The sequence below is a fragment of the Crassostrea angulata genome, chromosome 6 (assembly GCF_025612915.1).
Source record: "Crassostrea angulata isolate pt1a10 chromosome 6, ASM2561291v2, whole genome shotgun sequence".
Lineage (NCBI taxonomy): Eukaryota > Metazoa > Mollusca > Bivalvia > Ostreida > Ostreidae > Magallana > Magallana angulata.
The window spans coordinates 17710167-17782255 of NC_069116.1; the positions used below are offsets into that span (position 1 = coordinate 17710167).

General features: G+C 32.6%; 2 protein-coding genes and 3 pseudogenes across 2 annotated transcripts in view; 4 read left to right on the forward strand and 1 right to left on the reverse strand.

The window, feature by feature from the left end:
• Positions 1-9570: 9570 nt before the first annotated feature.
• Positions 9571-19390, forward strand: LOC128186760 (uncharacterized; annotated as a pseudogene).
• Positions 19391-19939: 549 nt separating this feature from the next.
• Positions 19940-39145, reverse strand: LOC128186597 (transient receptor potential cation channel subfamily V member 4-like). The gene is made up of 3 exons (XM_052856425.1): positions 39019-39145; positions 28343-28421; positions 19940-24173 (listed from the first exon to the last, which is right to left on the reverse strand). Exon 3 carries the CDS (start codon positions 24149-24151, stop codon positions 21899-21901), a length of 2253 nt encoding a protein of 750 aa, XP_052712385.1. The 5' UTR covers positions 24152-24173; positions 28343-28421; positions 39019-39145; the 3' UTR covers positions 19940-21898.
• An 11490-nt stretch (positions 39146-50635) lies between these two features.
• Positions 50636-56629, forward strand: LOC128186762 (uncharacterized; annotated as a pseudogene).
• Positions 56630-66684: 10055 nt separating this feature from the next.
• LOC128190509 (uncharacterized) lies at positions 66685-69714 on the forward strand (annotated as a pseudogene).
• A 1005-nt stretch (positions 69715-70719) lies between these two features.
• The window catches only part of LOC128189650 (uncharacterized), a 2684-nt gene continuing 1314 nt past the window's right edge, over positions 70720-72089 (forward strand). Inside the window, exon 1 of the mRNA XM_052861336.1 lies at positions 70720-71957. Within this exon, the coding sequence (XP_052717296.1) occupies positions 71118-71957 (840 nt within the window). The 5' untranslated portion in view covers positions 70720-71117. The remainder of the gene's footprint in view (positions 71958-72089) is intronic.

Sequence of the window (72089 nt, forward strand, 5' to 3'; positions counted from 1 at the left end):
GTAGACTTTATCAATAGTAACAATGTGAAGCTGCTGTGGTCTTCTCAGTGGACAATATCAATAACCTATTACTGGTGTATAACGGTTATGATATTCTCATTAGATTGTTTCAATGGCCTAGAGTACTAATGTATAAGGCTTGTGATTATTTCAGTTAAATCAATGAATAACATAATGAGCAAATGTGTAAATATGTTGATCCCCTAAGTAAACTGTACTAATACAAAACTCAATGGCAGATATCAATTGCTTTGGTTTGCCTTTCATTTGATTGAATCCATAGTAAAGGATACCAATGTGTGCTAATTGTGATTCTCTCAAAACACATTAAAAATATCTAAGAATCTAATGTGAAAGTGTTGTAATCCCCTCGGTTCAATTTATCAATATGCTAATAGTATAGAGTACTTTTAACTGCTGTAATCCTATCAGTGGACTGTATCAGTTGTTTTGGATCCTGAATTATAGGTGTTTGACCTTCCTGGTGAACTAGGTCAACAGCTAAGGAGAAAATTGTATAACTCATGTGACCTTCTTCATCGACATGATCAAAGCGTCAAGTTCTAAAGTGCAACTGTTGTTATATTCTCTGTAGACTGTATCAATAGTTCAGGGCACAATTGTGTTTTGTGAAGCTCTCAGCAAACAGTAGCATACATTTCAGATACTTATGTGTTACTGTAGTTATCTTTTCAGTTATATGTATGAAAAGTTTAAGGCATTGTGTATGTGTTGTGATCCTGACAATAGACTGTATCATTATCATTATTCTAAAGTACGAATGTACTTCTGTAGAAATGACATGATCCCTCAGTTTGTTGACGGTGTCAATAGCTAGCATTAATTAAAAAACTGCTTTTATCCTTTGACTTGACTGTGCATATATCAATAAATTACAGTGCAAGAATATCCTCTAAGATGACTATATCATTAGACTTAGTTATTAATGTGTTGCAACTCTTGGTAATCTGTATCAATATCTTAGGGCGCAATGTTATTATGTTGTAATCCCGTCAATAGACATTATTATTCTGGGGTACTCATGTGTAACCTATGTGATCCTCTCTTTGAAATGTACTAAATGCATAAGGTACTATTTAAAAATGGTGTGTTTCTCACAGTGGACTCTATTAATATCTAAGAGTAATTACTTGATGTGATCCTCTAACCGAACGTAATCGTTATCATGAAAAAATGCTGTGATTTACTAAGTATCTTGTACCAATATCAAAAGATATTATGTATCAATAGGTTAGGATACTGATATATTACCGTTGTGATCATCTTTGTAGACTGTTTCAATAAATTAGTGTACAAATGTGCAGCTGTTGTGATCATTTAAGTGGACTTTGTTTTTAGTTTAGGTAGCAATGTATAGCTGACGTGACCCCATAGTGGACTGTATCAATAGCTTATTATTAGGGAGTAAGTATTATATGGTGTGGTCCTATCTGTAGACTGTAAAGAGTACTAATGTGTAAATGTTGTGATTCTTTCGGAAGACTACATTAATAGCTTTTGATACGTGTACTAAGTTGAAGCTGTTGTGGGTATCTCAGTGGAACGGTTCAATAGCCAAGTGAACTTAATGAATAACTGTTTTATTCCTCAAAGAGAATTCAGTCAATAGGACAGGTACTTGTCAGTAACTGTTATGACTCTTTTAATGCATTCTATCAATACTATAGAGAACTGATATGTAAGTGTTGTGATCCTTAAAGTGAAATTTATCAACTTATTTTGTACTAACATGTATTTATTATGCTCTTTTTAGTTGACTCTATCAGTAGTCTAGGACACTTAGGTGTAATGGTTATCTGGCTCTTACTGTACAAGGTGAGGTTGTGATCTCCTAGATTGTATCAAAAACCTAGATACTAATGTTTAACACTGGTAGTTCTCTCGGATGACTTAATTAAAGGCATGATTTATATGTATATCTTTATTGGAAAGTAATTAATAACTGTTGTGATCCTCTCAGTTATATGTAACTGTATCATAAGACTTACAAATCAAATGTTTAAATGTTGTGACCTCAAAAAGCTAAGGTCTTTAATGTGTATATGTTGTGATCTTTTCAATGTAATGTTGTGATTGATTTCCAGAAGGCTTATGCAGTTTTTAAAAGAAAAAATCCCCGATTCTATAAGATAGTACAAAAGCTATAGCCTATAAATACTGTGATGGTCTCGTGTAACTTTGTTAAATTGTCAAAAACGGTGAGACCAGTTGAAAAAAAAGGTGTTCTGGTAGTATATACAGTATTTAAAGCAAAGAAGATGTAAAATGCCTGTACTAGGACGGATAAGATGCTAAAAATTAAATTATTAACAAATCTGATAATTCAATAAATTATTCACCACAAGATATGTTTAACATATCATCGATCTGTAACCCTGAGATATGGTCATTGATTGAAATATGATTCAAACTGGCGAGTAGGTATCAAAACCTCTAACTAACGACGTTTTTCAAAACATAATGCCTTTTTTAATACAGTTTGTCTGCGTTCCATATTTTTCTGATAAATGTAGTCTAAATAAGGACAAATAGACCACAAACCAATTTCAATCAACCAAAATGGGGAGAAATGACCAACTATACAATAAATACATCATTTTGTATCCAAATACTCGTCAAGAGTCAAAAATAAAAGTCCCTAAATTCGTGGACAAAGTCAGACATAGCATTTAATTATCTCACTTTGTTGTGGCTGAATGGCTATGTGGTTAGAAAAGGAGACACAAAATATTCTTACATATCTAAGCTTTCTATCTTGTGGGTTCGATAACGCCAAAATTTATGGCAACTTTTTTTTAATCGTTTGATAAAACATTAACAACTGAATATAATTAGAAATTTTTCTTTTGCAAATATTATTACATATATTTAATTGAGAGAAAAAATTAAATTGCATTTTACGGCAATACTTAATGGGCATTTGCGCAATCTTTCCCCCTATCTTTTTAATTTGACAAAAATAATTAAAAGTATGTTTATGGGATATCTGGGTATTTCCAGACAATTATTATGTCACCGCTTTTAAAAAAAAAATTAAATGGAAAGCCTGACTAGGTGGTATCATTCTCTCTGTGTATATACCGAATTATGTATGTTATCCATCTAAAGTAAATTTTACAGATTGTTTTTCCTCCAGATATTTCAGAGTGGTAATCCGTAAAAGAGAAGCAAATGATTCCATACAGTTTCAAATATGTATACATGTATATGGCTTACGAAAATACATCTGGTGAAGTTTTAAAATATATTATAAAATATCTATGAAAACCAGGAATTAGATCAGAGCATTTTGAATTTAAAAATGTTTTTATAAAGTTACTACATGACATTGTATACACGTGTAAAACAATGTTTTTTCAACTTTAAAAAAATATGACTGAAAACTCCATTTGTATTTTGCTTAAAACCCTTTATTAAAATAGAAACTTTCATGAATTTTTAATTTGAATTCACAATATTTTTACTGCATATTGATATCCAGGTAAACACGGGTAAATTCTACATGTGTCCCTTAAGAGGATCTCATAATTGCCCAGTAAAATATATAAATGTTTATTTTTGCGAGAATCCGTTCGGGAAATAAGATTAATATGCGCCTGATGGTTTACATTTAACATAAAAAATATTCAAAAAGTGAAAATATCTTAACTGCATCCATTAACTGCATACGTAACAAACAATCAAACGTCGAAAATAAATTGCATTTTATTCAATCAGTTGCAAGTCTTCTTTTTCTGTCCACTACTCTAGACATTTAGCCAGTTGAACTTTATAATTTGAATTTTTTAAGAAACAAATGCAGGCTTTGAATAATTAAAGGAAAAAAAATAAACACAGTAAACTTTTTGTGTAGAAAATTGTGTTTGTTTCAGATAATCACAAACTCGAATATTCGGGTAAATAAAACAATTTATTGCGAGGGTTAAAAAACTTTCTTATTTGAAAAATAAATGACCTTAATGTTATTAAAAAAGTTAAATCTAAACACATTCCTTGAAAAACAGATTATTTATTTTCCAGCATTATATCAGCTGCTTTGAAAGCAGCAAGATATTATAAGAATGTAAAACATTTCTGCATTTCCCAAAATCATTTGTATCTTTTCAAATTGATTTTAAAAAACGAATAAAATATAATCTTTCTTCTGCTTTGAAAAATATTGAAGAAATAAAAAAAGGCACGAATCTTTTCGCAAAAATAGTAGAAAAAAAATGATATCTTAATATTATGATTCCTAAAACAATTATTCATCAAAATATTTTAATCAATCAATTAATTAGTTATCAATAAAAAAAATCATTGATTAATGAATTAATTTATTAACCAATTAAAGAAGTTAATAACAATAGTTAACTCATCTGTTTGAAAAAAAAATATCACTTAATAAATGTGCTTAGATATCTTCTTTGCATGAAAGCAAACTCGATCCGCTCCCGACGCAGCCTTTGAGATCTGACCCACATTCAAGTCGGAAATGACGTGTTTTGTTTTGAAGTATATTTAGCAAACAATGATGATCACAAATAGATCTATCGAAGAAGTCTTGGAGTCGAATAAACTGATGCATTTATATAGAAACTAAATGGAAAAAATTAGAATACATGACATATTAGCATAATTATTTTTTTCTGTGTGCTCCTAATTAAATTTGTCGATGCTGGTCATCGCAAGACACAATCAAATCGATCATGCATATTGCGATATTTATGATATAGTTCAGCGTTCGACATACGTTTAAATTTAAACAAATAGTTACACAGTGGTCATTCAACACATTGTTTAAAAAGGCCCACAATGATTATAAGTTGACCAAAACAAAGATTTCAATTAGTATTGACATTAATTGCTGGTAATAATAATCTTCAATAAATGAATAAATACTTATCGTTTAGAAACTATTTTAGTTTATTTTAAACAAGTGAAAATTCCTACTTAAAATAGATTTATCCCCCCCCTCCCCCCCTCCGATATGTAAATGAAAAAAAAATGGTCAGTCAAGAATAAGGCCGGAGTGGTTTTCTCCCTTCGTTTGCCATTATGTGACACTTAAACTTAATGGCAAAAATTCCGTAAAAACTTCTTATCACATAGTGGCAAAAAAAATTGTTTAAGTTAAATAATTTTTTAATTACTTTTCTTCCTTACAAAAAATTGTATGATCATTGCCTAAATTCTTCTTAACTTCCGATGTCATCGTGAATCATTTCTTAAAAGATGCTTTTTCCCCATAAAATCAACCCTTTGCCTGTATGTGACACCTCAGACGGTTTGCCACTATGTGACGAGATTCGGTTATATATATATATATATATATATATATATATATATATATATATATATATATATATATATATATATATATATATATATATATATATATATATATATAAAGCACTGAATAGAATCAACAACACTATGCATCTTTAAAGTGTCGGATTTTATATATAGATACATGTACTAAGCCAGTAAACTGAATATATAAAGCACTTAAAATGGCTAACGACACGAACAATAGAAATTCTCAAATTTTCGGGACAACCCGTCCCTTCTTCAGGACCAAAAATTAAATTAAATGAGTAAAAAATAAAGAAAACAAAATCTAAAGCTACTACTAAACTACTTAAACTATAAAAAAGAACAGCTACATTATAAACATCATTTGATCACATTCTTAAAGAATAGTTATTGACAAAACATTTGATATCTTTACTATATAAGGCAATTAGGCACAATCAAAAGTGGACTTTTCGCAAAACAGAGGATATTCGGACGAAATTTTTCAGATTTTGTTTTTCACTGAAATATTTTTGGTAGAACTATGGGATTTAAAGTTAAGATTTTATTTGTTAGTCAACATAATTTTACGTTTTTTCGGTTGGTTTGATCTTACTTTTTCATTTGGATAATCGTATGGCATGCACTACAAAAATATTCAATCTACTAGTAATTAAAATTAGAACTTCCATCCGCTCTCCGGTTTTCGATATATCGAAAACCGGGGAGCGGATGGTAGTTCTAATTTTAATTAGATTGAAAAATATTGAAAATGCTTAAAACAATAAAAGACGCAATATCTGAAAATACTGATAATTGGACTCGTATAAATTTTATGTCAGCAGAGAAAGGTCAATATACAAAGTTTAATACTATATATTTTTTAGCATTATCATTCAGGTTTTTTTAATTGAATAAAAAATGGGTATGGGTTTTAAAACTGGTCAAGAAAATTCGGACTGGAATATTTATAAAAATTGTGAATGGAAAATTAACACTTTGTATCTATATATTGTTACTGCTATTCATTAACTTTCTTTCGTGTTTTAAAGCATTTAACAATGTGCCTTGTTTTCACATTAAAGAAAATCTCAACTGTTTTAGATTTTTCTTAACCTTTTTAAAGTGATAAATAGCACTACAATTACAGTTCTATAACACATATAGATGGTTTTTCATTATCATCAGTGGAATTGTTTTCTTCGCTCTGAGTAAATATAACCCTTAAACATAGTTTTGGTTAACTATTGTAAAATTTGAAAATTCTAAACCGGTGAAAGTAATTTGGTTGTAATATACTTTAATTCACAGTTACAAAGACAGATGTCACGTACCACCTTAAAGAAATCTTTTTCTTTATACGATTGGTTAAGTTATCGCACACTGTGTATTAAATTCCTGTTATCACTACTCTTCTGAAAAGACTTGAAAATTTTACAAACGTCTAAGTTCACTTAAAGGTTCCTTCAATATGTTCCTATTGAATGATCTGATACCCTCTTCTAGCAGTTATAGCGCCTGTAAAGGGTACCTGCAGCCCAGCCGATGTGAAACATATGTTAAAGAGTTTATTTACCAAAATTTAATGCAAAAAACCGCATCGAAATCGGTGCAAAAATAACGGAGTTACGCCTCTTCAAAGTGGCTATTTTTACCTGCTTTGGGAAATTTAATCAAGAGAAAACAGAATTAGGCGATAACGAGGCTTCAGCGGAAGTGACGTCACGAGGTCAACGGGAGGGAAATTTCCTTACAAAGCTATACAAATTAAATTCGATTTTTCAGCCAAAATGATCGATAAAGGTCTAATGTTTTGACGTATCTTGTTATTTTAAGTAATGTAGATTTAGAAATTTGTATCCGTTATTATTTTATTACAATCAGATTTCTTTTTAAAGGATTTTAAAATTTGTTATTCTCGTCGCATTTTTACCAATGAATACGATATCTTGAAACGCTTACATGGGCTGATTTATGTTCATTATTCATTTTTTGATTACATAATATCTTTCACACACGAGTGATCCGAGACAATGACACAGGTAAACAGGTAAACTAACGAAGCCACTGCTCCAGACACACGTGTATCTGGGGTATGTATACACAAGGTACACGAGTCTGGTGAACAAAGAGAGTTTCACACCTCTTGACTGGTAAATTGATTTGTGTATAATTAGCTACTCAATTGTTAAAAGATAAAACAGAAAAATAAATTAGACTGTAAAATCAAGCATTCGTCAGCTAAAACATGTGTATAGTCCGTCAATCAGTGATTAAAGAATCATGCATGATACTATTAAATAGTAAAACTAATGTTCGAAGTAAATGCCTTTATTGTTACTTATCTAATCACTTAAATAATGACCAAAGTTACAATTCAGCAATTGAAACCTTTTTTATGTGATCAAGTAATTATTTCGGAAGTAATTACGGTGGTCTTTATAATTTCTTATTTTATAAAGTGCAACTTTCTTTCGAGCGCTATGGTCAGCAATTAAACGCTTTAAATACATGTAACTCCGTATAGCTTAAATTGTAAGACTGACAACGAATCATTATGAAATTATCTGAATAAACTGTAACATTTTGACAAAGGATGTAAATAAATGTAAAATTAAATTCCATTATCGTATTTTTAAAAGAATACGAGATAGACTTAATCATGCAGCCATCTTGGACTTTCGCCTTGATCCGTTAATAATCCCCTGTATGTTTGTTAAAGAATGCATACTATTTTGATTTTTATTGGTCCGATATTAATATTATCAAATAATCGGGCGACACCATTTGTAATTTTATGCCTTATACGAGGAATAGACCCCGAGTTACCTTTTACAAAATATCATTATGTATTATCAATATTATTAATCAGTTAATAATGTCACTGAGAAATCATTCGAAAGAATGGCAATATTAACAAAATATGTTTCTTATAACAATAATGCTTTGATTAATTGTCATTTTGCTTCATATGGTGTGCATTTATATGTAAAATGTGTTACACATTTGACGAAATTCATGAAGCAAACAATTATCCGAATTCGGCATTTTTGTTCGATAAAATACAAGTTAAACTCAAACAACCGTATAATTAGTCATCCAGGGTTGATAAGGAAATAAAACAACAGAAAAAAATGTTCATATATCGATAAAACAATGCAAGAAAACGAACAGTTTTCACACGATATTCCTGTTTCTCATACAGCGGCGTTGACCCCGTGACGTCACAGTTCATCTCGCGCCAAATCGGCTTGATTCAAAACTCGTTCAGGTGTGAAATCGGGTTTTCCCCAAATATCTCGAAAAACTACTTACGCGATCGCTGTAAAATTTTCAGGATGATGTTTTTACACATAGATCTCCATTATATCAAAAATTGACCGGCACTGCAGGTACCCTTTAAGTTTCTAACTTTTAATAAAACGCTTACAAATATTGGATATTTCATCGGAGAGATGATATCTAACCACTTGCTACCTCTTCCTTAAACGATCAGAATAACAAAGGTTAAAGTTCAGGGTCAATTGAAATTCCATGAAATATTGATTTTTCATAACTTTTTTGTGTAAGCTGGTATAGAAAAAAAATTCCTTGGATGAAATAGTATATATAAAATGAAAGCTCTATTCAGCCCCCATTTTAAAGAAAGCTCTCTTCAGCCCCAATCTTAAAACAATTACAATTTTTTTTTCTTTTATTTTCATTCATAATGTGTTAAAAGTGACATCTAGGCTTAACGGACCAAATGTTTAACTTCTGACTCTTATTGATATGATGTATGCGAATGTATATACACATGCCCCTATAAATAAATAAACTTCTCCGTATATAATAGTAACTGACAACATACTCGAAATTAGCCTTTGCCGCGTTACAAAGAGAGTAAGTGGTTTATCCAACAGGAGAAATAAAAGACGTTTATAATTCAAACGAAAGTCAGAATTACTGATAATTTCATCTGGAATGCATGTAAATTTAAGGAGGCTCAATGTTCAACCAATTAAGCAAAGTAAGTTTGACACATTGTATGTTTGACCACAAGCTTAATTCTAGTATAATAATATTTAGCAAAATGAAAATCCAAATAATTTGCTTCAATTAATTTAACTACATGTTTATGGGTACCGTTAGATACCTTTTGATAAATGTAAGAAATCGTTATTGGACCGAAGTCATTATATTAATTTCTTTTAATTAGCATAGAGCATGGAGTAATTATTTATGATATTTTTTTTTACCAGGGTAACACGCAAATAAGACACTGACCAATACACGATGATTATAGGCACAGTCATGTATGTGTATAACGTAAACATGGTAGGCCATCGCCGACTATTTGTTTGTACGTGTGTCTTTCTACTGGCCATAAAATCATCCTGCGGCCTTCAGAAACCAGTGAAAAAACTTTCAAATCTGTTTATTTGAAATGAAATGGTATAGAAGGTCTGGTAATTAGTCTAGTCTTATCAATACTGCTTTGAATCATGTTAGATTAACTATAAACCAATGGCCCACACGTTTTTAAAGATGTAAACAAATAGTTATGCATACACGTAACTGTTATCTTAATATTATTCGTGAATTCAATTAGTGATAATCAGAATAGAAAACCATTAAAATTTACAATTATTCTTTTAAGTGCAAAACAAACCATTATTTTGTTTTTAAAGTAACAAAAACCGTCTTTTGTGTTTTCTAATGTCTAATGTGATGTTAAATATGAGACTTAAACTTTTTAACACTTGTTCAAAAAATTTAAATTATGTTATAACGGTTAGATATATTTTTGATATGCAATAACTCTTTATTGGCGTCTAGTCATTTCATTAAATAAATTTCTTTTATTTAGTATAAGTATGAAGTCATTATTTCTGATAGTTTTACTATAGAAAGACGGAAGTAAACGTAATTTATTGAAACTGATCAAAACTTGTTATCGGCATATAAGGTAAACATGTCGACTGTTTGTTTGTAGATGTTTCTTTCTACTGGCAATCATTATAGAATCATCTTGTGGCCTTCAAGAGTAAGTAAGTTCCTTTATTTTACAATTTTCGTGCGTGGAGCCATCACTGACCAAAAGATCTATATTAACCAATGGTGTTCATTGTCACGGCCACCTGGAGTACGCTTGTGTGAGACTAGCTTTGGGTTTCAAACGGTAACCGGTTGTAGATAGTGCTATTTGTAAAAAGCTGAATACAGCGTTCTATAAAATTTGCGCCATCACACAATACTAGTACTCCGCCAAGCCAACGCATTTTGTCGTGATTTTTATTTTTTATATAATAAGTATTTTTCATTTTAATTAATGTGCTGTTATCATATTGTGTCTGAGTTATACATTAAGCGTTGAAGCGATTTTGCTATTTTATTTAAGTTAGCACGCGGCATGTTCTGTTAGAGGGAGACACTAATCACATTGTTAAGGTCTTCCGTTTCCAAGACCTTATTGTTTTTCTTAGGTTTCTTTTTCCCCATTATTATAAGGTCTTCCGTTTCCAACGGAAGACCTTATAGTGATTGTAATGTTTTTTCTTTCATTCTTTCTTTCTTATTAATTTTTTTCCCTTTTTATCGGCAGAATTTCTCAGAGATGGCTTGATAGATTTTTAGGGATAATAGAGAACGATAATGTTTCGAGGCTTTTTATTTCGTTTTTTTCAAAATTCATTTCCGGTCGTCCGGTCGTCCGTTTCCTGTACCGCGTCAAAAAACTTTGTTCCCTAGAGATCTCAGAATCGGCAAGCACTTGGACATCCAAACTTTGTGGGATGATAGACCTATAGTTGTAGATGTGTTTAAACTATATTATTTAATTCGTCGTAACTTCCGTTCGTCAATTTTTTTTTACTGATTTAGTTAATTTTCCACAGAATAAATATTTAAGTATTAATCAATACAAATGTCATCTATGCGATGTTAAATTAACAAAACAATTCTTCTTCCGGGAGATATCTCAAATTTCTCAGTAAGCTTTTTAATAATAAATTTTAATCCCACGAGATCTAAAAAACTAATTGTGATTAAGAAACGAAACTTTCATGGCTGATATTTATTTGACTGAACATGTGTTTAATTGCTTTCCTTTTGTCGACCGTCACTCCCGGTCCACACCGGAAAAGTTCAAACAAACGATCTTTTTTATAAGTTAAACTGTTTTTCTTTGACAATTTTTGATTAATTGATAGACAATAAAGTCCTGTTGTCTAATGTTTAACAAATACTGACCTACATTTTCATTGAGCGCTTCCGTCTGTCCCGAGCCAAAGTACCTTGACTCCTCGAGACCTCAGAAACGATAAAGACTTGAACATCTTAACTTTGAGGGATGATAAACCTATCTTTGTAAATTGGTTAAAATATTTTTGTTTTGTTCGGCGTAACTTCCGGTCGCCACCGGAAGCACTTCAATTTTTTTTGTTTTTACGTATCTAATTTATTTTCCGTAGATTAAAGATATTAGTGTAAATCCTTACGAATGTCATCTATGCAATGTAAATAAACAAAAAGATTCTTCTTCTGGTGATATATCTCGATTATCTCAGGAAGCCTTTTAAAAATGTTTTGTACTCGCAGGATCTATGAAACTGTAAGTGATCAGGACACGAAACTTTCACTGATGATAGACATACAGTTATTTCATGCATATCTTTTACAATTTAAGGTAGTACGAAACACCCCTGAAATTATTTATTTTAAATATTTTCTGAAATGCACAAAATAATGAATTATTATGATGTCAAAATTAATTTCAGTCCATTATCTTAAGAAAAAAATATAAATCATACCCATCAACTACTCAAGGCCAAAAAAATTTAGGATACAATGTATTTCGATAATTTTGAAACATGCATTTGGATGGTGTTCATATGATTTTTGTGCAATTTAGCCTTATATTATTTAAAAATGCGTAACTTGTGTTCTTTTCAAAGTAAAGACCTGACATTTGGACACAACCACCACCAGTATTTAAGCTTTATGTCAAACAAATTTCAAGGTCATATCAACAGGTCAAAGGTCAAATATGATGACGTCATCTAGGATTTTTATCAATTTATACCTCCGTCAAACATACTTAAACCTTATTTAATCTAAAACCAATGGTTAAATTTTCTTTATTTTGATATATTTTAATTACAGGTTCATGCCAATCATACTGTTAAATTTTATCCAAATTTGAATTATACATTTTCTTTTTAGATACCGTTAGGTGCTGCAAATTTTCGTCTTATAAGAGTATTCACAAGCACTAGTTTTACATTATATTGCATGCGATTTTATCTTAAGTTACTGGTTAGAATTTATTTCAGTATTTTTAAGTAACAAGAAGGTCTCCTGTTTAAATCGCAGCACAAATATTTGTAATATCTTGAAAAATAACTTAATGGAATAGAAAATTATAACAATGACTATTTCATTTTACACTCCACTAAAAGGAGATTCCAATGGTAGGTTTGGGGCGATGTGGGCAAAAATTGTGAGGTCGGATTTTTTTTCAAATTTTACGTATTAAAAGATTACATTTCAAAAAAAAAATATAAAAATTTCAGAAAAATTGAATTATAGGAAAAATTTAGCTTTTCTGTTTTGTACTACCTTAATGCAATGCTATGGTGTGCAATTTTAATGATATGCTATGAGATTTTAATTCAATGCTATGAGATTTGTATGCTATGCTATGAGAAATTGAAATGAAGGGCTTAATGCTATGGTATGCTATGCTATGAGATTTGAACAAAAACGCCTCCATACACAGAAGAGTTCCACAATGATAAAATGTGAAAGTTCACCATTTATCCGCAATGTCAGCATTTATTCCTCCTAATAAAACATTTAAAACCGAGTTAAAATCATGTTGTATGCTATGCTATGGTATGCTATGACGAATGAGATTCTATGAGATTATATGCTATGCTATGAGATTCCAATGCTATGCTATGAGATTTCAATGCTATGCTATGAGATTTCAATGCTATGCTATGCTATGGTGTATGTTGTAAAAGATATGCTTGAACTGACTGTATGATTAAATATGTGTTAAAACAGTTACCTTTTCTCGACCGTCACTTCCGGTCCACACTGGAAGAGTTCAAACAAATCAAGCTTTTTATCTGTTTTGCTGTTTTCATTTGATAGTTTTAGTTACTTCGATGAATAATAGTGTAAGATAGGCAAGTAAACAAAAATAATAAATCTAATTTCTTTAAGCACTTCCGTTTGTCCGTTTCCTGTCCCGAGACAAAAAACTTTATTTTGACGAGATCTCAAAAACAGTAACGACTTTAACTACTACACTTTGTGGGATGATAGAACAAGGTTTGAACATGTGTTTACCCTATTTTGTTTTATCCGGCGTAACTTCTGGTCGTCACAGGAAGTTCACCAAAATTTGAGTTCTTATTAAAAATATATTTATTACTTAGCATGGACGTAACATTTATGCAGTAGAAATACAAAATGTAATCTACTCAGTGTTAAATAAACGAAAATATTCTACTTCCAGTGAGACATTTCTTACATCTCAGGTAGCTTTCTTTTATAAAAATTTGAAACCCCCGAGAGCTCATAAACTGTAAAAGATCAAGATACAAAACTTATATGGATGATGACATTTGATTAAAAATGTGTTCAACGGGTTTCTATTTGGTCGTCCGTCACTTCCGGAAGACCTTTTTGTTGCTATAGCAACAAGAGTCTAGTTATTATTTTTCCCCCGGGGCCCTTTTTTTGTCCACAAGATTTCTCAGTGATGGCTGAATAGATTTTTTTTTTTAAATTTTCAGGAGTGATAGAAAATGATAATATCTTCAGATGTTTTTTTTATTCTTTCAAAATCTATTTCCGGTCGTCTGTTTCCTGTCCCGCGTTAAAAAACGTTGTTCCCTCGTGATCTCAGAATCGGCAAACACGTGAACATTCTTTGTGGTATGTTAGACCTATATTTGTTGATGTGTTTAAACTATTTTGTTTTGTTCGTCGTAACTTCCGGTCTTCACCGGAAGTACTTCAAAAATAATTATTTTTACGCATTAAATTTCTTTTCCATAAAATAACAAGATATCTGTGAGCCAATGCTCACTAGTGATATCCCCGCTCTGACGTGAATATGCAACATAAGCAAAGTCGACATTTAACAGAAAGCTGGCATCCGATTGGTACAGAAATATATCCCACAATATGGCATGCCAAAACAAATAGTGTGTTAAAAGTTCAAGCATCTGCGATAAATAGCTGCTGAGAAATCTTTGACGGAAATTTGTTTGAAATTTTTGGCTAAAAATAAACAAAGTACTAATTAAACAGGAAGTTGACGTCCGAATGGTACAAAAATACATCCCACGATATGGCATGCCTATAAAAATACTGTGTAAAAATTTCAATTATCTGCGGAAAACAGTTGCTGAGAATTCTTTGACAAAAATTTGTTTGAAAATGTTGGCTAAAAATAAACACAATCGTCATTTAACAGGAAGTTGACGTCTGATTGGTACAAAATATATCCCACGATATGGTATGCCTATACAAATACTGTGTATAATATTGCAAGCATCTGCGATAAACAGTTGCTGAGAATTCTTTGACAAAAATTTGTTTGAAAATGTTGGCTTAAAATAAACAAAGTCTTCATTTAACAGAAAGTTGACGTCTGATTGGTACAAAAATATATCCCACGATATGGCATGCCTATAAAAATATTGTGTAAAAATTTCAAGCATCTGCGATGAATAGTTTTTGAGATAAATGCGACAGAAAAATTTGTTATGGACGGACAGACAGACACACAAGGGTAAAACAGTACACCGCCTCTATTTTGGAGCGGGGGTATAAATATATAAGTATAAATCTATACATAGTTTATTCATGCGATGTTATATCAGCAAAAAAGTTCTACTTCCGGTGAGATTATCTCAGGTAGCTTTTTTAAAACACATATTGTATACCCACAAGATCTCAGAAACTATAACTGATCAAAGCAAGAAACTTTCATGGATGATAGACATTTAATTGAAGATGTGTTTAATTGGTTTTATTTTGTCTTCCGTTACTTCTGGTCCACACAGGAAGAGTTCAAACAAATCGAGCTGTTTTTCAGTTTAACTTTTTTCCTTTGATATTTGTAATTAGCTTGATGAAGAATAATATACAAAAAGCAAGTATACAAGAAATATTTAATACAATTTACATTGAGCACTTCCGTTTGTCCGTTTCCTGTCCCGAGACAAAAAACCTTATTTCGACGAGATCTCAAAAACGGTAACGACTTGAACAACCAAACTTTGTAGAATGATAAACCCATGTATGTACATGTGTTAACACTATTTTGTTTTATCCGGCGAAACTTCCGGTCGTCACAGATAGTACACCTTATTTTGATTTTTTCACAATAATTTCGTTCTTTAGCATGTAAGTAACATTTTAGCTATAGAAATACAAAAGGTCATCTTCACATGGTAAAAAAAACCCAAAAAAGTTCTACTTCCAGTGAGACATCTCAAATTACTCAGGTAGCCTTTTTAAAAAAAAGCAATAAAGTACCCAGAAAATCTTAGAGACTGTGAGTGATCAAGACACAAACTTTTATGGATAATGGACATTTAATTGAACATGTGTTTAACGTGTTTCATTTGGTCGTACGTCACTTCCGGTTCTCACTCAAAGCGTTTAATTTAACATTTTACTCAATGTGATGAACAACAACATACCGTAGATAAATGTACTAAAATATCTACTTTAAATTTTTTTTAATCACTTTCGTTTGTTTGTTTCCGGTCCTGCGAAAAAAAAAATTTTTCTCAACAATACATTATCACAAAATAAACTTGAACATCCAAACTTTGAGGAAAGACAAAACAATGTTTGAAGATATGTTTACTATGTTCTGTATGATCAGGCGTAACTTCCGGTCGTCTCAAAAAGTACTAAAAAATTGACATTTTGTCTTGTTGTTTTGTTTATTTCTAAGGAATTACTTTACAGTATACATTATATCCCTTTTCTGTTTACAAGAGAAATTGGACTTTTTGTACAGATTATTACATGAGGAACGGAAGACCTTTTTGTTGCTATAGCAACAAGAGTCTAGTTGATTATTACTATTATTAAAGAATATATAGTAATTTGTAATTAACATTTCGGGTGGTCAACTTGTTTGAATTGTTTAGATAATGTATGGATACATTAAAGAAGACATTTCCATTTTGAGTTGCATGTGCCGCCTAAAAGAATGTTTAACTTCAGTTCTCTATTTAGTAGGCAGACATTCTTATCAGTTGTGTTTCAATTTTTTAATTTTGCGGAATTTTAACTTTTTTAATGAATTGTGCAAAATCATAAAACATAAGTGGTTAATATTATTATGAATTGGTTTTATTATTTTTCTGTTATTTTATTAATTAAACATAAATTGTCAGAGAAAAGTCATAATTCCAGAATTAGGGTAGGTAAAATCTTAATGAAGCATCCCCATTGAATGCCAAGAAAGTTGCAATGAAATATAGATATGCTGTAAAGCACATATAAACGTTGATATATAAATGTTTTTAGAAAAAAACTATTGTGTATTTTAATGTGCTGTCTATTCTGTTCAAATTTTAACTAAACTATTCCGAAATTTGAAATGGTGATTTAATTATTTTTTCAATATAATAACGATATGACCATGAGAAAAGGCCAAAATTTTAATTTATTTTTATATTTTTTTTATTCTTAATATTATTGAATAAAATGTTATTAATTTATTTTTCAGAAAATTGCAATTGTAAAAAAAAAGTTTAAATACGAGGAAAAAGGGGCGGTTCAAACAAAACTAACCTTCCTTGCAAGGCAAGAAAGTTGCCACGAAAATAATATATGTTGAAGACGACATCTTTAAATTGATGTATTCAAGCAAGCAAAAAGTTCATTCACTCATAATTTTTTATCTGCATCATCCTCGTTCCCTTAAGGTCTAAAAGCACAATGGCGTCCTCATTGTAGCGCTAACGTGTTGTGTAACACAGAAATGTTTTTTCCTCATTTTCAATCCAAGTCATTTTCTATATATTTATAGTTCATCAATAAAATGTTGTATTGGTTACCGAGAGATACAGTAGAGGATGTATGCACAGGTATAAAAATATTGCCTCTGATTATGAAATTGCAGTTCCTTTGTCGATTATATTAATCAAAATGATGATATAATATATATATATATATATATATATATATATATATATATATATATATATATATATATATATATATATATATATATATATATATATATATATATATGGAGAAGAATGTAGTCTACCCTGTCCTGCAGGATTTTATGGACGTCAATGTAAAACATCCTGCAACTGTTCTTCAAATGAGACTTGTTATCAGTTGGTTGGCTGTAGATCAAACTCCACATGTGGTAAAATGTTTTAAAGAAATTATCACCACTGGCTTTTCCCCCCTTTCACCTTCGTTTTCAGCGGGCGAATTTTTGACGGTGACATTTATCATTAATACTTTAGATAGAAATTAGAGTTCATAATCATTTTCATAATTATCTATTGCTATCTATTTACGTCCGTCGTTGTGCGTCCGGCGTCGTGCGTTAACAATTAACAAATTGTTACCATTTCTGGTGTGAAGCATCTCTGTGGTAAGAGGAATCTAAAATGTGAAGTTTATGGCTCTACCACCATTGGGGCACCACAGACCAACATATATGCAAAATAAGGCCAAATTTTTAATAATCTTCTTCTCTACTCCTAAACATGCAAGGAAAACATGATTGCATGGTTAAGATGTCCATGAAGCCCTCTACCAAAATTATGAAATTCATGACCCCTGAGACAGGGTATACGCCCAAATGCGGGGCCAATATGGCCATATAGTAAAAATGTATTAAATCCTAGAAAATCTTCTGTACTCCCACACATGTGGACAAACTGAACACATGGTTATGATATCCACTAACTTCTCGACCTAAAATGTGCAATTCATGGCCCCTGGGTAAGGAATTCAGGACGTGTGGGTGGCAATATAGCCATATATTTTTAATGGATACAATGTTTTAAAACCTTTTTCTCTATTTTCACATATCTGTAAGAAAAACTGCCTTCAAAGTTATGTTTACCAGGACGTCCTCTTTTAAAAGTTTTAATTTCATGTTTCCTGGAGTGTGGGTTTTGACACTAGGGCATGACCAAAATGGATGTATAGTGTTAATGCATATAATGTTTAAAATTATCTTCTCTACTTCCGCACACCTGTAAGGAAAACTGAATTCAAGATTTTGTAGACCAGGAAGCCCTCCACCAAAATTTTAAATTTCATGTTGCAGGGATTCTGGCTTTATGGGGGGGCCAAAATAGTGTTAATGCAATTAATGTCTTCAGCAGATACTGAATAAAAACTGACTGCATATCATGAAAGAAAGTAAAACTGTCTATCAAAATTTATAATTTTTCTAATCCAGAATGAAACTTAATTCAATGCATATATGAGACTTTTCGACAAGTTTGTGTATGGGTTATATGCTACTCAGGTGACCGTTAAGGCCTATTGGTCTCTTGTTTATGAAGGTGAAGGTCATCATTCGGTAAAAGGTAACCTGAAATGGATGTTGATGATCTTCTTGATATGCCTGCAAGGCTTTAATTTGGTTCTTTGCATCGGTTATCCACTTAGGTAAATAATCATAATTCATGTGAAATGTATTTTAATTTATTGAAAAGGGCAATATCTTTGTTTTAAAAATAGATGAACTCGACTCTGTCCAGAATTTACTGTTTAATCCAATTCAACATTTTCGATATTCTGTATCTTTATCTATTTTTTTTTCTTTATATATAAATCATGTCATTCTGATTGAGTGGTTTAACTAACAGTTTCCTAAATATGTTGTTTCGTTTAAATACCCGTTTTCAGAAAAAGAAAGAACTGGATAAGAAAAATGATGATAACAACAATGGAAAAGTGTAGAAGATGTTTCCCTTTTTCCCAGCGAAATAGTAAAACGGTGCGAAATAAAGGACACAGTGACAGCCACCCAATGCACAGAAGCGCTGATTATAGATATGTAGGTGATGGCTACCATCAAATTCATTTTCCAAATTGAGACCTTTCGATTTTGCTCCGATCAATGCACGGTTAAAGACAACCATTAACCCAACATTACAATTGTGATGATGCTAGCTTAGATAAAGCCAATACAGTATAATATATTCAATACCTTGTGTTTTACGAGATTGCAGCGAATACTGTTTCATTTATTGATGCAGAAAAAAGTCACCATCGCTTTGAGCTCTACTAAAATTTTTGATCATTTACTTGTCAGCGCTGGCTTCATATCCTTGACATAAATAGTCTTACTCATGTGTGCAAACTTTTTCTTGCAACTACGTTTGTAATCTATGATCTTATAATGATAATTATAGGCAAAAATCCGTTAATGAATTAATGATAATTGTTTGGCAAGACATACTCTTTCATTTTTTGGTTGTTTAGTCATTTGTGGGTAACACCATTATGTTTTAAAAGTACAATTTACGTATGAATATTTTCTTTTCCTGCAATAGATATAGCGCAGGTATTTAGCTACCGGTCTAAAACATTAGGGTGGACGGCCAAATTTTTCAGACCAGGAAGCAGAACAAATATAAATAAATAACTTTTTAAAATGGACATTCTTTTCAAGTTAAGTAAAATGAAGTTGTTTATATGCTCAAAGTAGTTGATGATATCTTTAAAATTGAAAAGAATAACGGGTAGCGAATAGAGAAATTTTACATTTATTCACTTGATCGTAAAACAACACTAACTATTCATTGGAGACATATATTCATGGTTTATAAAACAAACATGTATAGCAATTGTAAACAAACATAATGCAATCAATTAAATTGAAATATACCAGCTCATACTGAAGAAACATGCTTTGCATATGTACATAACAAATCATAATATGGACGCTTCACATTCTCCTATGCATGCCATCGTCATAATGGTCAAGGCGTTATGGATATAATAAAGTTCTATATTTATTTTAAGATACTGCTTTTTGTTTGTTTTAGATAGAGTTGGATCTCAAATTGAAATCTGATATAAAGCTATTTGAATCTTTTTAAAGAAATCTAGAACATCATTTATTTTTCGAACCTAATACAATGCCCAAATGAAATGTTTTCCTTTATAAATAAACTTAGAAGAAGAATAAATTGTTAGTTGTACAAAGTCATCTCTTATGTATGTGTTTTATTTGATAAAATATGTTCAATTTAAGTTGTTGAATAACCTTTAATTTAGTGCACGATCTACGTCAAGTTTCATCATTTAAAAAGCCGACTGAAATATTTTACAAAATAACATTTAAGCTTTACGACTGTTGAAACGGAAATGTGAACATTTTACATTTTAGCTGAGAAATAAAGCTAGTCATTTAAACAACGACCTGAATAATTAAAGTATGCGGGAAAACCTTAAATGTGATATGCGTGGAGAAGATTATGAAAATGCATACGGTTTTCCCTTTTCATGCCCTAATTACTCTGTGCAAAAACAAATTTTTTTCAATTCATTTTTGAAATTTACAATTATCCACCATTTTCTCCTTGGATTTATTGATGTATGGTGGTGATAATTTCAAACTTTATATGCCGTATTCAATTGATGTTTTTAACGAAAGAAATGTTAGGTTTTTTATATCAAGCTACATAAGTTATAACATTTCTGCATTTTATACAATAATGTAAGATAAAACAAGTATACACTGGTCAGTATTTTGAATTTTTCTGGAAAAAACATTATTCAACTAATTAGAAATTATCTCGTAATAACAAAATATCATAATGTCGTTTTAACGAAAATACAATGTATTACTAATGCGACCTTATTACATACATGTATACACTCTCTTTATGCTATTATTATTATTTTAATTTTTACAGTTCGCCGACGTGTAATGTATTAATCACATACATACGTTACACAATTACACTTTTGATGTCATCTTTTATGGGAATTATGGGAATGATCATGAATAACCTCATTATGGTAAATAAAATATTCATATAAAAACTGTTTTGCAAATTCACGGAAGTATTTACAGATGGACATAAAGGGTCATGGGTTTTTTTTCCTTAATATTGTGCTTTCCCATAATATAATAATTGGAAAGCAATTAATTTTTACAATTCTTAACTTTGGTCATCCGAAGGTTTAACATTAGTTTAAATTTAGAAAAAGAGCTCACAATTCTATTTTATGTAGACATGGTCCGTGCCATGTGTTTGTTTACATCTAGATTGATAAATAAAGAGAGCATTTTAAAAATCAAAATAAGGAGAGATAACGCTGGAAACTGTTTAATCATGTTCACATTAATATTGTATATAGAAACCCATTACGACAAAATGTTTTTAACAGTATATACTACATATGTTAACAATAACATGATGCAAGCTTTGTTCAAATAATGAAAAATTGTGAGCTCTGTAACTAGCTAAAAAATTGACAAAACTTTTGGCTGACGATATAAGAAATACTTTAGTGATGTATTTTTATTATTAATAATGGAAACGTAAAATTGGAAGTAAATCGTGACCATGCCGCTTTGCCAGTATCTAATTTACCATTTAGTAAGTGTAATGCCTTCTGGATATTGAGATGTTTTGTTACTAGTACATTTTTGAACATTAACGAATATTATATCTTTCTCGGGATCAGTTTTGCTGGATTTCTTTAAATGTGGAGTTTTTCTTTTTCTTTTCCTTCCTTTTTGTTTTTCTTCAATCAATTGCTCTGCAATAGTGTTTTTCATTTTCTTTTTCTTCTCTTCCTTGTCATCTATATTTTCCTCTTGGTCATCCAACTCCATTGTAGAATAGATGCGCACCTGTCTCTCTTGTTTTCCCTTCTTAAATCGGTCCGTTCTCACGCTTCTTTCTACAAATGATATTTCATTCCAATGTTTTGCCTGGTTAAAGATGCGTTTACGTTTAAATGGGCATTTAATATTGACCCAGATTAAAAAAATGTCTTCGAAAAGTTCTATCATTTTTAATTTGTTATATAGAGCGTACGAATTTTTAAAACCATGGACTCCAGAGAAGGTCTGTGACATGACAGCAATTAACGCGTTGAACAGTTGAATGAATGAAAGAATTACATACACAACGAATAGTGTGTAGGCTAGCCATGGGATCCTAGCCTGATTCAGCATACCTATGTCATTCAGACCTACTCCTAGTTTGAACATCGCCAGAAGAGAACTTCCAAAAGTATCAAACTCTTCTACACCATCCATGCCGTGGAAAAGCATAAACATAATTGTTGTGAACGAGATCAACAGACAAAAATAAACCAATGCAAAGGGAGCAAAATCTTCCAAAACACCCGATTTTATCATGTACGTAAAAGAAACGGTTTCTTTTCGAAAAGGAGAGAAATAAAGGGTAAAATACCAGCCAGATATCAATGCAAATATTAATTGATAGTCACAATGACATCTGAAAAAAATTAGAACAGATTCTCCTATTGCACCAACGGATGTGATCAGCAAACACAAGATGTAGTCAAAATTATGCATAATTATCCCTACATTGGAATGATTTCCATGTTCGGCTTTCCGACGTCTACGTAACTCTTTTATACACATACAAGAGAAAAAAAGGTAAATTATACCGCCCACCATTAAGAACACAGCTGCTATTGTAAGAATTATTTCAACCTCGCTCGAAATCGATGTCTCAATGTTCTGTGAGAGAAAATTATGCCTTGATTTTTCAATAGTCGATGCTGTAAAAACACACATAAATATAATATGCAGACACATCCAAAAAATGAGTGATGTTTGGTAGGAGCGCCATTTCTTATCCAAAATGAATCTGACCAATTCTTGATCCAGGATTTGAAATGCTTCTGTATGAGTACATTTAGAATCAAAAATACTCTCTAAAATTGAGATTTTTCCTTTTTGACTATCTTCCAAATTCTCTGTAAGACTAATTAATCGATCAAATTCAGTAACATCGTACATTCTAATATCAAATATACCGTCTTTTACATTATAAAAACAGTAGACATCTTCAATATTGATCAAATAATTAAAAAGCTCACTGACGCCAAGTTTTGCAGATAATCGGAGTGGTGTCATGCCTGATTTGTTTTCCCAGAAAAGAATATCTGTTACTTTCGTAAACTTCGATTTTTCGCAATGTTCGGCAAATTTATTCCAGATGAATTTAAATGTGGGTACAATATGCTGCATTTGATCAGAATGAATATCTGCATATTTGATCAAGGAGTGAAATACAGTATCCCCTTCCTGGTTTTGGGTTGAGATGGTACTTGCAGCATCTTTATCAAAAAGTATATCTAATACTTTAAAATCTTCGTCCTTGCAGGCAAGAGCGGCAGCGCTTATTGGTAGCTGCCCCATTAAAACCGTATTCTTGAATTTTTTCCCCGTTGCAGAGATGCAAAGCAACTCTTGGGTCATGACATTTTTATCAGCAATTTTCAAAATCTCTTCAACGGCGTCAGCATATCCGTTGACTATTGCGACGTGCAGGGGGGATTGACCTCGAAAGTCGCTTACTTCCGAAATTTCTTTTAAATCTCTTTGCTCTTTTAAGAGTTCAGGATTCTTCCCCGCAAACTTCTTAACAAATTCGAGTGTAACAGAATCTTTGTATTTTAATACTCTATGCAAAATTGATTCTCCATTACATTTTGATTTAACCTCTAAATTGACTTCCTCAAAATCGGCCGCAAAATCTTCATTATCGATAATTCTGTTTAAAGTATCAAGGAAAACACTCTTCTTGTTAGAACACAAGGCCTCAATCACATTCTGTTGGTTATACTGATAAAACTCCATTCCTTTCTCTTATACTCTAAGTCTACAAAGAAAAATATAACGTCTTTGTAATTGATGATAATGTAATAATACTGTAAACTAGATACGATCTCGTTACGAGTAACGAGTAGGTCTTCCGTCGAATAATTTGAAAGGATATGGTGAAATATCAATAAAATTTCAGAACCACCCCTCAATTTGATTTCTTGAATTCTGACATTTTTTGTAAATACACTAATTGAAAATTGTTGTTCATTTTTGAGATAGAAATGGTTGAATAATTTAGGGGCCAGCCCTGTGTATCATAATGAGGACAGTCATTAATGTATCGTTTTGTGGAACTGAGTAAATGCAGATATTTTCTTTTCTATAATGTTTAACAATTTTTTAAAATATGTTTCCTTCTCTAGATAATTTATTAATGGCCCCTAAAAATTCCTCATTACGTAATACATGTAAATGGATATGGCAATGAGATTTTTAAACATTTTGATTCAAACTTCCTTCTTAATTTTCGTGCCTAGGCGAGCTCCAAAAATGGGGCCACTGGCATGAAATAGCTTAATAGTGCACAACTTCAAACTATAGTCTCCCTATTCTTAAAATTTCATAGTCATATTTCTGATAGTTTCTGAGATCAGCTCCGCATCAAATAGGTCGTAAACAATTACAAAATCGGCCTTTAATTAAAACCGACATTATATAGTGCCTTTTCCCCCTAGCCATCTTTCCCCCCAGAAAAATGGCTATATAGCAATTTTTCCCCCACGGAAAGCTCACTATATAGTGGGTTTTCCCCTTTTAATTTTATGGCCAGATTACCCCCACGGAAAACCTACTATATAGTGGATTTTTACCCTTTTTTACATTCCGGTCATGTTTATGGCGGACAATTCGTGGCAATAATTTGCAATATTTATTTTCATAATAAAAGATTATTATAGCATTTATTAATACATAGAATAAAATACATGGTTTTCTCACCCCTGATATGAACAAAGGCATGCGCCTTTATAACATTCAGGTGTCATCATCATATAATTTCACCTTTTGTTACTCCTTTTTGGAACACGGAGTTCGGAATACCTCGAATCTGTTTCATCTAATCGATGCTTATCTACAGTTTTGACTTCGACGTTATGAACACGCGAGAACACATTTGAGTGAAAATACGCCGGTTTGGAACTTTAATTTTCCCATATATTACCATATATGTATAAGCTCCTCCCAGGAAACTAACTGACCAATCTTGACCTAATTTTGTAGAGGAAGTTAGGGAATAAGAAGTGGGTATGTATTACTCCCTTCGTCCAAAAGGCTATCAGTCTTAAATTAATACTGTTAGAATTGACGATCTTAAATACAATTATATATTTCTTCTAAATATCAAAAAAGAGACAGGGTGAAATGATATGATGAGAAACTGAAATGTTTTACTTTGATTGACGGGGTTCTAAGTCATGGGTAAGGGGTACTATAATTGATTATGTTAGAAAGCATGTGTCAAGTTAGTGTTTACAATTTTGTTTTAAAGTTACGAATATTCATATTTTTAAGCACATTTCTTACGAAACGGTAGGTTTTATGATGTAAACATTTTTTAAAGAAAATGAAATGGCTTCACAACCAGAACAAAATCGGTATCTTTGCTGGTTACTTTGGAAAATGTGAAATGGAGCCTGAACTAACCTTATGTATATATTATCATTCACTAATTCTAATTTTTTCGCTTTTTAGTTTGTAACATGATTTATACATCTTCAATTTTGAAAACGATGCCAAATAAAACAAGATATACGATTCACTTACCTAAAAATCTTATCATACTATTATATTTGTTTCATGTTTTTGCAATAAAGATTTATTTGTGTACGATATTACTTCGTCGTACAATGAAATAAGGGTAATTAAAAAAACAAAAAACAAAAAAACAAAAAAAAACTAACAGATCTTTTGTGATGAGCTGACTTATTATTTTTAATATAAGCTTGTTATTCTAAATCAATTAACAAGTAAAAAAAAAGTCGTATATCAAATGCGCTTAGGTTTGTTATTTATTTTTGTTTTTCGGTTGCTACTTTTATGAATAAAAGTTTATTTATTTATTTATCTTGTTATTTATTATATCATAAGTCATCTTATGAATTGATTTAATGTTTTGAAGAATAATGAATTTACCCACGTACCTTTTGAAAGATTGTTTGTTCGTAAATTTAAAAAGAAAAGCAGAATTATACGTTATTTTGAACTATTTTGATAAAGAAATATTTGAGTGAGTGTGTATTTAAATGCCATTTTTACTTTTAAATGACCGTAAAAATATGTTCATGTGGTCATCTATAGTTTTTGAGATATAAGGCCCTAAAAGATACACTATTCTTAATAATTGGAATTCAAACATCGTCTTGGAAACAACAAAGACCCCTACCCTGGGGGCTAAATTTTCAGTGTCATCTACTAGTGGTATACCACTACCACTGTGAAAATATGGCTAAGTGGTCATCTCTAGAATTTAAGATTCGGGTCCCCACTTATAGAACACTATTCAATCGTTATAATGGGGTTTTAAGCATCGGGCCCTGAAACATCGAATGCCCCTACCCTGAGAAATGTTCAGTCATCTACAAGTGGTAAACCACTGCCACTGTGAAAATATGGTGATATGTCCATCTCTAGTTTATGGACCCAAAAAATATGCACTATAATTATAATAGGATTTTAAAGATCGGGCTCTGAAACATCGGAAATAAAATTTCATTTCTCTAAAACAGAAGTCTAGGCTGGATAAAATTTGCACAAAAAGACTAATAAATTTATCAAAAAGTTCTTGAAACATTTTCACTTTCAATTTCAGAACAGAGAACTTTGCATGTAAGTGGGTATCTTGTAAAACCAAGTCCTTTTTTCAATTAATTACCTAAATTAAGTGCTATGTGTAATTCCATTACACAAATGTTCAATTTTCAACATTGTCTATAAAAATAATAAATCGGCAAAACGAAACTTAACTTGTACAGATGAATGCAGATATATGCAACCTGGGAGTGTAGAAACATTGGTTTTAATCCTTACTGGATTTCCATAAATATTTTTTTATAAAACTGATCCAAAAACGTGAAGGAGAAACCCAACTATGGGGGTAAAGCTACCATATGGTAGCTCCCCCCCCTCCCCCCTCGCTTCAATTATGCATTACAAAATCTTTATTGGTTTTTAATTATTTGGAAAAGTAGACATTGCGAATTTAGGGTTGAATACATTTTTCTTCTTTCGCTTGCTTCTCGTTTTAAGGCAGCCATGATTGTTTGCATTACAAAGTAATCAATGTCAAGTCGCTGGGCATCAAACACATATAATTTGGCAATAAAAAATATTTTAAAAGTGAGATAACCGCTTACGAAAATAATGGAAGTGAATAGGTACATGTACATGTGCCTACCTTAATTTGACAATACTTAAAATTACTTAAGGTCACCCGATTTCTATCATTGATGACTAATTTAGCGGTTAAATCAAACGTGATGAACAATTGTTTGAATTTTTCCAAGATGTTGAAAAAGAGCGATTAATTAGTGCATGCGTATATTTGGACCCAAAAGAGGTAGTGTGAAAAGTTGGCAATGACCTTATATTGGTGAGTTGTCTTTCTTTTGATGGATAAATTTGTGCCTTGGTTGATCTATTCGTTTCCATGATATGACTTTACTCATATCGAGGTAAGACGGAATACTGCAGCGTGGCATTTAACATGAGCAATCGGGTATCTGAGTAATATCCTTATCAAAATCCTAGTTTTAGGCACTAATTTTATTTGTATATCAATTCAAATGAAGTCTTAATAAATGCAAGTTTCTGACTACAGTCAATAAATAACCACAAATTTAAGGTGCCTCACTACACAGTCTACACCGTGAAATAGGTTCTCAAATCAGCAGAAAATTACTTGATTATGATAGAAAGCATGATGGATAAGAAGTATATATGTCAAATAGCCTAAAAAATGATGCTTTCAAAAATTTCATTCAGTAAACATAAACAAAAGCCCCAGGTGGATTCGAACTCATGACGTGCGGTTCACAAGCCTGATACTTTAACCACTGAGCTATGACGATATACATATGAATTAATTGATACAAACATTTAAATCGCCATCTTGTGACGAAGAGTCTTAAAAAGTATAAGTCTCGGTGTATAAAAAAACTATTGACGTACCTTAAACTCTGTTCTGATTGTGCAATTCTTGCAGCCCAAAGTTAAATCTACGTTTAACGTCACCTTCAATATACCAAACCTACAAGTGAGAGGTATAAAATTAAGGAAGGAGTCTTTTTATTATCAAACATACTTTTTATAATAAGAAATGCATGAAATTTTGACACAGTCAAACGGATCATATATTACTTAATGATTCTATCAGTTTAATTAAATTTAACCTTTTTGTTTTCGGATAAAGGTCAGGTCAAGGTCACTACCTTTTTCCTCAACGTAAAGAGTGATAAAAATAAGTGTAGCTCTTTATAGTTCTTTAGACATTTGTTTAAGATTTGAAGATTCAAATCTTCAATGAAATCATAGACCATGAGAGTGTCTATCAGCTTATACTACTAAATTGGAAAAAATATTTATACTAAAATTGATATTGCCTAGCCCGCATTTCCTCTACTTTTCCTAAATTTTGAAGAAATTTTGATTATTTTTTTATCCTTCCAATAATAAAAAATTTCTAATTTTTATGTATTATGAAGACTTTATATAAAGATATAAATTGACAGAAAAGCTAATATATTGATCGTTTCATAAGAGAGAAAAACTGATTTTAGTGATTTTTTCACAAAAATCAATGTATAGAATGGGCGCTTTAAAAAGCTTATAAAAATGTTATTTGATAGGCAAATCATATTTTAAAAACATATTCTGAAACCCAAGTATCATATTATTATTTTACATTAGTAAAAAAAATTCCAACATTATTGTTATTGTTTTTAAAATGCTAAAACAGACTCATTATATATATATAATCTGCAGCAATTCTGAATTGCGCAACATGTGATATTTTCCTACGCCAATATTACGCCAAAAATATAGTCCTTGTTCCATTCTAAACATTGATTACATTTTTCTATGCCAAGTTGTATAATAGTAAAAGAGAAAGAAAAATATACTATTTTAATTTCCTTTCATCTTGATTTAATGAACAATTCATCAAATTTACGTTTAGCAAGTCGAAACCAGAAAAGACTCCTTCCTTAAAACAATGTTTCCAAACGAATGAATTTTAATGATATATATTTTAAATACAAAACTAGTAATTATAGCATTGTAGTTCTTGAAAAGAAGTTTTTAAATAATTTCCCCAAATATTTTTTATTTTTAAACTTTAAAACCCTCTTTTGGCCCTATTATTAGTCTGGAAGTCTCGATTTTATAAATTTAGGATCATCACTATACATACAGGGTTTAATATAGATGTTGGCATATCTGGTGCAGTTGTTTCTCAGAAAATGATTTACAAGAAAGCTTCAATGTAAATATTGTCATTTCTGGTGCAGTGGTTCCTGAGAAGAATGTTTTTCAGCCACACAGCTATTTTCACTCTTTCGTAATTATCTCCCTTCTAAAATTTAGAATTTCCTACAGATAAGGGTGCCTTGTACCAGGTTTGGTTAAATTTGGTCTAATGGTTCTAGTGAAGAAGTCAAAAATGTGAAAAGTTTACAGACAGACAGACAGACGGGCGACAGACAACAGGTGATCAGAAAAGTTCATTTCAACCTTTCGTTCAGATGAGATAAAAGTTTCGTCAGTTGGGACTTGAACCAGTTGCCTAGGCACAAGTCCTTCACCGAAACCATTGCTTCGGCTTTTTAGTGGCCAAAATCTAGAGATTGCTTTAATCGATTTTAAAACAAATCACATAATGTGCATTTAAAAAAAATCATAAACACAAAAGAAAAATATTAGAAAAAACATCATTTTTGTCTCCTTCCTGTAACAACTGGAAGTAAGGTATGATGTAGATGCACCAGAAAACCATTACGTCTTTCATTGCTGAAATTTTCAGCGCTCTTTATTTTTTGGTTTTTGAGATAAGTTGCAGATAAAATTGTCTTTTGAAAATCTTTTAAGGGCGATGATTTCCGATGGGAAGTAAATTTCCAAAAGTCCCAGATAAAATTGACTTTTGAAAATCTTTTAAGGGCGATGAACCCGATGGGAAGTAAATTTCCAAACACTGAAAAGCTGAATAAACTTCAGGGAACACCACATCAACCCTGAAATTTGAAAATCATACAAACCATCTCTTCTGCAAAATGGATTGAAGACGGAAGACCCTAACACTATCTATATGATTACACATTGGAGCAAGGCTCATGTTTTAAAAAACGTGATCGTCGTAGTGTGGCAAAGCAGAATGAAAAAATACGCCATTTTTTTCTTCCAAAATTGCGTCAGGACCAGTATAATCCACTTTGAAAAAAAAATCAAAATGTAAAAAATTTGGGACCAAGTCAACGTACTTAGAACAAAAATATAAACTGCCTGATCAATGTTTTCTCAACATTTTTCATTCAGACACTAATTGCAATTTGAAAAAAATATGTATCAATCCAAATTCTGAGCTTTGGCTTCAATAAGTTGCTCGAATGATATAAATTAAGTCTCTAATGAACATGATTAACCATCTTTGAAAACAACCGAAAATACACTTCAATTATCAATATATCATTTAAACTGATTACAGGAAAATTGAAGTTTCCCAAGCATGTAATATTCAGCAAACGAGAGTAAACGGTATCTAGTTTTTGAACCTGAGCTTTCTGTTTAAAATTTGAGTATCTCATCATCTTGCCATGTCAAATATGGAAAACTTTCCAAGAAACTCTACCCACATTTCTATATCCAATCTGATTTTTTTTAAAATTCTTTAGAAGTGAACAGATATTTTTAACCTCCTGCTAGTGCCGCATATGCACGACGACAAAATGATCTTAGAAAGGACAAGCTTTGACCACAAATGTTAGTGACCCTGCTAATGATCGTAATCGTAAAGCTAATGGGATCACTAAAAATTCAGACAGTTTCATCATATGTGCCGTTAACATCTCACAATAATAATTTTGATTAGAATACCGTCTCCGTGGGGATCTGTTTTTTTTTTCAGTCTCTTCGGGTCAAGAGAGTATTTCTAATATTATATATATATATATATATATATATATATATATATATATATATATATATATATATATATATATATATATATATTCGCATGATACCAGCGAAACTTTTTATATATAATCAGATCAGAATAACTTATGAAGGTCATTTTGTGAAAGTTTCTTTATAATTGAAGAATTTCTTACCGTTTTATCGCCAAATATGGACGTCCAACGCTAGAAAAATGAGTCAAAAACGTCAACGTAAATGGTAACTTTGGAGCACCGGGCCGTCATTAAATTTTGTGTGCACGCAGAAAAATCTCCGATGGAGACCAAAATGTTCTTATATGCTGCTATTTTAATAGGACAAAGGTTTACAATTAAAACCACAATTGGAATCGAAGGTTTGAAAAAGGAAATATTGATATATTGAGCTCTTGCAGCACCCTGAGCTCCCTTACAGCCTGGATCTTGCACCTATGGATTCGTTTTATTCCCTTATTTGAAGTCAAAACTGCGTGGACAGAGATTATCGGACCATTGATCTACGATATGACACAAAAGACATTAAACAAAAATTTGACAAATAATGGTGTGAACATGCGTTTTATAAATGGGTATTACATTACCATTACATGAGTAAAGTATTGCATTACCATTACCATTACTTTGTTTTAAAAAAGTAAAGCTAATAAAGAGTGTTTGCAAATGTTTCAAATATAAAACACTTTAACATATCTACAGGTTCATGTTCAGTATCAGGTTCAAATTCTATGACTATATACAAGAGTCATTCTTTATTTGCTCAATATATAATAACCTTGTGGCATTATGAACAACATATTACATAAGTAAAAAGATATTTATAACATTTGGCATGATACAATGTCAGATATGATATAGAGACACAGAATTCGTGCATAATAGAAAACAATTTATGGAATAATGTTGCGGTTATTAAAACGCTAAATAGAGATATTTCCCCAGATAACACAAATCTTTATAATTTTGGACACTTAATTGTATTAATTTATAGACAGAGGGGTTTTCCCAGTTATATTTCTTAATATATTTTAATCGGATTTCTTTATGCTGAGGACACTTTAAGACAAAAGATTGCTGTTGCACTTTATGATCAAAGTTTCAAAGGTTTCATCTTTTAACTGCATCCTATTAGTTTAAAAATCTTCTCAGCTATACTAAAAAAAACGTTCTACAGGTGCAGTGGAAGCTGGGACTGAAAGATTGTTTGACAATCTTTATCTTAGGATATATTAAGTGAAAAAATAGAAAAAAACACATGAATCTTGTATTTCCTATCAGTCCAAACTAATGTACTAAATATACATGTACAAGACAGACAGAGAGAGAGAGAGAGAGAGAGAGAGAGAGAGAGAGAGAGAGAGAGAGAGAGAGAGATAGAGAGAGAGAGAGTAAAATTATTTTCAAATGGGTTATAATATTGGAAGTAATTTTGATTTTCATCATGGATGGACAATGCATTCATTTTGCCCTTAAAGGTGCATGTCTGTCCCCTATTCTATTGGGACATGGCAAAGGAAGGGGATTGAGGTGTTTAGCACTTCTTATAAGTATAGATTGTTTTGATACACTGTACTTAGGTTGTCCTGGGGGCATAGTGTGTTGTTGACATATCTTTATTGAAGTGCAAACTAATTGGAGTAAATTGTTTAAATGCTTTAAAACTCTTAAAAACAACACTCATAAAAATGTTATGAAACTGTGTTGTTATATCTAGTAATATGAACAATTTAAAAATGAAATTTTATAAATCTTTTTTAATACAACTAAAACATTTTTATTTCAAGAATTATTTCTTTCTTCTTTATGATAAAGTTAATCAAATCAAATTTCAGCTATTCATTTATTCATCACATTTTTTAAAGTGAACATGCATAAATAAGCATAGTAATGCAAAGTAATGCCATGTAATGCCTGCATTACACTAGATTTTGGAAAGTAATGCATTACATTACCATTACTTGTAATGCTAATTTTGTGGCATTACACATTACTAGCATTACTTTGAAAACATGTAATGCATTGCAATGCATTACCATTACCTTTAGCATTACCCCAAGCCTGTTCAGTAGTTTGACGTCACCTGACGTCGTGGAAATATAAAATGGTTCTCCGTTAATCGAATTCATGCAAAATAAAAATCTCTTTTGAAAACAACTTTAAAATCATATGATTTTGCGCATACTTATTTTCAATTGGTAGTCATTTGATAAAAACATACGTCATCCTACAAAGTACACAGTAATTTTGCCGTAAATCGCACTTTTGTAACAACCCTCGTATATATAAATATATATAATTCAGGCTTGGGGCGAATTACATTGTAAAGTAATGCATTACATTACCATTACTTCATGAATTTGGGCATTAAATTACCATTACCATTACTTGATTTTCTTGAAGTAATGCATTACATTACCATTACATGAGTAAAGTAATGCATTACCATTACCATTACTTTGTTTTTAAAAAGTTAAGCTAATAAAGAGTTTTCGCAAATGTTTCATATATAAAACACTCTTTAACATATCTACAGGTTCATGCTCAGTATCAAGTTCAAATTCAATGACTATACAAGAGTCATTATTTATTTGCTCAATATATAATCATCTTGTGGCATTATGAACAACATATTACATAAGTAAAATGATATTTATAGACATTTGGCATGATACAATGTAGGATACGAAATAAAGACACAGAATTACATGCATAACAAAAAACAATTTATGGTATAATGTTGCGATTATCAAAAGCTAAATAGAGATATTTCCCCAGATTACACAAATCTTTATAATTTTGGACACTTAATTGTATTAATTCATAAACAGATGGTTTTTCCCAATTATATTTCTTAAGATACTGTATTTGAATCGTATTTCTTTCTACTGAGGACACTTTAAGACAAAAGATTGCTGTTGCACTTTATGATCGAAGTTTCAAAGGGTTCATCTTTTAACTGCATCCTGTTTGTTTGAAAATCTTCCCAGCTATACTAAATAAATGTTTTACAGGAGCAGTCGACGCTCGGACTGAAAAGTACTGTTTGACGATCTTTATCTTAGGATATATTAAGTGCAATAATAGAAAAAATACATGAATCTTGTATTTTCTATCAGTCCAAACTAATGTACAGTGTACTTAATATACAAGAGAGAGAGAGAGAGAGAGAGAGAGAGAGAGAGAGAGAGAGAGAGAGAGAGAGAATAAGTAAAATTATATTCAAATGGGTTATAATATTTGAAGTGATATTGATTTTCATCATGGATGGACAGTGCATTCAATTTGCTTTTAAAGGTGCATGTCTATCTCCTATTCTATTGGGACAAGGGAAGGGAATTGGGGTGTTTAGCACTTCTTATAACAATAGATTGTTTTGATACTTAGATTACCCTGGGGGCATAGTGTGTTGTTGACACATTTCTTATTGAAGTGCAAACTAATTGGAGTAAATTGTTTAAATGATTAAAAACTCTTAATAACAACACTCTTAAAAATGTTATGAAATTGTGCTGTTATATTTAGTAATATTAACAATTCAAAATGAATTTTTAAAAATCTTTTTTAATAATACAATTAAAACATTTTTATCTCTAGAATTATTTCTTTCTTCTTAAAAAAGAAATTTAATCAAATTCAATTTCAACTATTCATTTATTCATCAAATTTTTTAAAGTGAACATGCATAAATAAGCATAGTAATGCAAAGTAATGCCATGTAATGCCAGCATTACACTAGATTTTGGAAAGTAATGAATTACATTACCATTACTTGTAATGCTAATTTTGTGGCATTACACATTACTAGCATTACTTTGAAAACATGGAATGCATTGCAATGCATTACCATTACATTTAGCATTACCCCAAGCCTGATATATATATATATACATACATATATATATATATATATATATATATATATATATATATATATATATATATATATATATATATATATATATATATATATATATATATATGCTGCCATATTGTTTGAACGGCGCATTTTGAGTTCAATGTACATGTATGAATTCTATCTGATGTACATGTACTATATGTTTTACTGGTATCTATGGTGGCATAGATCTGCCACCACTTGTCAGATAATCATGTCGACTTGTCAGATCTTAATGTCGACTTGTCAGATAATTATGTTCACTTGTCAGTTAATTAAGTCGACTTGTCACTTATTCATGTGTTTAAGAATTCAACACTTTAACCTTTCCACGCCCAATTTGTGCCATCCATTCTGACAAGTCGACATAAGGATCTGACAAGTCGACATAATCATCTTTTAAGTCGATATAATTATTTGACAAGTCGACATAATTATTTGACAAGACGACATAACATCTGACAAGTCAACATCATTATCTGACAAGTCGACTTATAATATAAATTTTCTTTAAACTAGTGGCCATAATATTTTTTCTGTCAGATAATTATGTTAACTTGTCAGATCTTTATGTCGGCTTGTGAAATAATTATGTTAACTTGTCAGATCTTTATGTCGACCTGTCAGATATTATGATGCCAAGTAAATGGCAGTTAGTGGCACTTACAAGCTTTAACATCAAAATATTGATTTTCTAGTCAATATGGTTATTTTCTGACATGTTAACATAAAGATCTGAGAAGTTGACATTAATATCTGACAAGTCGACATAATTATCTGACAAGTGGTGGCAGATCTATGCTACCATAGGTATCTATTTGATATTCATGTACTTATCTAATGTTTGCATATTTGATTAAACGACCATGACAACTACGACAAACGAACAAAAGTATATTTTGTAAAAATATGAATGTAAATATCTGAATATCTGAATCATAATTGTCTGTTGTTTTGATATCGGTACTAGCTAGAAACATGAATAGTCTATTTATTTGGGCTAAGTTCATGAAATATTTAGGTTTATCAAATATGGATTAACCCTGTTAAAGTTGGGATGACAATTAAATACTGGAAAGCTAATCAGTTAATGGCAGCTCGATCTGAATGATAAGGCGGTTAATTGTTTTAAGTTGCATAATATTTTGACATGTTGCTTGGAAATCTAAAGGAATCATCATTCAAACAAAAAGCACTTAAAGTTATAAACAGTTAACACCGATCGATCGCCTAACTAGATGCAATCTCGTTCCGAGCACCGAGTGGTTCTTCCGTCCAATTTTTAATTAGTCTGATTAAAACCACCCCTTCTCCTTACACTCGTTAGAGTCTGATGGGTATCGATAAGAGGTCATCTTCACACGAACCCTACGTTTGCATACAGTTGAAATAAACCTTAACCAACCACAGATGTACTTGTATCTGGTTTATAAGAGTCACATGTAAGAAAAAAATTGTTTAGTAATTATTATCTTAAAAACCCAAACATCTTAAAATTTAGAACACTTATGTCATTTACAAATAATGTAATACTTATGAAAATGTGTACTTTAATTAGAAAAAATATTTGATTTGGTCGGTCATCCAACGTAACAACTATAACAAATTCATTGTTTACTTTATTCTGTTTCTTTTTTGTAAATCCTGCTTTTCTTATACTTTTGTATATAATTCTTCTGCACCTCATGTAATATTTTATGTTATGAGTGAAACAAAAATGAACTTGAACTTGAACTTCTGAGAGTATTGCATAAGCAATACACGTCCCCTACCGGTTTGTATTATTCTATGAAAGCTTCCAAGCACACAACTATTTCAGAGCTATTGTAAACGAGATGTCATGCTTAAATCAGAGATAAAAGAACAGAGGAAATTAAAACTATATAGTTGATATAGAAATTAAATACAAAATAGGTAAAATAATACTCTTTATTTCATCTCCTGTAATTTCGCCAAGTCTATTCTGTATTCGCTGGTAAAAATTTGTGAAAACAATGCACTGTTATGCACAATATCATTTCTTACCGTCTTCTGTACCCCGAATAAAACCAACATTTAAACAGCCCAACCCGAAAACGAACCCGATTGTAATAATGATACAAAAAAACCCTGCCGATTAAATTTACAACACAATGCTGGACACTATTTTACAGAATTTATTTGTTTGTTAGAAATGATAAAAGGAATGGTACAAGTAACGCACGATATTATTACTGACTACATACTGGCCTCGTTTATTCAATACACGCCGAACCCGATAACGAACCAGAACATTTAAAAATTGGAATATAAAAAAATTAATTTTCTCGAAAATATGTCAACCAGACGCTACAAAGGTGTAAACTTGATCTGTAGTTTGACATTTTAAAGCTGTTCAGCAAGTTTCATATTATTCCTCAAATGCATAAAGAAAAAAAGTGTGGAAAACTGAAGTGGGACAGACAGACGGACGGACGGACGGACAGACGGACGCAGAGGAAAGCTATAGTCTCCTCCGGTGAAACCGGTAGGGGACTAAAAAGGGTCTTTATAGGCACGAAAGAATTATTAGAAAGCAAAAATTTGAAAAACTGTCTTACTTCCTGTGACAACCAGAAGAAACGACGGACGTTGCCTTGTAGTAAATGCATATAAAAACCATACGCTCTATCTTAATTGGTTTTTAAGGTATGAGGCAGATAAGATTTATTGCCATTTAAAAATCTTTTAAGGACGATGACTTCCGACCGGAAGGAAATTTCCAAAAACTGTAAAAATGCCGAATAAACTTCATATAACAATTATACATCAACCCTGAAATTTGGAGGAAATCGAACGAGTCATCTAGGAATCTTTAGTAATGATATGTGAAGACGTAAGACCCCAATAATCGTTGTCTATGATCATTGAAGCTATCTGTATGATTATTCATAGGAGCAAGGTTCATGCTTAAAAGGAAGGATCGTCGTAGTGAAAAAAATACGTCATTTTAATGTTTTTTTCCCCAAACGCATTGGGACTTAATTAGTAACACATCATAAAATAAATTCCAATAAATATAAATACAAGAAATGTAAGTCAGGTATTATTTTGATTTATGTATTAAAAGATATAATTAAATACGGAATTGTGTTTGAAAAATTCAAGGCACATGGTCATGTGACAAGCCCGTATCAATGATACTTTGTTTTTAAATTAATGCCAAAGGGAAGAATTTGTCCTGCCTGCCTTCTTACGTTTAAAATCTCTCTCTCTCTCTCTCTCTGTCTCTGTCTCTCTCTCTCTCAATCTCTCTCTCTCTCTCTCTCTCTCTCTCTCTCTCTCTCTCTCGTAAAAACGTTTAAGGGTGAATGTTTTAAGGTAAATGTATAGAACCCAAGGGAAAGCTAATAGACCCATGTAAATACCCACTGAAATTCAGTTTTGCTCGATTCTGGGTTGCCACCATCTAAATATCAAGCCATCAAAGCCAAATTAAGAACCCGTATGAATCAAAACTTCACAAAAAGTCTTTTGTTAACATTCATACATATATAACCAAAATCAAAGATATAGAAAGCTTTTTAGGACGTCAAACTTATTTGATTTTTAAAAATTACACATCATCATAACAGAGTTGAATACTATTTTTGTAAAAAAAAAAATTTGTTAAATCTTTACTTTATTCAAATTATCTATATATTGTTTAAATACTTTTGACATTGAAAAGAAATTTAGAATACAATTATAAATTCTATAAGTTTTATTTTCATTCTAACTTTGGTTTAATTCAATAAAGATTCCGTAAGGTCAATAAATCAAAAACTCACGTTAAACTTTGCTGTCGTGTAGTCGTTTCTCTGAGTCAAATAATTTATGTCATAAGCTGCAGTCAAGTATTCTCTTATAAGGCACCTATATGGCTTCAATGCAAACAAGGTTTTGACAAAACTTTGGTCTGTTTGACTGTACATAAGAGAAGACAGTTATGCAATCTTAGTAAACTGAGAGATAACGTTGCTTGGAAGAATCTTTTACAAAATTAATTGTAATTAATCAAATACGAAGCCTTCCCAATGAGTGGAATAAAAGACGACATACTAGTAGTGAATAGAAAATGCTGTGCTTTTTAAAAGGATAAACAATAGAAGTCGCCCTTTAATTATTTTTACATTCGGTATGCACGAAACCTTTTTTTTAAGTACAGAAATAAAGATGAAACAATAATACGAGGTCGATAAGACATTCAAGTCTAATTTTGGTACTCAAATCTAATTATTTATGATTTTGTTTTCTTTGTGTATGAACTAAAATGGTATGTTCCTTTAACAAGACACGATGAATATGCTTCACAAAAATGAAGACTAAATAAACAATCAATTTTGAAAAGTACTTTTTATGCATTTTATCCCGCAAAATCATAAAATCAAAGCTTTCAGAATTGGAAAAGACTCATTAGAAATGACTCATTGGGTATTAGAAAGGTCACCCGAGAGCAACGCAAGTAAAAAAAAAATTCAGGATAAGCTATGACCAATTGCATTGAAAATACATATTTCATTAATTAACCCCCCCCCCCCCCAAAAAAAAACAAACATCTTTTGCCATTGACTTTCACGAAGAATCAGTAAAATTACATGATATTGTATCAATGACTTACATGTACACGTGTATAAAAGGAAATTCAAACTATAAGTTGATAACGAAACGAAATACAAAATAGGTAAAATAATTTATTTATCTTTATTTTATCTCGTGTAATTTCGCCAAGTCTATAACGTATTCGCTGGTATTAATTTGTGAAAACATTGCACTGTTATGTACAATATCATTACTTACCGTCTTCTACCCCGAATCAAACCAATGTTTAACAGCCCAAACCCGATAAATAATGTAATAGAACATTTAAAAAAAAACCAAAACCGGCCGATAAAATGACATGTACATAACAATATTTTACACTATTTTACAGAACTTATTTATGTGTTAGAAATGATAAAACTATTGATTCAAGTAATCACCCCCATCATACGGCTATTCCGAACGCGGAGGACACTGCCGAACGAGGAGCAGTAGTTATTTGCTAAGAAAAAGGGGAAGGTCTTCGTTCGGAAGAGCCATATGATGGGAGTGGTAATGCATCAGATTATCAATGATCACATACTGGTCCCGTTTATTTCAGTACACACCGAACCCGATAACGAACCCGATCATTGAAAAAATTGGAATTTAAAAAATGAATTTTCTCTAAAACATGTCGATTAAACGCTCCAAAACTGATCTTTTGTTTGACATTTTGAAGCCCTTCAGCAAGTTTCATATTATTCCTCAAAAGTATAAAGAAAAAGTGGGACAGACAGACAGACGGACTAATGAACGCAGAGAAAAGCTATAGTCCTCTCCGATGACACCGGCAGGGGACAAATATTCATCACTTTTGGCAAACTTCTGCGAATATAACTAACAAAATACTCGAAATAAGCCTTGATTGCTTTTAAAAAGGAGTAACTGTTTTATTCAACAGTGGAGAAAGAAGACGTGTATGATTCAAATGAAACAAGCATTCTGAGAGTATTGCATAAGCAATACACGTCCCCTACCGGTTTGTAGAAATTTTGGAAACAATGCACTGTTATGCAATCTAATTAAAATTAGACGTTCTGAATCCGCTAATGCTTCTCAAACTTCTGTTTGAGAAGCGGTAGCGGATTCAGAACATCTAATTTTAATTAGATTGACTGTTATGCAGAATATCATTCTTACCGTCTTCTGTACCCCGACTCAACAGACCAACCCGATAACGAACCCGATTGTAATTATACAAAAAACCCTTTCGATTAAATTAACAACACAATGCTTGAAACTATTTTAGAGAACTTATTTGTTTTGTTAGAAACAATAAAAGGAATGCTCCAAGTAATGCACAATATTATTACTGACTACATACTTTCTTCGTTTAATCATTTCACACCGAACCCGATACCGAACCCGAACATTAAAAAATTGGAATATAAAAAATTAATTTTCTCGAAAATATGTCAACCAGACGCTACAAAAATGTAAACTTAATCTGTAGTTTGACATTTTGAAGCTGTTCAGCAAGTTTCATATTATTCCTCAAATGCATAAAGAAAAAAAGTGTGGAAAACTGAAGTGGGACAGACAGACGGACGGACGGACGGACGGACGGACAGACGGACGCAGAGGAAAGCTATAGTCTCCTCCGGTGAAACCGGTAGGGGACTAAAAAGGGTCTTTATAGGCACGAAAGAATTATTAGAAAGCAAAAATTTGAAAAACTGTCTTACTTCCTGTGACAACCAGAAGAAACGACGGACGTTGCCTTGTAGTAAATGCATATAAAAACCATACGCTCTATCTTAATTGGTTTTTAAGGTATGAGGCAGATAAGATTTATTGCCATTTAAAAATCTTTTAAGGACGATGACTTCCGACCGGAAGGAAATTTCCAAAAACTGTAAAAATGCCGAATAAACTTCATATTACAATTATACATCAACCCTGAAATTTGGAGGAAATCGAACGAGTCATCTAGGAATCTTTAGTAATGATATGTGAAGACGGAAGACCCCAATAATCGTTGTGTATGATCATTGAAGCTCTCTGTATGATTACACATAAGAGCAAGGTTCATGCTTAAAAGGAAGGATCGTCGTAGTGAAAAAAATACGTCATTTTAATGTTTTTTTCCCCAAACGCATTGGGACTTAATTAGTAACACATCATAAAATAATTTCCAACAAATATTAATACAAGAAATGTTAGTCAGGTATCATTTTGATTTATGTATTAAAAGATATAATTAAATACGGAATTGTGTTTGAAAAAATCAAGGCACCTGGTCATTTGACAAGCCCGTATCAATGATACTTTGTTTTTAAATTAATGCCAAAGGGAAGAATTTGTCCTGCCTGCCTTCTTACGTTTAAAATCTCTCTCTCTCTCTGTCTCTGTCTCTCTCTCTCTCTCAATCTCTCTCTCTCTCTCTCTCTCTCTCTCTCTCTCTCTCTCTCTCGTAAAAACGTTTAAGGGTGAATGTTTTAAGGTAAATGTATAGAACCCAAGGGAAAGCTAATAGACCCATGTAAATACCCACTGAAATTCAGTTTTGCCCGATTCTGGGTTGCCACCATCTAAATATCAAGCCATCAAAGCCAAATTAAGAACCCGTATGAATCAAAACTTCACAAAAAGTCTTTTGTTAACATTCATACATATATAACCAAAATCAAAGATATAGAAAGCTTTTTAGGACGTCAAACTTATTTGATTTTTAAAAATTACACATCATCATAACAGAGTTGAATACTATTTTTGTAAAAAAAAAAATTTGTTAAATCTTTACTTTATTCAAATTATCTATATATTGTTTAAATACTTTTGACATTGAAAAGAAATTTAGAATACAATTATAAATTCTATAAGTTTTATTTTCATTCTAACTTTGGTTTAATTCAATAAAGATTCCGTAAGGTCAATAAATCAAAAACTCACGTTAAACTTTGCTGTCGTGTAGTCGTTTCTCTGAGTCAAATAATTTATGTCATAAGCTGCAGTCAAGTATTCTCTTATAAGGCACCTATATGGCTTCAATGCAAACAAGGTTTTGACAAAACTTTGGTCTGTTTGACTGTACATAAGAGAAGACAGTTATGCAATCTTAGTAAACTGAGAGATAACGTTGCTTGGAAGAATCTTTTACAAAATTAATTGTAATTAATCAAATACGAAGCCTTCCCAATGAGTGGAATAAAAGACGACATACTAGTAGTGAATAGAAAATGCTGTGCTTTTTAAAAGGATAAACAATAGAAGTCGCCCTTTAATTATTTTTACATTCGGTATGCACGAAACCTTTTTTTTAAGTACAGAAATAAAGATGAAACAATAATACGAGGTCGATAAGACATTCAAGTCTAATTTTGGTACTCAAATCTAATTATTTATGATTTTGTTTTCTTTGTGTATGAACTAAAATGGTATGTTCCTTTAACAAGACACGATGAATATGCTTCACAAAAATGAAGACTAAATAAACAATCAATTTTGAAAAGTACTTTTTATGCATTTTATCCCGCAAAATCATAAAATCAAAGCTTTCAGAATTGGAAAAGACTCATTAGAAATGACTCATTGGGTATTAGAAAGGTCACCCGAGAGCAACGCAAGTAAAAAAAAAATTCAGGATAAGCTATGACCAATTGCATTGAAAATACATATTTCATTAATTAACCCCCCCCCCCCCCAAAAAAAAACATCTTTTGCCATTGACTTTCACGAAGAATCAGTAAAATTACATGATATTGTATCAATGACTTACATGTACACGTGTATAAAAGGAAATTCAAACTATAAGTTGATAACGAAACGAAATACAAAGTAGGTAAAATAATTTATTTATCTTTATTTTATCTCGTGTAATTTCGCCAAGTCTATAACGTATTCGCTGGTATTAATTTATGAAAACATTGCACTGTTATGTACAATATCATTACTTACCGTCTTCTACCCCGAATCAAACCAATGTTTAACAGCCCAAACCCGATAAATAATGTAATAGAACATTTTAAAAAAAAACCCAAAACCGGCCGATAAAATGACATGTACATAACAATATTTTACACAATTTTACAGAACTTATTTATGTGTTAGAAATGATAAAACTATTGATTCAAGTAATCACCCCCATCATACGGCTATTCCGAACGCGGAGGACACTGCCGAACGAGGAGCAGTAGTTATTTGCCAAGAAAAAGGGGAAGGTCTTCGTTCGGAAGAGCCATATGATGGGAGTGGTAATGCATCAGATTATCAATGATCACATACTGGTCCCGTTTATTTCAGTACACACCGAACCCGATAACGAACCCGATCATTGAAAAAATTGGAATTTAAAAAATGAATTTTCTCTAAAACATGTCGATTAAACGCTCCAAAACTGATCTTTTGTTTAACATTTTGAAGCCCTTCAGCAAGTTTCATATTATTCCTCAAAAGTATAAAGAAAAAGTGGGACAGACGGACTAATGAACGCAGAGAAAAGCTATAGTCCTCTCCGATGACACCGGCAGGGGACAAATATTCATTACTTTTGGCAAACTTCTGCGAATATAACTAACAAAATACTCGAAATAAGCCTTGATTGCTTTTAAAAAGGAGTAACTGTTTTATTCAACAGTGGAGAAAGAAGACGTGTATGATTCAAATGAAACAAGCATTCTGAGAGTATTGCATAAGCATTACACGTCCCCTACCGGTTTGTAGAAATTTTGGAAACAATGCACTGTTTTGCAATCTAATTAAAATTAGACGTTCTGAATCCGCTAATGCTTCTCAAACTTCTGTTTGAGAAGCGGTAGCGGATTCAGAACATCTAATTTTAATTAGATTGACTGTTATGCAGAATATCATTCTTACCGTCTTCTGTACCCCGACTCAACAGACCAACCCGATAACGAACCCGATTGTAATTATACAAAAAACCCTTTCGATTAAATTAACAACACAATGCTTGAAACTATTTTAGAGAACTTATTTGTTTTGTTAGAAACAATAAAAGGAATGCTCCAAGTAATGCACAATATTATTACTGACTACATACTTTCTTCGTTTAATCATTTCACACCGAACCCGATACCGAACCCGAACATTAAAAAATTGGAATATAAAAAATTAATTTTCTCGAAAATATGTCAACCAGACGCTACAAAAATGTAAACTTAATCTGTAGTTTGACATTTTGAAGCTGTTCAGCAAGTTTCATATTATTCCTCAAATGCATAAAGAAAAAAAGTGTGGAAAACTGAAGTGGGACAGACAGACGGACGGACGGACGGACAGACGGACGCAGAGGAAAGCTATAGTCTCCTCCGGTGAAACCGGTAGGGGACTAAAAAGGGTCTTTATAGGCACGAAAGAATTATTAGAAAGCAAAAATTTGAAAAACTGTCTTACTTCCTGTGACAACCAGAAGAAACGACGGACGTTGCCTTGTAGTAAATGCATATAAAAACCATACGCTCTATCTTAATTGGTTTTTAAGTTATGAGGCAGATAAGATTTATTGCCATTTAAAAATCTTTTAAGGACGATGACTTCCGACCGGAAGGAAATTTCCAAAAACTGTAAAAATGCCGAATAAACTTCATATTACAATTATACATCAACCCTGAAATTTGGAGGAAATCGAACGAGTCATCTAGGAATCTTTAGTAATGATATGTGAAGACGGAAGACCCCAATAATCGTTGTGTATGATCATTGAAGCTCTCTGTATGATTACACATAAGAGCAAGGTTCATGCTTAAAAGGAAGGATCGTCGTAGTGAAAAAAATACGTCATTTTAATGTTTTTTTCCCCAAACGCATTGGGACTTAATTAGTAACACATCATAAAATAATTTCCAACAAATATTAATACAAGAAATGTTAGTCAGGTATCATTTTGATTTATGTATTAAAAGATATAATTAAATACGGAATTGTGTTTGAAAAAATCAAGGCACCTGGTCATTTGACAAGCCCGTATCAATGATACTTTGTTTTTAAATTAATGCCAAAGGGAAGAATTTGTCCTGCCTGCCTTCTTACGTTTAAAATCTCTCTCTCTCTCTGTCTCTGTCTCTGTCTCTCTCTCTCTCTCAATCTCTCTCTCTCTCTCTCTCTCTCTCTCTCTCTCTCGTAAAAACGTTTAAGGGTGAATGTTTTAAGGTAAATGTATAGAACCCAAGGGAAAGCTAATAGACCCATGTAAATACCCACTGAAATTCAGTTTTGCCCGATTCTGGGTTGCCACCATCTAAATATCAAGCCATCAAAGCCAAATTAAGAACCCGTATGAATCAAAACTTCACAAAAAGTCTTTTGTTAACATTCATACATATATAACCAAAATCAAAGATATAGAAAGCTTTTTAGGACGTCAAACTTATTTGATTTTTAAAAATTACACATCATCATAACAGAGTTGAATACTATTTTTGTAAAAAAAAAAATTTGTTAAATCTTTACTTTATTCAAATTATCTATATATTGTTTAAATACTTTTGACATTGAAAAGAAATTTAGAATACAATTATAAATTCTATAAGTTTTATTTTCATTCTAACTTTGGTTTAATTCAATAAAGATTCCGTAAGGTCAATAAATCAAAAACTCACGTTAAACTTTGCTGTCGTGTAGTCGTTTCTCTGAGTCAAATAATTTATGTCATAAGCTGCAGTCAAGTATTCTCTTATAAGGCACCTATATGGCTTCAATGCAAACAAGGTTTTGACAAAACTTTGGTCTGTTTGACTGTACATAAGAGAAGACAGTTATGCAATCTTAGTAAACTGAGAGATAACGTTGCTTGGAAGAATCTTTTACAAAATTAATTGTAATTAATCAAATACGAAGCCTTCCCAATGAGTGGAATAAAAGACGACATACTAGTAGTGAATAGAAAATGCTGTGCTTTTTAAAAGGATAAACAATAGAAGTCGCCCTTTAATTATTTTTACATTCGGTATGCACGAAACCTTTTTTTTAAGTACAGAAATAAAGATGAAACAATAATACGAGGTCGATAAGACATTCAAGTCTAATTTTGGTACTCAAATCTAATTATTTATGATTTTGTTTTCTTTGTGTATGAACTAAAATGGTATGTTCCTTTAACAAGACACGATGAATATGCTTCACAAAAATGAAGACTAAATAAACAATCAATTTTGAAAAGTACTTTTTATGCATTTTATCCCGCAAAATCATAAAATCAAAGCTTTCAGAATTGGAAAAGACTCATTAGAAATGACTCATTGGGTATTAGAAAGGTCACCCGAGAGCAACGCAAGTAAAAAAAAAATTCAGGATAAGCTATGACCAATTGCATTGAAAATACATATTTCATTAATTAACCCCCCCCCCCAAAAAAAACATCTTTTGCCATTGACTTTCACGAAGAATCAGTAAAATTACATGATATTGTATCAATGACTTACATGTACACGTGTATAAAAGGAAATTCAAACTATAAGTTGATAATGAAACGAAATACAAAATAGGTAAAATAATTTATTTATCTTTATTTTATCTCGTGTAATTTCGCCAAGTCTATAACGTATTCGCTGGTATTAATTTATGAAAACATTGCACTGTTATGTACAATATCATTACTTACCGTCTTCTACCCCGAATCAAACCAATGTTTAACAGCCCAAACCCGATAAATAATGTAATAGAACATTTTAAAAAAAAACCCAAAACCGGCCGATAAAATGACATGTACATAACAATATTTTACACAATTTTACAGAACTTATTTATGTGTTAGAAATGATAAAACTATTGATTCAAGTAATCACCCCCATCATACGGCTATTCCGAACGCGGAGGACACTGCCGAACGAGGAGCAGTAGTTATTTGCCAAGAAAAAGGGGAAGGTCTTCGTTCGGAAGAGCCATATGATGGGAGTGGTAATGCATCAGATTATCAATGATCACATACTGGTCCCGTTTATTTCAGTACACACCGAACCCGATAACGAACCCGATCATTGAAAAAATTGGAATTTAAAAAATGAATTTTCTCTAAAACATGTCGATTAAACGCTCCAAAACTGATCTTTTGTTTAACATTTTGAAGCCCTTCAGCAAGTTTCATATTATTCCTCAAAAGTATAAAGAAAAAGTGGGACAGACGGACTAATGAACGCAGAGAAAAGCTATAGTCCTCTCCGATGACACCGGCAGGGGACAAATATTCATTACTTTTGGCAAACTTCTGCGAATATAACTAACAAAATACTCGAAATAAGCCTTGATTGCTTTTAAAAAGGAGTAACTGTTTTATTCAACAGTGGAGAAAGAAGACGTGTATGATTCAAATGAAACAAGCATTCTGAGAGTATTGCATAAGCATTACACGTCCCCTACCGGTTTGTAGAAATTTTGGAAACAATGCACTGTTATGCAATCTAATTAAAATTAGACGTTCTGAATCCGCTAATGCTTCTCAAACTTCTGTTTGAGAAGCGGTAGCGGATTCAGAACATCTAATTTTAATTAGATTGACTGTTATGCAGAATATCATTCTTACCGTCTTCTGTACCCCGACTCAACAGACCAACCCGATAACGAACCCGATTGTAATTATACAAAAAACCCTTTCGATTAAATTAACAACACAATGCTTGAAACTATTTTAGAGAACTTATTTGTTTTGTTAGAAACAATAAAAGGAATGCTCCAAGTAATGCACAATATTATTACTGACTACATACTTTCTTCGTTTAATCATTTCACACCGAACCCGATACCGAACCCGAACATTAAAAAATTGGAATATAAAAAATTAATATTCTCGAAAATATGTCAACCAGACGCTACAAAAATGTAAACTTAATCTGTAATTTGACATTTTGAAGCTGTTCAGCAAGTTTCATATTATTCCTCAAATGCATAAAGAAAAAAAGTGTGGAAAACTGAAGTGGGACAGACAGACGGACGGACGGACGGACGGACAGACGGACGCAGAGGAAAGCTATAGTCTCCTCCGGTGAAACCGGTAGGGGACTAAAAAGGGTCTTTATAGGCACGAAAGAATTATTAGAAAGCAAAAATTTGAAAAACTGTCTTACTTCCTGTGACAACCAGAAGAAACGACGGACGTTGCCTTGTAGTAAATGCATATAAAAACCATACGCTCTATCTTAATTGGTTTTTAAGGTATGAGGCAGATAAGATTTATTGCCATTTAAAAATCTTTTAAGGACGATGACTTCCGACCGGAAGGAAATTTCCAAAAACTGTAAAAATGCCGAATAAACTTCATATAACAATTATACATCAACCCTGAAATTTGGAGGAAATCGAACGAGTCATCTAGAAATCTTTAGTAATGATATGTGAAGACGGAAGACCCCAATAATCGTTGTCTATGATCATTGAGGCTCTCTGTATGATTACACGTTGGAGCAAGGTTCATACTTAAAAGAAAGGATCGTCGTAGTGAAAAAAATACGTCATTTTAATGTTTTTTTCCCCAAACGCATTGGGACTTAATTAGTAACACATCATAAAATAATTTTCAACAAATATAAATACAAGAAATGTAAGTCAGGTATCATTTTGATTTATGTATTAAAAGATATAATTAAATACGGAATTGTGTTTGAAAAAATCAAGGCACCTGGTCATGTGACAAGCCCGTATCAATGATACTTTGTTTTTAAATTAATGCCAAAGGGAAGAATTTGTCCTGCCTGCCTTCTTACGTTTAAAATCTCTCTCTCTCTCTCTGTCTCTCTCTCTCTCTCTCTCTCTCTCTCTCTCTCTCGTAAAAACGTTTAAGGGTGAATGTTTTAAGGTAAATGTATAGAACCCAAGGGAAAGCTAATAGACCCATGTAAATACCCACTGAAATTCAGTTTTGCTCGATTCTGGGTTGCCACCATCTAAATATCAAGCCATCAAAGCCAAATTAAGAACCCGTATGAATCAAAACTTCACAAAAAGTCTTTTGTTAACATTCATACATATATAACCAAAATCAAAGATATAAAAGGCTTTTTAGGACGTCAAACTTATTTGATTTTTAAAAATTACACATCATCATAACAGAGTTGAATACTATTTTTGTAAAAAAAAAAATTGTTAAATCTTTACTTTATTCAAATTATCTATATATTGTTTTAATACTTTTGACATTGAAAAGAAATTTAGAATACAATTATAAATTCTATAAGTTTTATTTTCATTCTAACTTTGGTTTAATTCAATAAAGATTCCGTAAGGTCAATAAATCAAAAACTCACGTTAAACTTTGCTGTCGTGTAGTCGTTTCTCTGAGTCAAATAATTTATGTCATAAGCTGCAGTCAAGTATTCTCTTATAAGGCACCTATATGGCTTTAGTGCAAACAAGGTTTTGACAAAACTTTGGTCTGTTTGACTGTACATAAGAGAAGACAGTTATGCAATCTTAGTAAACTGAGAGATAACGTTGTTTGGAAGAATCTTTTACAAAATTAATTGTAATTAATCAAATACGAAGCCTTCCCAATGAGTGGAATAAAAGACGACAAACTAGTAGTGAATAGAAAATGCTGTGCTTTTTTAAAGGATAAACAATAGAAGTCGCCCTTTAATTATTTTTACATTCGGTATGCACGAAACCTTTTTTTTAAGTACAGAAATAAAGATGAAACAATAATACGAGGTCGATAAGACATTCAAGTCTAATTTTGGTACTCAAATCTAATTATTTATGATTTTGTTTTCTTTGTGTATGAACTAAAATGGTATGTTCCTTTAACAAGACACGATGAATATGCTTCACAAAAATGAAGACTAAATAAACAATCAATTTTGAAAAGTACTTTTTATGCATTTTATCCCGCAAAATCATAAAATCAAAGCTTTCAGAATTGGAAAAGACTCATTAGAAATGACTCATTGGGTATTAGAAAGGTCACCCGAGAGCAACGCAAGTAAAAAAAAAATTCAGGATAAGCTATGACCAATTGCATTGAAAATACATATTTCATTAATTAACCCCCCCCCCCCCCAAAAAAAAAACAAACATCTTTTGCCATTGACTTTCACGAAGAATCAGTAAAATTACATGATATTGTATCAATGACTTACATGTACACGTGTATAAAAGGAAATTCAAACTATAAGTTGATAACGAAACGAAATACAAAATAGGTAAAATAATTTATTTATCTTTATTTTATCTCGTGTAATTTCGCCAAGTCTATAACGTATTCGCTGGTATTAATTTGTGAAAACATTGCACTGTTATGTACAATATCATTACTTACCGTCTTCTACCCCGAATCAAACCAATGTTTAACAGCCCAAACCCGATAAATAATGTAATAGAACATTTAAAAAAAAACCAAAACCGGCCGATAAAATGACATGTACATAACAATATTTTACACTATTTTACAGAACTTATTTATGTGTTAGAAATGATAAAACTATTGATTCAAGTAATCACCCCCATCATACGGCTATTCCGAACGCGGAGGACACTGCCGAACGAGGAGCAGTAGTTATTTGCCAAGAAAAAGGGGAAGGTCTTCGTTCGGAAGAGCCATATGATGGGAGTGGTAATGCATCAGATTATCAATGATCACATACTGGTCCCGTTTATTTCAGTACACACCGAACCCGATAACGAACCCGATCATTGAAAAAATTGGAATTTAAAAAATGAATTTTCTCTAAAACATGTCGATTAAACGCTCCAAAACTGATCTTTTGTTTGACATTTTGAAGCCCTTCAGCAAGTTTCATATTATTCCTCAAAAGTATAAAGAAAAAGTGGGACAGACAGACGGACTAATGAACGCAGAGAAAAGCTATAGTCCTCTCCGATGACACCGGCAGGGGACAAATATTCATCACTTTTGGCAAACTTCTGCGAATATAACTAACAAAATACTCGAAATAAGCCTTGATTGCTTTTAAAAAGGAGTAACTGTTTTATTCAACAGTGGAGAAAGAAGACGTGTATGATTCAAATTAAACAAGCATTCTGAGAGTATTGCATAAGCAATACACGTCCCCTACCGGTTTGTAGAAATTTTGGAAACAATGCACTGTTATGCAATCTAATTAAAATTAGACGTTCTGAATCCGCTAATGCTTCTCAAACTTCTGTTTGAGAAGCGGTAGCGGATTCAGAACATCTAATTTTAATTAGATTGACTGTTATGCAGAATATCATTCTTATCGTCTTCTGTACCCCGACTCAACAGACCAACCCGATAACGAACCCGATTGTAATTATACAAAAAACCCTTTCGATTAAATTAACAACACAATGCTTGAAACTATTTCAGAGAACTTATTTGTTTTGTTAGAAACAATAAAAGGAATGCTCCAAGTAATGCACAATATTATTACTGACTACATACTTTCCTCGTTTAATCATTTCACACCGAACCCGAACATTAAAAAATTGGAGTATAAAAAAATAATTAAATATGTCAACCAGACGCTACAAAAATGTAAACTTGATCTGTAGTTTGACATTTTGAAGCTGTTCAGGAAATTTCATGTTATTCCTCAAACGCATAACGAGAAAAAGCGCGGAAAACTGAAGTGGGACAGACAGACGGACGGACAGACAGACGGACGGACAGACAGACAGACGGACGGACAGACAGACAGACGGACGGACGGACAGACTGACAGACTGACGGACGCAGAGGAAAGCTAAAGTCTCCTCCGGTGAAACCGGTAGGGGACTAATAAAGACTTATTACTGAGTATTTTTTTCAAATTGCTTGAAATAAACATTTGTATAAAAATCTTAAATTAAACATTACAAATCAAAACCGACGCATTTTATTGATTAACAAGAGAAAATTGAAATCCGTTTATTGGAAATAAAACGGTAGAGAGTATCAAACAATAAATACTTTTTTTTCATATTCACAAAAACTTCTTTTATGTTTTTTATAGTTTTTGTATGTTAAATATGAGATTTAACAAACATCAAATTTTCTTTGAATATCATATATAATACTATTGAATGAACAATTTGGCTTTGTATTTTATCATTCCCTGAAAATTTCCGGCTGGTTCATAATAAGAAAATCTGTCAGAACTACAAGTATCACTGCGTTTATCGTGTTTAGATATTTTTTAAGAAAGAAAAATATTTGGCATGCTTTGATTTTTATTTTCGTGAAGTTGAATCAGGTTATAACGTGCTATTTAATTGGTTGAGCACATTTGTTAAGATTGTATAACATGTTGGGTTAGAAACCAGGCTGAAGATAGCAGCCACTAACAGTAGCCACTAAGCCCGTAGAAGCTAGCAGCCAATAAGGAAATTCATCAAAGTACTAAGAGTATAGAACAGAAAATTTAATTTTACTTAATTATCGACACTTTTTAATTAATATCAAACTGATTAATACTCAATAATTTGTACGAGCATTGACAACTTCCGAAGCAGTAAAGCTCGCCTGGATAAGAGTTATAAATGCGTCTTTATTGGATAGAAATGAAATGAAGTCTAGACGGGTCATATTAAAGTTATGAAAATAATGTTATCCTAAGTGTAGTCTTTTTGCTACAAATAGAAAAACTATATGCATCGTATTAAGTGATATGCAAACGTATTATGATATAAAAGACAACATAAATGAAGTGTGACAAGACAATTTGTTTACATCGAAGTTGAACATGTGCGTGTTTAAAAATTTATCCCCGGGCCTTTTCACACCCCCGGAAATAACATCAATCGAAAGCTAAAAAGAACCCGTATTATTACGAATACGAGACAATAGAACACCTAGCATTGTGATTTTATTCTCATAAAAAAATTATCATATGTCGCAGTCAAAAACAGCGAAAATCATCAGGTGAAATTGGGATTATTTTGTCTCAGCCATGTTTTGACGTAAACCTTCCAAGAATACAACAAGGACAATGAAAAGGGTCGGTTTAGCTCACCCGAACTTTGTCATATTTTAGCATTTCACAATGATATAGGGGCAGTGTAGGGGACCTATGGGGCTATTATTTCCCGGTCTCAAATTTGGGCTGTAGGGGTACCACCAAGTGGGTCCCAAGGGTTCTGGCTCATTTCAGGGGTTTATATCTCACTTGAGATTGACCACAAGAACTTGGAAACATTAGGATTAGGTACCTACTTAATCTTAGTGTTTCCAAGTTCTTGTGGTCAATCTCAAGTGAGATTTAAACCCCTGAAATGAGCCAGAATCCCTTGGAGCCACTTGGTGTTACCCCTACAGCCCAAATTTGAGACCGGGAAATAATAGCCCTATAGGTCACCTACACTGCCCTGGTATCTGTTTGATGCACACTTTAAAGATAAAAGACATAATGGCCCACCTTTCACCCATATATCATTGTGAAATGCTAAAATATGACAAAGTTGATTTATGACTGATGATTTTCGCTGTTTTTTACTGCGATATATGATGATTTTTTAAGAGAATAAAATCACAATGCTAGGTGTTCTATTGTCTCATATTTATAATAATACGATGTCTTTTTAATTTTCGATTGATGTTGTTCCTGGGGGAGTGAAAAGGCCCGAGAATAAATTTTTAAACACGCACATGTTCAACTTCGATGTAAACAAATTTTCTTACCACACTGGATTGGCTTGGGGTTTTATCGTTTTATATAATTATGCCTTATAATTTACTTTAATTTTTCGTGTCTTTTATATCATAATACGTTTGCATATCACTTTATACGACGCATATAGTTTTTCTATTTGTAGCAATATGACTACACTTAGGATAACATTATTTTCATAACTAACGACCCGTAAAGACGTATTTCATTTCTATTACAGGAAGACGCATTTATAATTCTTATACAGGCGAGCTTTACTGCTTCGGAAGTCGTCAATGCTCGTACATAAATTGGGCATTAATCAGTTTGATATTAATTAAAATATGTCGATAATTAAGTAAAATATAATTTTCTGTTAGAGTACTCTCAGTACTTTGATGAATTTCCTTATTGGCTGCTAGCTTCTACGGGCTTAGTGGCTACTGTTAATGGCTGCTAGCTTCAGCCTGGTTGGGTAAGAATATTAAGCTCGTCAAGAAAGCTATAGTTTCACTTCGCAGTGCTATACATTTTAATCCGTATAATTTCAAAATTTCTGAAATAGTTTGTCATTTGTACTTTACACGAAAATAATGATTAATTGCATCATAAAACAATGAATATAACTATTATTATATCTAGATGGTTCTTAGAACAATCTGTGTTCACGCATTATAAACCAGAAATCGGTTAATGAGCAAAATGCATATGCCGATAAATAACATCGCTTTCCCTGGCGATCGTACATTTATCCATTTTGGACCTTAATCTGACATATGTGATTTTAAAGGAGCATGGTCATGATTTTGTTCAACATTTACTTTTTCGTTTTTAATGTTCACAATGCTTAAGTAAGGTATTTCTAATAGACAGCCAAAGTTCGAACATCAGTCGTCAAGTTATAAGCGAGATATAGAGCTTAATATTCTTTGTAATTAAAACAAAGTTCAGGTCATGTTTTTGTTTACATTTTGAATGTTGAGTGAAAATTCTAGGTTTAGACCTTAAATAAATGTGGCAAAAACTAGGAACTGTTTCTTTATGTTCAAAACAAATTACCAGACAGAAGATAATCAGCTTGAAAAGGAATTTTTACCAATATTTTAAACCAATGTAAACAAAAATACTACACAAGCCTTGTTCACAAAACAAACAATTGTAAGATATGTATATTGTTTATAATTTCAGGACTGACTCTCAATTTTAGTTCATTATTAGAAACACATTACCTCAACATTGTAATCAACAAAAATAGAAAGAAAAAACTGTGACAATGCCCCTTTTTGATCTCAAATACAAACCGCCCTTTTTAATCGTCTGTTTTTTAATGTGATATCTATCTATCTATCTATCTATCTATCTATCTATCTATCTATCTATCTATCAATCTATATGGTACAGAAGCAATGAGGGACATAACATAACATAATTGTCCCAATTGTCTTAGCAGTCCATGCTTGGAGAAATCAAGTATCTAACAAAAAAATGTTTTTCGAGTGAACAATGATGCCTAAGTTGCAATTTTGAACAAAAAATCTTCAAAGTCAAAAGGTGTCATGGATTTAATTCGCCCTTTCGTACTGCAATCCATGTTGAGTGCTATTCAGTTCAAGGTTTGTCATATTTTAGGTGTTCATAACGAAGTTGCTATATTATATCTTGTTGTCAGTTTCAGCGTTTTCGGACCCCTGTACCCCAGGCAGACTTGTAACCAACACCAATACCAGATTCTTTCTAACCGTCATTTCCATGCTGAGTTTAATAAATTTTTTCAAGGTGCTATTGCAACAAATACTGGACTGGCTTATGAGACGAGTCGAGTTGAATTTGACCGTTTTAGGGTTTCCAGTGGGTTACCTTTAGTATGGCATCCTTCTGATCAGTATATCATACAATTCGTTGTTAGCTGCTCTTTAAGAGGTTTGTTATCTGCATCTATAAGAACCTATCTGTCTGGCATTAGTTTTAAATGAAACTTCAATGCACACCTATGGGAACCCACCCAAACTTTAGTTGTCAAAAAATTGTTGGCAGGCATGTTAAGATTGATAAGTACCACTGATACTCGACTTTCCATTACACCTGCTTTGTTGGAAAAGTTAATGTAAATCTATTTTCCTGTTGTTTGCAGCTCCTTGTATGTAGTTATATAATTTGGGCAGTTTTTTTTCATGTAAATATTATGGTCTATTCAGGGTGAGTGAGTTAGTGTTGGATAGCACGAAAGACAGTATTTCCCATGCAATGATGCCTCCAGCATTCAATTTTTTCAAGTCAATTCAGCTGTTAAAATCTATGTTGCTCAGTCAAAAACAGATCAGCTTGGTAGGGGAGCTGTATTACTTTTGCCTGAAGTAAAGGGTAAGATCTGTCCAGTAAAATTGTTGAAGCAGTACTCATTGCAGCGTTCTAAAATACAAGGCTCTTTCTTCTATCATTTTAATAGGTCGCCACTGACTCGTTACCAATTTATTTCCATGTTAAAGAAATCTCAGTCATGTATTGGTGTAGATATGAAAAAATACAAATCACATGCCTTAAGAAGAGAGGTGGCGCCCCAACAGCTTCTATTAATGACATTTCAGATGGTCAAATTAAAGAACTTGGGCGCTGGGAGGCAAGAGTTTAGAAGTGCTATATAAGAGTACTAACATCGTAGTCAATTCATGTTTTGGAATTGAACTGCTGACCTTTTTCTAGCAGCTTAATTGACGTTTTTATATCTTGTCTGTTCGTTGTAGGGCACAGCAATGTTAAGTTGTTAACTGAGTATTTTAATTGTGTTTTTATGTATATGTATATTCTTTCAGAAGTTGTTGAAGTATGGATTGTTGGATCCTCAATTATTTGGCATGAATTTAGTTATGCTAAGATGAATGGGAGGGGTCCAATCTTGAGTTTTCTCCCATCAAAGCCAACATATGGTGGCAGGGAAAAGGCGGCATGAGATGGCAACATCTTCTCCCCAAAATCAGGCAATTGTTACGGTATTAAGACCCTTCACATTTTCTGGTCCTTCATTGTGGTGGTAATGACATTGGTCAGATTTAATTTAGCGAATTACGCCAAAAAATGGAGAAGTCTTTGGATGTACTTTCTCCACTGTTGACAAGAACGAAAATCATTTGGTCACATATATTGCCTAGACTGAAGTGGCGTAATGCTAGATACAGCAAATGCTCTCAATAAGAAAAGGGTGCGAGTAAATAGCTTTGTTGCAACAAAACGCTTGGCACACCAAGCAGGCTACATTCGCTAATAAATATTACTCCAAATGACTGGAGTTTATTCAAGGGGGATGGGATGCATTTGACAAAGAAAGGCAATTATATTTTCCTTAAAACCTTGCAGAAAACTTTGAAGAGGTTCATTTCATGATCAGGAGTAGGAGTTTACTTGTATCCTGTGTCATAATGCAATGGCCATAGCATACACCTAATTCTAGCTAAATATTAGTCATAAAATTAACACTTTAAATTCTTAGATTTTATATTTTTAAACATCTCAAGTAAGCATCTTAATAATTGTGTTCAGCTACTGCCCTTATGGCGGTGTACACTCCATGTCCATATGGCGCAATCTTTAGCTGAACTTAAATAATTATGGTAATATTTAGTGAGCATCTTACCAAGGCTCGCTACAACTCTGATTTCCAATTTTGCTTATTATTGCACATTTGATTTGCCAGTATGTTGTTTAACAGCTTCAGATGTATATTCCCATATTATTGATTCATTTTCTTATTTGCCATTTTCATGTGCATTGCCATTTACATGTATTTGCCATTTGGATTGCCAAAATCGTCCTATTTACATTGGTCGGTAACTTCGGTTACAAATGTAACCAATTAATAATAGAAATTTATACTGTAATCTTAAATTGTACTGCAGCCACTGCCATTATTTGCCAATAAACATTAAAACTATAGTTCTTTGGTTTTTTTCTAATAAAAAGATAATGTTTCCAAAATTAACAGTGAAAGACTCTATCATAAACACATGAAACCGACAACCACTCGTGGTAATGCTGTACTTGAAAGATACCTAGTAAAAAGTTCATAAGGTAAACACAAATATTACATACGTTTGTATATGATTTGACATTCTATACCAACATCATATTTTTATATCTTAAAAAACTAATGCATCTATCTTATGTAAGTCAACAGATAGAAAATGCAAGGCCCTTTATCAAAAAGTATAGTATAGCAGCGCCATGGTATGCCGATGTACCGATGCCGATTGGTTTATGTTTCAAAAAAAAATTAGTAAGTTGAATTGTAAAAGCGGGCATATTTCATATGTCATTAAAAGGTCACGTCACATATTTTTCTCTACATGCATCAGCAGCCACTAGACTTAATGAAATCGGAGTGATAAGAAAAACACATTGCAGAAAAATTTCTGATATCGGTTATGTACGAAAGCCGAGAAGGATCATTCGAGATTCGAGATTCAAAATACGAGATTCGAAATACGAGATTCGAGATTCGAAATTCGAGATTCAATATCTAAATTAACCAATCAAATCATGGATCTGAAACCTGTATCCTAGCAACATCAAACTGTTCTAAATAAAGATCATTCGTACATGCTCTTTCCTACAAATAAATGTCTTAATAGCTCTTATATATAGTGGTTATAACATGGTTAAATTAACATTGATGAATTAACCCCACACAGTATAAACAATTAAATTAGAAATAACACTGTTGGCTTTGCGAATCTAAGTGGTTTTGTTCGCCCTGTATGTATCCCCCCCCCCCCCGAACAATTTTAACCCGAAGTGTATTCGCCCCAACTGTGTAAAAATCGGCTCGCGAAGAAAGATCTGTTTAATCTAAATGTTTTAGCTATGAAACGAAACTCAATGAAATAATCGACGTGTCAAAATATAGGTTATGATAAAGTTTTAAACCATAGAAGATATAATGATTTACAACCTCAAAGACAAAAATCCAGATAAGAATAGTGTATTGTAGGGTATGGCAATGCCATTGTCGATATGAGAGAGAGAGAGAGAGGGAGAGAGAGAGAGACACACACAGACAGACAGACAGACACACAGAGAGTTTTGTAGTGTCAAATTCAGTTTTGATCTAGAATTTGAAATTGATTTGATTTGTTACAAGCATATATAGACAATAATTAAGCCTCTAAAAGGAGAAAAGAGAGGAGGTAGCTAGGGTAGGGCAGACCAACAAGCAAGCTTTAATTTTAACGGTGTTAGCGCACCTGTGATTTACATCGACTCTCTCTCTCTCTCTCTCTCTCTCTCTCTCTCTCTCTCTCTCTCTCTCTCTCTCTCTTTCTCTCTCTCTCTCTCTCTCTCTCTCTCTCTCTCTCTCTCTCTCTCTCTCTCTCTCTCTCCAATAATCTGTTTTCAGTATATACATTTCAAGAGGGGGGGGGGGGGGGGGGGGGGGGGGGGTAGCTATAAAGTCCTAATAAGTTTGCCAGTTATTCTGTCCCCACTTTGTTTTCTCTTCGTTTTCCAGGTTTTTTTTATTTGGCTCGGCAAATTAATATAAATTTTTTGTGTAGCTCCATAACGATGCACTGTAGATAAATTATGAGTAGTTTTACTTTTGATAAACAGGTACATATCCGTACTTGATTTTTAATTTGACTCTTATAATCGGATTTAATATTCCAATAAATATAGGGTAGGAAAGAGTAGACGGGACTTTTTTGCGCATATCCTACTGTACCATTCATTCAACACAGGTATTAGCACTCATCGAGTTCGACTTGCTTTCCTTTTTTTCATCCACTGGATTTAAAGCTATTAATTTTTGAAAATATTTTGAATTTATGGCCTGATTATATATAGATAAGAGCTGCGCTGGTGCATCTATTTACCCAAATGGACCAAAATATAACCAAATGAATCTAAAAAAATTGACAAAATTAGTTTTAAACGTACGACTCTTTTTCAATTCTAATCGGGTATGTCCTTTAGAAAAATCTTGAACCACACACATTTTAGCAAATAAAACGACAATTGTTTCATTTTTTTATGAGGAGGGAGGTGGTGCCGGTAAAGGACATGTATTGCTTGTGGCAGTTGTGCTATACTCTCATTTGTTATAATAGGTAATACTACATATTGATATAAAATGAAAGTTTCAAATTACACTGTACATAGCTTCTATCATGCATTTTGACCCGTGCGATAGTTTAAAAACAATTTTCAAAGCATTTAATGTAATTCAACCGATCATTTTTTAAATTTAATTTTCTGGATCCCCGCCTGATACGTCCGCCTTCTTGTATATTAGAATTACATGTACGTTGACCATATTTACACATTAACTTAATCGGCTATGTTATGGGACGATAACATTTTTTATCAATGTTTTTGCGAGATATGTAACAAATAACAGTCTATTTGATGGTTTTTGCATTGATTATTTGAGATAATTTGCCGCCATCTTTTATGCATTCCACACACCACTCACAGTTTCTTTATTTGGTGTTCTGTGTGTATGGCGACAAATTGGTAAATTTGCACCACTCACCCCTTGTAGCTTCATCCTGATTACATTTGATCTGGCTAAGTGTAATGTAGTAGTATATTAAATACACACATCTTTGTTTGCAGTGCTTATTTACATCTTTAGATCTTTACTTACAAAAAAGTAAACATTTGTATGACTTATATGTTATTATTGTCAATTTTGGTGCGGGGGGTGGGGGGGGGGGGGGGTAGGAAACTACAGAGAAACTTAACTTGGCTGTGAAACATATGCTTTTAATCTTTCTTATTGATATATCAATGAATGAATTATAACAAAATACATGTACAACAATTAATTTTGAAATATTCATGCACAATCAAATTTTTAAAAAGTTTTACTGTTCTCTGCACAAGAAATCGGCAATGTGAACAAATTGGCACCCTATCATCCCTACCTTTAATTGTAGAGAGTAGGTATCCTTCTATATTGAAAACAATTCCAAAAGCAAGACTCATAATAGGTTCTTACTGAGAAAAGGGAAAAAAATTGTATTTATTAATAATTACGTATAATGTGATAATATCTCAATGATTTGTTTATAATCATAGTACTAGTGTATCACTGTATGCATACATAAAAAGCGATAAGTAATGCTTATATTTATTAGTGAAACAGGAAAGGTTATTTATATTTAGATTATTTAGATACATGTACTAATCTTCATGCGGGGATCTAGAAAGGAGGGGGTCAGGGGATCTGGACCCCCTCCTCGGGAAAATTGGAGCTTATTAAATTTACATAGTAAACATTTTTAACATTGGCCTAGGACCCCCTACAAAAAAAATTAGCTACGCTTATGAAGTTCTCTACCATAACCGCATTTTTACACAAAAGGGCTGAATAAACCCGGTGTCATATAATACCGGTATTTTGATACCGCGAAATATTGAACCCGGGTTCAATATATTATGCGATATAATGAACCCGGGTTCAAAATATCGCTGCGATATATTGAACCCCCCCCCCATAAAATATTGTACCCCGGGTTCAAAATATTATGGCAGCGATATTTTGAAACCCTCTCGAATTTTCATTGCTCTTGGAGAGGGGGGTTCAAAATATTATGGCCGCGATATATTGAACCCCTTACTGTTTCCAATTTCCTTTGGAGAGGGGGTTCAAAATATTATGGCTGCGATATATTGAACCCCCTACCTATTTCCAATTCCCTTTGGAGAGGGGGTTCAAAATATTATGGCCGCGATATATTGAATCCCCCTGTATTTTTTTTTTTTGCTTTTGGAGAGGGGGTTCAAAATATTATTGTTTCCAATTCCCTTTGGAGAGGGGGTTCAAAATATTATGGCTGCGATATTTTGAACCCCCTACCTATTTCCAATTCCCATTGGAGAGGGGGTTCAAAATATGATGGCTGCGATATATTGAACCCCCTACTGTTTCCAATTTCCTTTGGAGAGGGGGTTCAAAATATTATGGCAGCGATATTTTGAACCCTGTAATGTTTCCAATTTAATTTGGAGAAGGGGTTCAAAATATTATGGCCGCGATATATTGAACCCCCTACTGTTTCCAATTTCCTTTGGAGAGGGGGTTCAAACTATTATGGCTGCGATATTTTGAACCCCCCACCTATTTCCAATTCCCATTGGAGAGGGGGTTCAAAATATCATGGCCGCGATATTTTGAACCCCCATCTATTTTTTTTTTTTTTGCTATAAGAGAGGAGGTTCAAAATATTATTGTTTCCAATTCCCTTTGGAGAGGGGGTTCAAAATATTATGGCTGCAATATATTGAACCCCCTACTGTTTCCAATTTCCTTCGGAGAGGGGGTTCAAAATATTATGGCTGCGATGTATTTAACCCTGTAATGTTTCCAACTTAATTTGGAGAGGGGGTTCAAAATATTATGGCCGCGATATTTTGAACCCCCCTCTATTTTTCATTGCTTTTGGAGAGGGGGTTCAAAATATTATGGCTGCGATATATTGAACCCCCTCCTTATTTCCAATTACCTTTGGAGAGGAGGTTCAAAATATTATGGCCGCGATATTTTGAACCCCCCTCTATTCATTGCTTTTGGAGAGGGGGTTCAAAATATTATGGCTGCGATATATTGAACCCCCTCTTTATTTCCAATTCCCTTTGGAGAGGGGGTTCAAAATATTATGGCAGTGATATATTGAAAACCCTTCTTATCACTGGCTATTAGAGATCTAGGGGTTTCAAAATTTAATGGCTGTGAAATTTAATTATAAATAATAATGCCCCCCTTCTTTTATTGCTTTTGACCCCCCTCCCCCCAAATCTTTACTTCATGCATATACAGGGGGGATAGATGGGAGGGGGGGGGGTATAATTGTGCTTTTATTGTCAGTCTGTAATAAAACATATTATGAATGAAAATCATATTGTTTTTGGTGATTCTTTTTGTTACCAAGAAAATAGGGTATCCTTGGAGGTTACTCTAAATGGTAGTCAAAAGGGGGCTAACACCTGTGTACTGCGTATACACTCCACACAAATTATACTGTATACAGGGTTATTTTTGCCCTGTTTAATTTTTGCCCTTCTACTACCAGGGTATTGCAAACAGTTTCACCCCATCTTGAATTCGCCCAGAAGCAGTTGTCTTTAAAGAAAGATGATTAGAAACATTTGAATTTAGTACATAGTTGTAAATTAGCCCGTTGACAACAAGGGCATAAGGGGCGAAAATTAAACAGGGGCTAATATTTCCCTATACAGTATCTTGACAATTTAGTAGCATTTAGATACAGTTTAAAGGAACCATATTTTTTTCATAATTTATACTGAGCAATGTGGTCCATCCAATTTCAACAAAGATGAATGTACACTACCAGAGAATGCGTTCTTACATGTTTCAACAATTCAATATATATCACAGGCATAATACATTGATCCCCTTTCCAAAGGGAATCTAATTTAGGTGGGGGGTTGAATATATAGCGCAGCCATAATATTTTGAACCCCCTCTCCAATAGCAATGAAAAATAGAAGGGGGTTCAAAATATCGCAGCCATAATATTTTGAACCCCCTCTCCAATGGGAATCGGAAATAGGTAGGAGGTTCAATATATCGCAGCCATAATATTTTGAACCCCCTCTCCAATAGCAATGAAAAATAGAAGGGGGTTCAAAATATCAAAGCCATAATATTTTGAACCCCTCTCCAATGGGAATCGGAAATAGGTAGGGGGTGTCAAAATATCGCAGCCATAATATTTTTAACCCCCTCTCCAATACCTATGAAAAATAGAGCAGCCATAATATTTTGAACCCCCTCTCCAAAGGGAATCGGAAATAGGTAGGGGGTGTCGAAATATCGCGGCCATAATATTTTGAACCTCCTATCCAATGGGAATTGGAAAGAGCTCGAGGTAGGGGGTTCAAAATATCGCAGCCATAATATTTTGAACCCCCTTTCCAATAGCAATGAAAAATAGAGGGGGGTTCAATATATCGCGGCCATAATATTTTGAACCCCCTCTCCAATGGGAATTGGAAAAAGGTAGGGGGTTCAATATATCGCAGCCATAATATTTTGAACCCCCTCTCCAATAGCAATGAAAAATAGAGGGGGGTTCAAAATATCGCGGCCATAATATTTTGAACCCCCTCTCCAATGGGAATTGGAAAAAGGTAGGGGGTTCAATATATCGCAGCCATAATATTTTGAACCCCCTCTCCAATACCAATGAAAAATAGAGGTGGGTTCAAAATATCGCGGCCATAATATTTTGAACCCCTATCCAATGGGAATTGGAAAAAGGTAGGGGGTTCAATATATCGCGGCCATAATATTTTGAACCCCCTCTCCAATACCAATGAAAAATAGAGGGGGGTTCAAAATATCGCGGCCATAATATTTTGAACCCCCTCTCCAATGGGAATTGGAAAAAGGTAGGGGGTTCAATATATCGCGGCCATAATATTTTGAACCCCCTCTCCAATACCAATGAAAAATAAAGGGGGGTTCAAAATATCGCGGCCATAATATATTTTGAACCCCCTCTCCAATGGGAATTGGAAAAATAGAGGTGGGTTCAAAATATCGCGGCCATAATATTTTGAACCCCCTCTCCAAAAGCAATGAAAAATAGAGGGCGGGGTTCAAAATATCGCGGCCATAAAATATTTTGAACCCCCTATCCAATGGGAATTGGATAAAGGTAGGGGGTTCAATATATCGCAGCCATAATATTTTGAACCCCCTCTCCAATACCAATGAAAAATAGAGGGGGGTTCAAAATATCGCGGCCATAATATTTTGAACCCCCTCTCCAATGGGAATTGGAAAAATAGAGGGGGGTTCAAAATATCGCGGCCATAATATTTTGAACCCCCTCTCCAAAAGCAATGAAAAATAGAGGGTGGGGTTAAAAATATCGCGGCCATAAAATATTGAACCCAGGTTCAATATTTTATGGGAGGGTTCAATATATCGCAGCGATATTTTGAACCCGGGTTCAATATATCGCGGGGTTCAAAATATTATATGACACTGGGTTTTAAACTATTACTGATGGTGAAATACCCCAGGATTCAAACGCATCAGGTGGAAATTAATGCACCAGGGCAAACAAAATCACTTAGATCCGCGAAGCACACTGCATTATTACTAGTCTACTTAGATATTCTGTGTAAAAGTAAATACACATAATTATTTAGATAGGTAAGGAGAAGTGAACATAGCATTTATTAAGAGCTATAAAGACATTTATTTGTAGGAAAGAGCATGTACGAATGATCTTTATTTAGAACAGTTTGATGTTGCTAGGATACAGGTTTCAGATCCATGATTTGATTGGTTAATTTAGATATTGAATCTCGAATTTCGAATCTCGAATCTCGTATTTCGAATCTCGTATTTCGAATCTCGAATGATCCTTCTCGGCTTTCGTAGTTATGAGCTGTCCGTTCCTACAAAAGAACCCAATATGTCATGCTTTGGAGAGTAAATAACATTTTTCATGGAAAAAATAAAATTCGAAACCAGGAGATGGCAATAAAGAAAACAATAAGAACATTCTGTTGAGAAGTTTTTGTATGTGTCTGAACGCCGTGAAATTCATGGATACTTGTAACTCTTTCAAATTTAAGTTAAGTTGTCGTTTGATAATTGCACGGCAAATAAAGTCTTTCCACCTTTCCGGGGAATCTTTCTTCTTTTTTCTATTTTACTCGAGTGTAGTCTTATGAATAGCTTCTTTCCAAAAAGTGTTACCTAACAGCATAGCACAGTTCATGGGTTAGAGGTTTACTACAAATCTAGATCTGTAAGTTATGAGTTCAAATATCGCTGAGGATTTTACAAATTTTACCTTTCCAAAAATTTTGAAAACGTCTTAGGTTAAATATTGAAAAATTTGAAAATTCTAAACCGGTGAAAGTAATTTGATTATAATGTACTTTAATCCACATAAATATTGGCAAGATGTCCCTCACCACCTTAATACATTTTTTTCTTTATACGATTGGTAAGGTTATTGCCCTTTGTGTATTAAATGCGTGTTATCACTTCTCATCCGAAACCATAATAGAAAGAGACTTTAAACTTTTACCTACGTGTTATTTAACTTATAGATTCCTTCAAAATGTTCTTACTGAAAGAATCTGATGAATCCTCTAGCTGCTATTGCGCCTGAAAGTTTCTAACTTTCTAAATCCAATTAATTTACTTTCAATTACTTTAATTATATTGGTATCGTTAGATGCCTTTTCATATATGTTATAACTCTTAATTGGAGTGAAGTCATTATATCAATTTTTAAAATAATATAGAGTAATTATTTTCGATATTTTTAACCAGGGGAACACGGAAACATGAAACTGACCAATACACTATGCTTATAGGCGCAGTCATGATGGTATAAAGTAAAGATGGCAGGCAATCGTCGACTATTTGTTTGTACGTATGTCTTTCTACTGGAGAAAACCATAGAATCATCTTGCGTCCTTCATACTTGTTCTGTCAATTATAAGTACTAAGTTCTTTTAAATTGCAATTTTCGTGTTTGGCAGCATCACCGAAAAGGGACCAAAAGATCTACATAAACTATAATTCTCTAGTGGAAACCCAATGCCAGTCTCGCATACGTTTACGCGAGAATGGCCGTGGGTTCCGACGATGACCCTGTTTTAGATAGTGCCAACTGTAAATATATGCATAAAACCGAAACTGTCACAAAAAGTCTTTATTTTAGTGTTATATGCATGTACAATTTTCTTATATAAAATACATTAGTTTGGGCCTTTAAATTTTTGTATTGAAATAGGAAATCAATTAAAAAAGTTATTTTAAAATATTATTATAGATTTATAATGAATATTATTAATAATATTTGTTGCTGAGGACATCTTAATATATTAATATTAATACAAGGAAAAAATTTATTAAATCTTAATTTTTCAATGCACCGTCCTGATACACTTAGGTTGTGGAAATGCAATGGCGTACTTACTACGCGATATCGTGCTGTGATTCCTCTTTTTTTAAGCTAATGATTTTCTGTATATTTTTAGTTCATTATTAAGATGTTGTATTGGTTTCCGAGAGATAGAGGGGATATGCACAGGTATAAAAGTATTACTTGTAAATGTAAATATCATTTTTGTCTGTCGATTATACTAATTAAAATAATCATGCATTTATGTATGGGAAAAGAATGCATGGATTCTATGGAGAGGAATGAAGTATTCCCTGCCCAGCAAGTTATTATGGACGTCAATGTAAAACACTCTGCTGCTAAAACGTTCTTCAAACGAGACCTGTAATCAGTTTGTTGGCTGTAGATCAAACTCAACATGTGGTAAGTTATAGAAAAACATACTGTATACGAAAAAATTATCGTTGCTGTATTACTTTTGTCGCATTTACAATTGTTGATAGCGGACAAATTGAAAACTGGATGAATTTAAATCTTTTTTATCCCAACTGCGTCTGAGAGAAATTAAGACGGAACAAAACCGTTTGCAAATGAAGCAATAGGGAAAACACGGGCAACCTTTATCCTTGCTACATGTATAATGTATGCTACGGTATTGCAACACTATTTGTTGCTACGCGCGTATGCAAATAGTTTGGTTAACATAATCAAGAGGGTTTTCTTTACTCATTTTTACTATATAAAGCAGTACTTATCAATGAGCAGCAATTCTAATTTTTAAATAAACTATTTATAATAGCGAAACATTAAATTTAAAGACGCTGTCGGAGGTGTAGAAATCATGACATCTGGGTCAGATTGCTTCAGTTTTATTAGTCATTTAAACGTATACATAAATAACATTTCGCAGATACATATTACAATTTTAAAAACAATTTGATATGCAAATCATTGATATATGCTTTACCATTTACCTTTAATACTTGATTTAGAAATAATAAACAGTCGTTCATTCATTTTTAATATGTTTTACGGTGCTACCGTTCTGGCGAGCGCAGCAAGAATAACACATACCTTGCATCATTGTCAACTTATATATAGTTTTATTTAGGTATCAACGAACGTCAAAAAATTTTGGAGAGAGTATTGCTCTACAATAAGTATGCCAAAGGTACTAAATTTAATGGTTATGATACATACAGCGCAACCCCCTTCCCAGAGAGAGAGAGAGAGAGAGAGAGAGAGAGAGAGAGAGAGAGAGAGACCGGTACCTGTTTGTAGGTGTGTAATTTCCCACTTTTCAATTTAATGCAATATCTACATAATTTTTTTAAACTGTTTATTTTTTCTTTTTATTTCAAAATGTCCTATTGTTTATTTCCTCCCTACTCATGCATGCACAATTAGCTTAAAAATGGATCGATATGACAGTAAAGTATGGCTCTTGCTAATAAATATACATAAAATCTCTATATTAAAAAAGATTAAAAACAAATCATACGTCAATGAGGCAGGTATCGCAGTCTATACTGAAATAGCTAGTACACGCATTACAGATGTTTGATCCACCTCTAAATTTATCGCGGGAAATATAGCGCGAGTGCACTGTGACGTCATCCATGACTTTGTTCGTCTTTGTTTACGTTTCTCGACTCAATACGGAGGTATGGAAGCATGTAACAAATCTTTTGAGTCTCGCCAAAGCATATGCGGTACTCAAAACGTGTCTTCAAACTTTAAATCACTGTAAATTACGAGTTAAAAGTCGGCCATTTTTGGCATAGCACCACGGGTGAAAACATTAGAGAGCATTATGGGACGTAGACAAAAAAATTTGTTTGATGAACTGTAGGTTTAGCTCGTTCTTTTTCCCGCGCACACTGGTTCTTAAAGCTCGCTTCGCTCGCTATTAAGTTGTAGGTCATCATTTGGTAAAAAGCAACTTAAAATGGATGTTAATGATCTTCTTGATATGTCTACAATGCTTCAATGTGGTTCTCTGCATTTGTTATCCAATAAGGTAAATATTCGAATTCCATATATGATATATAGAAAGAGAAGTATTATTAGCTATGGTTTTATGATCTGTGTAGAATGTGCTGTTTTATCTAATTGAACATTTTCTTTATTTTATACTGTTACTTAAAATGTTTACTGTTTACTGTGATTGTCTTTTTCTACAGGCATAAAATAATTTAAACCTGGATTAAAGCTTTAATTAACCATATCTTAATTATGTTGTTTCGTTTAAATACCTGTTTTTCAGAAAAAGAATGAAATGGGCCCGAAAAATGATTATAACAAATATTGAAAAGTGTAGAAGGTGCTTGCCTTTATCCGAGCGAAGATGTAAAATGGTTCAAAATAAAGGAAACATCGGAGCTAGTGAGAGCCAAACAATGCTCAGAAGTGCTGATAATGGACATGAAGATGATGGCTACCATCATATTTATTTTCCAAATTAAGACCTTTCGATTAAGCTCCGATCAATGTACGGCAAAAGACAGATATTTGCTTAACAATAAAAGTGTATTAAGCTAGCCTAATCAACACTGTTATTTACTTGGATTACAGCGAATACCGTGCTGTTATTTGGTGCCGAACAAAAACAAATATTGACTATCGCTTTGAGCTCTTTAAACTTTGAACTCTGTCCCAAGATATCTTCGATTCACATTTTGCTTAATACTCGATATTTATAAATACTTTAGGGTTCAAATGATGTTGATTCAAAAGTATGAAAATGTTTTAAGATTTCTCCGCTGAAACGCCCCTTTAGCCTATCAGGTTTCAATCCAATTTTCAACTCAGTTTATTCACTCAAACAATGGAATGGTACGTGAGGTTAATCAGTATATACAGTTCAAAAGTCAGAGGTACATTTTATAAACGAATAGATAGGTAGAAAATGAATATTAATATAGAATATATACAATGACAACTGTAGAATTATGGAGGACAAACTGTTGTATCAGACTCTATATCTTACGAAAGCCTAGTGAGGTCAAATATGAATGTTAAAAAAAATAATAAAATGTCGTTATAACGAGATAAAAGTCGTTATAACGAGATAAAAAGTCGTTATAACGAGTTAAAAAGTCGTTATAACGAGATAAAAAGTCGTTATTACGACTTTTTAAAGTCGTTATAACGAGATAAAAAGTCGTATTAACGAGATAAAAAGTCGTTATTACGACTTTTTTAAGTCGTTTTAACGAGATAAAAAGTCGTTATAACGAGATAAAAGGTCGTTATAACGAGATAAAAAGTCGTTATTACGACTTTTTTAAGTCGTTATTACGAGATAAAAAGTTGTTATAACGAGATAAAATGTCGTTATAACGAGATAAAAAGTCGTTATTACGACTTTTAAAAGTCGTTATAACGAGTTTAAAAGTCGTTATAACGAGATAAAAAGTCGTTATTACGACTTTTTTAAGTCGTTATAACGAGATAAAAAGTCGTTATAACGAGATAAAATGTCGTTATAACGAGATAAAAAGTCATTATTACGAGATAAAAAGTCGTTATAACGAGATAAAATGTCGTTATAACGAGATAAAAAGTCGTTATTACGACTTTTAAAAGTCGTTATAACGAGTTTAAAAGTCGTTATAACGAGATAAAAAGTCGTTATTACGACTTTTTTAAGTCGTTATAACGAGATAAAAAGTCGTTATAACGAGATAAAATGTCGTTATAACGAGATAAAAAGTCATTATTACGAGATAAAAAGTCGTTATAACGAGATAAAAAGTCGTTATTACGACTTTTAAAAGTCGTTTTAACGAGATAAAAGTCGTTATTACGACTTTTAAAAGTCGTATTAACGAGATAAAAAGTCGTTATTACGAGAAATTGCTATATATATACCGTTATACATCTTTAAGGTAAAGGAAATACCAATGGAATATTAAAGGTGTGATAATGGAAACTGAAGAACTAGTAAAACGGTATTTTTACCTTGGTTTGTCAAATGCGGAAATTCTAGCCTTTCTTGCCTTAACTCATCATATTGTCATTAGCGTTTCAACCTTAAAGCGCATCCTACGGCGTTTAAATATGAGAAGAAGAAAAGATTATAGTGATCTATTGGATGTTGCGATATTCATTGCCCAGCAGCAGCAGACTGCTGGAAAACTACATGGTTACCGTTGGATGCATCTCAAATGCTTGCAAAATAATCTACGTGTTCCAAGAGACAGTGTATATGAAATAATGAAGTTACTAGACCCGGGCGGGATGGCAGCTCGAAGAAGGCAACGTTTAAAAAGACGCCAATACGTTAGTAAGGGACCAGACTTTGTATGGCACATTGATTCATATGACAAATTAAAGCCATATGGCATAGCTATTAACGGATGCATCGACGGATTTTCGCGAAATATAATGTGGCTAGAAGCTAGTACAACAAACAGTGATCCTAAAGTAATCGCTTACTACTTTATTCAAGCAGTTCGACGGAAGAAAGGTGTTCCAAAACGAATTCGAACAGACATGGGAACAGAAAACACCCATGTTGAACAGATGCAAGTTTTTCTTAGACGTAACCATCAGGATGAATTATCAGGACAAAAAAGCTTTCTTTATGGAAAAAGCACACATAATCAGAGAATAGAGTGGTTTTGGGGATGTTTGAGAAAAAAAGTAGGACAATTTTGGATGGATCTTTTCCAAAACCTATCCAGTGATAATGAAAGTACGTCATTTTGTGGTACCTTTCTCGACAAAAGCTTAATACAGTTCTGTTTCATCAAGCTAATTCAGGTAAAATTTAAATATCTCTCTTTTCCCTCTCTCTCTCTCTCTCTCTCTCTCTCTCTCTGAGTGTTTGTTGAATTATTAAGTTATACAACTAAAAGGGATCAAACTCGTAAGTGGGCGGTTAGTTTCTGAGTT

Coding starts and splice junctions, on each gene's coding strand:
- LOC128186597 (XM_052856425.1), bottom strand. CDS start 24,151: ATGGAGTTTTATCAGTATAACCAACAGAATGTGATTGAGGCCTTGTGT.